The sequence below is a fragment of the Oncorhynchus clarkii genome, chromosome 26, assembly GCF_045791955.1.
Source record: "Oncorhynchus clarkii lewisi isolate Uvic-CL-2024 chromosome 26, UVic_Ocla_1.0, whole genome shotgun sequence".
NCBI lineage: Eukaryota > Metazoa > Chordata > Actinopteri > Salmoniformes > Salmonidae > Oncorhynchus > Oncorhynchus clarkii.
Genome location: NC_092172.1, coordinates 555,010 through 627,098, shown reverse-complemented (window position 1 = coordinate 627,098; position 72,089 = coordinate 555,010). Strand labels below are relative to the sequence as shown.

The window sequence follows — 72,089 nt, the reverse complement described above, 5'->3', positions numbered from 1 at the left end:
CTCAGATTACTGTTCGATTCGAAGAGGCGCTCCTCACTCACCGCTGTTCCTATCGCGGGCCATATCCTAGTGCACTGCGGCACAGGTTAATAAAAGTCCCTCAATCGTATGAGGTGATGAAACATGGATCAAAATTCTCCGCCCTAAATCTAGTATTTCATCAGTTGTATGAAAGTAAAACAGATGTTGATGCCGCTGAATGAAATGTGTGGTTAATGCTGAATTTAAGTGAAACATTTGAGTGAAACATTTATTTGTAGCCTATTATAGTTATAAGCAATTAATTAATTAAAGTAGTTTTTCAAAGTCCACAATACACAAACTATGTAGGCCTAACCACTATCAAACGTTTTCAATTACACCATTTGTCTATTTGATGTTTTTTTTATTAGTCTGCAAAAATGTACAGCACAACATTAAATTGTTTATGGGGCAGGTTTTCTCTACACACCCAACTGTCTGTAGGAAAGTAGACACCTCCTATGCTGATTGGCCAGTAGACTTCACCACAGACCCTCCACCCTCTGGTTCAGGCAGATCCGGTACTATCCAGGCCAGGGTAAAGGTTTGGGTAGGTTACTTTCTAAATGTAATCCGTTACCGTTACTAGTTACCTGTCCAAAATTTGTATCTGTAATGTACCTTTTGGATTACTCAAACTCAGTAACGTTATCTGATTACATTCAGTTACTTTTAGATTACTTTCCCCCTAATAACAGGCATTAGAAGACATGTTGCCAATTGAATGACATCTATGGCAGAATAAATCAATGTTAAAGTGTACACACACACATATACATATACACATATATATATATATATCATTTATAAGTCCAAAAATTGATGTAGCAACTTCAGATTGTCCCTTTAAGTCTATCAAAGTGTGCAAATTTGAGCATGTCTCCATTGACCTATGTTTTTTTTCCCCAGCATGAATTAGATTGAGCAATAAAAATCCCACTTTTATTACGTAGGCTGGGATCCGCACTATGCATCTTTTGCAAGAGCGCATTCTTCACTGGCTGTCCACTGGCATCAAAAACAATGATTGATAGGCAGCTTAAACTTCTTGAATTCAACCATTATTGGGTTCAAATACACATTTACATTTGTGAACAGCCATCCACAACAACCACAATCCGTAAGGCGCAAATAGCTAAATTAAAGAGCAGCAGTGAGATTAACATCAATGCGCTATGTAGGTATCAATAATAAGTGATATCTGTATCGCCATAGACTACACCACAAATTGGATAATCTTTGGATGCTGACAGCTGTCGCACAATTCGAAGATATAGCTTGGACTGTAGCCCACAAAAGCCTATTCCTGCTCTTTTCCCGCGATCCATCAAACACATTTGGTGTGTCATCATAGTGGTCAATGACTTGTGGAAGTGGAACAAACTTGAACTTGCGCCTTTTTTCAATGCTGATTTGAATGTTATTGAGAAAATAGAGAAGTGTCATATTTTATTTTTCTTCTTCCATCATTCTTAAATGGAAGAAGTTGGAAGCACCAAGATTCTTCATAGAGCTGGCCACCCGGCCAAACTGAGCATTTGGGGGAGAAGGGCCTTGGTCAGGGAGGTGACCAAGAACTCGATGGTCACTCTGACAGAGCTCAAGAGTTCCTCTGTGGAGATGGGAGAACCTTCCAGAAGGACAACCATCTCTGCAGCACTCCACTAATCAGGCCTTTATGGTAGAGTGCCCAGACGGAAGGCATTCCTCAGTAAAAGGCACATGATAGCTCACTTGGAGTTTGCCAAAAGGAAACTAAAGACGCTCAGACCATGATGAAGCAAAGATTGAACTCTTTGGCCTGAATGCCAAGCGTTATGCCTGGAGGAAACCTGGCACCCTCCCTACGGTGAAGCATGGTGGTGCCAGCATCATGCAGTGGGGAGGTTTTTCAGAGGTCAGGGACTGGGAGTCTAGTCAGGATCAAGGGAAAGATGATCGGAGCAAAGTACAGAGAGATCCTTGATGAAAACCTGCTCCAGAGAGCTCAAGATATCACACTGGAGTGAAGGTTCACCTTCCAACAGGAAAACGATCCTAAGCACACAGCCAAGACAACACAGGAACGGCTCCGCGACAAGCCTCTGAATATCGTTGAGCGGCCCAGTCAGAGCCCGGACTTGAACCCGATCGAACATCTCTGGAGAGACCTTAAAAATAGCTGTACAGCAACGCTCCCCATCCAACCTGACAGAGTTTGAGAGGATCTGCAGAGAAGAATGGAAGAAACTTCCAAATACAGTTGTGCCGAGCTTGCAGCGTCAAACCCAAGAAGACTTGAGGCTGTTTCCGTTTTTGTTTTTGTTGATACATTTGCAAAAATTTCTAAAATCCTGTTTTTGCTTTGCCTGCTCAGCACACATTTGGGGGCAGCCCTGGTATGTACACTTACAGATGCATGTACACAACACACATGGGTGCATTGACATGCATGAACCCAAACACATACACGACAGTGTACATACCAGGGCAAATGCTTACAGTACGTTCTTAACTCTGTTACACTTATGACTTCACATTACATAGCCTACTCACAAACACACACAGTACAGTTTAGCACTGTACTATGACCAAACTATATAAATGTGTCCAGATACACACAACACAATACAGTGCTGCATTAAGAACACAAAGTACATACCCTCTTACCCCAATTATGGAGTATTCCTTCATGTTCTAAATGTCCTTAAACACTTGCTTTTATTTGTTAAATGCTTCAGTCCTTTTGCTTCTGGTGCTGCTATTGAGCCAAAAAGGGGTCCCTTAACTGGACAGAAATCTTGGTATTTCATTTGACAGAAAGGGGCACACTTCCCCACACACAATCAGAAAGCAAACATTGTTCGCCTAAAACTATTAAAAGTATTTCTGTGGTTTTATGAGATAATATGTTCCTATTCTATCATATACTGTATGTATACTTGAACTTAACTAGACTGTATCTACTACCTCAAGGCTTTGGGAGTAAAAGGCTTTTGAAGCACAGGCCAGTCCAACCTGCTACTCTCGCAGGTTGGACTGGTTATCCAAGGTTATCATTTTAAAACGCAGGTTGCAGGTTGGACTGGTTATCCAAGGTTATCATTTTAAATCGCTAATTTGTCATTAGAAAACCATTTTGCAATTATGTTAGCATAGCTGAAAACTGTTGTCCTGATTTAAGAAGCAATAAAAGCATTTCCTTTCCAGTTTTTTCATCAACCTGACTGAGCTGGAATCTATGGCTTAGTTAGTCACCGTGTGTGTGTGTGTGTGTGTGTGTGTGTGTGTGTGTGTGTGTGTGTGTGTGTGTGTGTGTGTGTGTGTGAGAGATAATATGGCTATTGCTGGCAGGATCAATGGCACTCAGCGTTGACAGAAAACATATACATTTAAATTTTGTAATTGAATTTGGAAATGTAATATTCCCAGGTTTTGATGCAACACTCACAATGCAAATAGGAAGAATGAGAGGCAGTTCATTTCTTGTCATATTCTTATTTTCCTGTCATATTCTCTTTTGCAAGTCTTTCTTTATTTTGTAGACGATTATACAATTATCAAAAAATAAAAGGATGACATAGTGCGAGTCATTGTGTTATAGGCAGCATCAGAATGACTAGGCACTTTATTTCTGCCGGCTCATGATTGATTTCTGTTACTAATGTGCTACTAGAAGGTGTGGCTGTTTGCCTGCTAAGGAGCTTCTGGTACAGTCATAAAAAACATGCCAAGATTCATTTTTTTGTTTTGATAATCCATTTAAGATGGGGACTTAAAAAATATATACACTACCGTTCAAAAGTTTGGGGTCACTTAGAAATGTCCTTGTTTTTGAAAGAAAAGCAAAAGATTTTGTCCATTAAAATAACATAAAATTGATCAGAAATACAGTGTAGACATTGTTAATGTTGTAAAGGAGTACTGTAGCTGGAAACTGAAGATTTGTTATGGAAAATCTACATAGGCGTACAGAGGCCCATTATCAGCAACCATCACTCCTGTGTTCCAATGGAACGTTGTGTTAGATAATCCAAGGTTATCATTTTAAAACGCTAATTTGTCATTAGAAAACCATTTTGCAATTATGTTAGCATAGCTGAAAACTGTTGTCCTGATTTAAGAAGCAATAAAAGCATTTGTGGGTTCGATTACAGGCTCAAAATGGCCAGGAACAAGACCTTTCTTCTGAAACCCATGCGAGAAATTGCCAAGAAACTGAAGATCTCATACAATGGTGTGTACTACTCCCTTCACAGAACAGCGCAAGCTTGCTCTAACCAGAATAGAAAGAGGAGTGTGAGGCCCCGGTGCACAACTGAGCAAGAGGATAAGTACATTAGGGTGTCTAATTTGAGAAATAGACGCCTCACAAGTCCTCAACTGGCAGCTTCATTAAATAGTACCCGCAAAACACCCGTCTCAAAGTCAACAGTGAAGAGGCGACTCTGGGATGCTGGCCTTCTAGGCAGAGTTGCAAAGAAAAAGCCATATCTCAGACTGGCCAATAAAAAATAAAAAATTAAGATGGGCAAAACAACAGACACTGGACAGAGGAACTCTGCCTAGAAGGCCAGCATCCAGGTTGCATCTTCACTGTTGACGTTGAGGTGTTTTGAGAGTACTATTTAATGAAGCTGCCAGTTGAGGACTTGTGAGGCGTCTATTTCTCAAACTAGAAATAACAATCTAAATTAACAATATTTTGGAAATAATTTTGTTTTCAAATAATGTGGCCATTCTTGAAAAAGGGGTGAGACATTGTTACTAATTTGTAAATAAGGCCAGTTTGTTATTTAGAATTATTTATTTATGTTTTTAGAGGGAGAAAAACCAAAAACCTACAGTTATATCATGGGTCTCCCAGTTGAGGCTAGCACAGGTATTGAACCAGCATCTGTAACAATACAGCTTGCAAAGCCATGCAGTGTCTTAGACCATTGCGCCACTCAGGTGCTGTACAACATGACTGGTCGGGAGTGGGGTACAGTACTACAGTAAGAGCAAAATAATCATAACAAAATAAATAAAACCTTAGTGTAAAAACAGTTTTAGTAAGTAGTACTGAAGTTGAGCACAATTATCCATTTCTATTTAGGTTTATGTTGCCCATTCATTGTCAGTTAGAGACACAGTAGGATCCAAAAGCATAATCGGTTCTCTAACCCTTGCGCTGGTCTGGAGCAATGAAGTGGTGAAGCAGGGTAGAGTACTAAACCACAAATTACCTCTAAGTACCGCAGCATCTCTTCCAGGCAGTCAGGTGTGTTAGTTGGGGCTGGGGCCCTCGAGGACTGGAATTGCCCACCAATCAGGCCCTCGAGGACTGGAATTGCCCACCCCTGGTCTAAAAGCTAGCCGCTAGCTTTACTCATAGGCAAACCTGGCACAGTTAGCCACTTTGCTAAGTACGACCAGGTGAGCAACATGATTATAGCTGGTAACAAATTATGTGTCAGCATTCTTAACAGAAGACAAGGGACCGTTCTGATAATCAAAGTAACTAAATCACGTGTGTTTGAGTGACTGGTCAAGTCAAGTAGCTCACAGTGTAATTGTCACAGATTGTGGCAAGGGTTCATATCTTTTGTAAGTTTTTTTACCCTTTGAAATGTAGAATTACATTTATTGTGTTGAGAAGGGAAGTGCAGCCAACAGCTTGAAAATGCATTTAATAAGGAGCTACGTCTTTCTTCAGCCCTGCAGACAAACACACTGCTGTGCCCTAATTATCATATTGCATTGGCTATATTACATGTATGTGTACAGCTACAATGTAATCTTTGTATGCATTTTCATAATCATCTACATATGCGTTATTTGACTCCACAGCAGTGGATCGTTTTTCCCTCAAATAAAAACCTCACTCGAGTGGGATTAGTAGTATGATATCTCACCATTTCCAGGTTTACCACCTTAGTGGATTATGCCACTAGTCAGTGATAGCATTAAGGGGTAAATTACAGGTATTTTTCAAGACCACAAGCTTCTTCAGCTTAATTATTTTTTTACAATGTATAAACTTGGATGTTGTATAATAATCCTACATCTTTATGTCTGTGAAAGCACATGGATGTGTGTGAAACGGATAGGCAGAATTTTGGAATATATGCAAAAAAAGTGTCTTGAATTTTGTGTAACTTTAGCAGGCTAACCTAATCAAGGATGCATCTTGCAATATATACTTAACAAAAATACAAATGCAACATGGAAAGTGTTGGTCCCATGTTTCATGAGCTGAAATAAAAGATTTCAAAATTAAAAGATTTTAAAATGTAAAATACCCACAAAATTATTATTTCTCTAAAATGCTGTGCACAAATATGTGTTTACATCCCTGTTAGTGAGCACTTCTCCTTTACCAAGATAATCCATCCACCTGACAGGTGTGGCATATCAAGAAGCGGATTAAACAGCATGATCATTACACCTTGTGCTGGTGACAATAAAAAGCCACTCCAAAATATGCAGTTACCACAGATGTCCCAAGTTTTGCGAGAGCGTGCAATTGGCATGCTGACTGCAGGAATGTCCACCAGACCAGTTGCCAGATAATTTAATGTTAATTTCTCTTCAACGTTGTTTTAAAGAATTAGGCAGTACGTCCAACTGGCCTCAAAACCGCAGACCATGTGTAAAGAAACCAGCCCAGGACCCCAAGATCCGGCTTCTCCACCTACCGGATGATCTGAGACGAGACCAGCCAACCAGACAGCTGATGAAACTGTGGGTTTGCATAATCAAATAACTTCTGCACAAACTGTCAGAAACCATCTCAGGGAAGCTCATCTGCGTGTTTGTCGTCCTCACCAGGGCCTTGACTTGACTGTAGTTCGGCTTCGTAGCCGACTTCAATGGGGATATGCTCACCTTTGATGGTCACTGGCATGCTGGAGAAGTGTGCTCTTCAGGGATGAATCCCAGTTTCAACTGTACCGGGTAGATGGCAGACTGGAATGTTGTCCCACTCCTCTTCAATGTCTGTGTGAAGTTGCTGGATATTGGCGTTGTGTGGGCGAGCGGTTTGCTGATGTCAACGTTGTGAACAGAGTGCCCCATGGCGGCAGTGGGGTTATGGTATGGGCAGGCATAAACTATGGACAATTAATACAATTGCATTTTATCAATGGCAATTTGAATGCATAGAGAAGAGATACCGTGACGAGAATCTGAGGCCCATTGTCATTCCATTCATCTGCTGCCATCACCTCATGTTTCAGTATGATAATGCATGGCCCCATGCCCCAAAGATCTCTACACAATTCCTGGAAGCTGAAAATGTCCCAGTTCTTCCACGGCCTGCATACTCCCCAGACCTGGTGAGCATGTTTGGGATGGTCTGTATATGACAACGTGTTGCAGTTCCTGCCAATATCCAGCAACTTCACACAGGCATTGAAGAGGACCTGGCCACAATCAATAGCCTGATCAATTCTATGTGAAGGAGTTGTATCGCGCTGCATGAGGCAAATGGGGGTCACACCAGATACTGACTGGTTTTCTGATCCACGCCCTTAACTTTTTTGTAAGGTATCTGTGACGAACAGATGCATATCTGTATTCCCAGTCAAGTAAAATCGATAGATTAGAGCCTAACTGATTTCCTTATATGAACTGTAACTTAGTATAATCTTTGAAATTGTTGCATTTATATATCTGTTACAGACCAAGGGTAATAAACCTTAAAGTTTGAGGTTTTAGAAACTCCCTCCTAGTGCAGGCCTGGGCAATTCCAGTCCCCAGGGGCCTGATTGGTGTCACACCCCATCCCTAGCAAACACAGCTGATTTAAACTAATTGCATTTTGAATTGAAGATCATGGTTAGTTGATTATTGGAGTCAGGTGTGTTAGCTGGGGCGGGGGCAAAAGTGTGACACCAATCAAGCCCCTGAGGACTGGAGTTGCCCAGGCCTGCTAGTGGCTAAATTGACCTGTTTAGCAAATAAGATTGGATGATGGCGCTACCGTTTAAGGTTTCTGATAAATTGATGTGTTATTTTGTTAGTAGATTATAAATGACTTGCGGTAGCCAGGTAGCTAATTGTGCCAGGTTTGCCTATAAGAAAAGCTAGCATGTTAAAGGTCTAAACCTCTGGTCTAAGCAAAAGTTCATGAGTAAGGACCCTGGACTGGGGCTTTGTTTACACCCTGCATATTAGTCTAGATAAGGGTAAAATTTCACCCACACCATACTGGTCTAGACTGCCCCCAAGTCCAGCAGACTGAGGCCTCCCCGGTTAGATACCAAAGGTTAGCATTTTCACCTTTGTCCTCCTGTCCCTCCCTGTAACCTCATTTTGACAAAAGTAAATATTTACCTGACATGTTCTGTTTAGGATTGGTAAGGAAATTAATGATTAGTAATTGCTGCAAGTATAGCCTAAAAGGTCATTTAGGGACGCTTTACAAAAATAGTAAAAATACATGATGTACGTGGAATTATACAGATAAGAGAGCAGGATACATTTGCCAGTATGCATCACAAACAACCTTTTGGTGTATCTTTTTTGTTAACTTTTATTATGGCATTATTGTCAAATAAACCTGAAATCTCCCTAACCTTCAGTCCACGTTATCTGATTCAAGTTTTAATGTCACGTGCTCAAGTACAGTGAAATGCCCTTGTAACCAACAATGTGTAACGGCTTTCTTCCTGGGAAGAAGAGGAGGACCAAAATGCAGCGTGGTTGAAGTTCATGGTTCTTTAATAAGAGACACTTAACATGAACAAACTACAAAACAATAAATGTGGCAAAACCAAAACAGCCCTATCTGGTGCAACAAAGACAGAAAACAACCACCCACAAATCCCAACACAAAACAGGCTACCTAAATATGGTTCCCAATCAGAGACAATGACTAACACCTGCCTCTGATTGACGACCATATCAGGCCAAACATAGAAATAGACAAACTAGACACACAACATAGAATGCCCACCCAGCTCACGTCCTGACCAACACTAAAACAAGGAAAACACAAAAGAACTATAGTCAGAACGTGACACAATGCAGCAATCAATATCAATGTAGCACTAAAAATAACATGATAGAACAATAGCACACACTAAATTATAAGTTACAATAAGTTATAGAGGTAGATACACTATAAATAAAAAAGCATGTGGACATCCCATCAAATTAGTGGATTATCCTATTTCAGCCACACCTGTTGCTGACAGGTGTATAAAATTGACCACACAGCCATGCAACCTCCATAGACAAACATTGGCAGTAGAATGGCCTGGCTGAATAGCTCAGTGACATTCAATGTTGCACTGTCATAGGATGCCACATATCTACAAGTCAGTTCATCAAATTTATGCCCTGCTAGTGCTGCCCCGGTCGACTGTAAGTGCTGTTATTGTGAAGTGGAAATGTCTAGCCACAACGGCTCAGCCACGAAGTGGTAGGTCACACAAGCTCACAGAAAGCGACCACTGAGTGCTGAAGCGTGTAGCGCATAAAATCTTCTTCGGTAGCAACACCACTACCAAGTTCCAAACTGCCTCTGGAAGCAACGTCAGAACAAGAACTGTTCAGCTTCATGAAATGGGTTTCCATGGCCGAACATCCGCACACCAGCCTAAGATCACCATGAGCAATGCCAAACGTCGGCTGGTGTGGTGTAAGCTCGCCCCCATTGGACTCTGGAGCTGTCACGCCCTGACCTTAGAGAGCCTTTTTATGTCTCTATTTGGTTTGGTCAAGGTGTGATTTGGGTGGGCATTCTATGTTTTGTATTTCTTTGTGGTTGGCCGAGTGTGGTTCCCAATCAGAGGCAGCTGTCTATCGTTATCGTTATCGTTGGGAATCATACTTAGGTGCCTTTTTTTTTCTCCCCCACCTGTGTTGTGGGATCTTGTCCTTGTATTGTTGCTGTTGAGTCCTACAAGGCTGTACGTTTCGTTGGTTCTCGCGGTCCTGTTTAATTATTCATTAAAGAATATGATTAACCTACCCCACGCTGCATCTTGGTCTAATTCCACCAACGTTACAGAAGATCCCACCACAAAAATACCAAGCAGCGTTTTCTGGAGGAGTGGACATGGGAGGAGATACTGGAAGGCAAGGGACCCTGGGCGCAGGCTGGAAAATATTGCCGTCCTAAGGAGGAAATGGAAGCAGCAAAAGTGGAACGGCGAAGATACGAGGAGTTGGCACGACGAAGCATGCACGAGAGGCAGCTCCAAAATGTTTTGGGGGGGACACACGGGGAGATTGGCGGAGTCAGGTTATAGACCTGAGCCAACTCCCCGTGCTCACCGTGGGGAGAGTGTGACTATACAGGCACCATGTTATGCGGCTCTGCGCAGTGTGTCTCCGGTGCGCATGTACAGCCCGGTGCGCTCTGTGCCAGCTCCTCGCATTTGTCGAGCTCGTAGCATTCGGTAATCGACCCTACACTGACTACGTCAGAGAAACAACTCGGAGGCTCCCTCCATGTATTCAAAAGTCAACACACACAACCAACAATTTCTGTCTACAACTCCCATGGTGTATAACATCATCTGGGTGTATCATTTAAACCTGTTAGGCCTAGGCAGAATACTGCCCTCTTTGGAGGAATTGCGTGCCCATAGTAAACTGAAAAAAAATCTGTCCAAAATTGCTAATATATGCATATAATAATTATTATTGGATAGAAAACACTATAAAGCTTCTAAAACCGTTGGAATTATGTCTGTAAGTATAGCAGAACTCACAGGGCAGGCATTCTTCCAAACTAGTTTTGGGATCATGAAAGTTGGGGCAACTTTGACGTGATCGCCCCCACCCTTCCCAACCAGCTATGGATCTGGGGACTATGTCTTCCACTAGATGTCCTCATTCAGTAGAGCGTTTAATCGTTCAAATCCCGCAAGTTTTGGCACTATGGGAGTGAATTGAGTGAGTGTCGCGAGAAAATACCTGTGCGTTAGGGCGCGAATTGGTCCCATCCATTCCTTTGTTCCAGCTCTCGGGAGGAGAAGTAACAATGACCGGTTGAATTGAGAATTGTTTTGTACGTTTAGGACATCCTAAAGCTTGATTCTGCACTTAGTTTGACCTGTTTAGTCGACATATAATATGTAATTTTGAAGTTTTGATGCGCAACTTTTCGGGACCAGAGGAATTTTTGGGTGCATTTCAGCTGATATTGCTAGCAGATGCTAATACAAAGACACAAGACTTGAAACCAAACAATGTTTTGGGTAAGTATGACCCCTTCCAGTACATTCTGAACGAAGACCATCAAAGGTAAGGGAATATTTATGTTGTAAATTTGGGTTTCTGTTGACTCCAACATAGCGGAGAAATATTGCTTATGTCTGAGCGCCGTCTCAGATGATTGAATAGTGAGCAATTTCTGTAACGTTAAAAAGAAATGTGACAAAGTGATTGCATTAAGAAGCAGTGTATCTTTCTAACTATATGTAGAACATGTATATTTAGTCAAAGTTTATGTCTATTTATGTTTTCTTGCGGCGCTATCTATAATTTCTACAGACTTTTTTGAGTATTTTCTGAACATGAGTTCAATGTAAATGGATATTTATGGATATAAATGGCATATTATTGAAAAATAAATATGTACTGTGTAACATGTCCTATTACTGATGAAGATTTTCAAAAGGTTAGTGAATGATTTATTTTTTTAATCCTGCTTTTATAATTGTATATTTTCTGGGACAAAATGGCTGCCTCTTGTCTTCGTTTCGGTGGTGGTCTAATATAAATATGTGGTGTGTTTTTGCCGTAAAACATTTAAAAAATCTGACATGCTGGGTAGATGAACATTTGAGGTATTGGACTTGTTAATGTGTGGAGGTTAAATATTTCTAAGAATATTTTTGCATTGCCTGCGCCACGGTTTGAGCTGAACGGGGGGGGCGGGGGGGTGGAGTTCCCCGGAACCCCTCGCGTCAACAGGTCATTTCAAATAGGCTGAATCCAACATTAAGGCCTCATGCTATCTTAGATTCCTCACACGGTGGAATCAATATGTTGTGTCTTGACTATCATTAAATGTGATTGACTGTTATTCTATAAAATAATTACATACCATGTTAAACAATTCCGTATTAAATTACTCATGTAACAATTCAATTTGTAGTAACATGGGGCACCACGGAAAAAAGTTATTTAACGTGTTACTATCTCCCGACTAAAGATATACAGTTGAAGTCGGAGGTTTACATAAACGTAGGTTGGAGTCATTAAAACTCGTTTTTCAACCACTCCACAAATTTCTTGCTAACAAACTGTAGTTTTGGCAAGTTGGGTTAGGACATCTACTTTGTGCATGACACAAGTAATTTATCCAACAATTGTTTACAGACAGATTATTTAACTTATAATTCTCTGTATCACAATTCCAGTGGGTCAGAAGTTTACATACACTAAGTTAACTGTGCCTTTAAACAGCTTGGAAAATTCCAGAAAATTATGTCATGGCTTTAGAAGCTTCTGATAGGCTAAGTGACATCATCATCAGTCAATTGGTGGTGTACCTGCAGATGTATTTCAAGGCCTACAGTAAAACGAGTCCTATATCGGCATAACCTGAAAGGCCGCTCAGCAAGGAAGAAGCCACTGCTCTAAAACAGCCATGAAAAAGCCAGACTGCGGTTTGCAACTGCACATGGGGACAAAGATCGTACTTTTTGGAGAAATGTCCTCTGGTCTGATGAAACAAAAATAGAACTGTTTGGCCATATTGACCATCATCATTATGTTTGGTGGAAAAAGGGGGAAGCTTGCAAGCCAAAGAACACCATCCCAACCGTGAAGCACGGGGTGGCAGCATCATGTTGTGGGGGTGCTTTGCTGCAAGAGGGACTGGTGCACTTCACAAAACAGATGTCATCATGAAGAGGAAAATGATGTGGATATATTCAAGCAACATCTCAAGACATCAATCAAGAAGTTTAAAGCTTGGTCGCAAATGGGTCTTCCAAATGGACAATGACCCCAAGCATAGTTCCAAAGTTGTGTCAAAATGGCTTAAGGACAAGAAAGTCAAGGTATTGGAGTGGCCATCACAAAGCCCTGACCTCAATCCCATACAAAATCTGTATGCAGAACTGAAAAAGCTTGTGCGAGAAAGGAGGCCTACAAACTTGATTCAGTTACACCAGCTCTGTCAGGAGGAATGGGCCAAAATGAACCTAACTTATTGTGGGAAGCTTGTGGAAGGCTACCCAAAACGTTTGACCCAAGTTAAACAATTTAAAGGCAATGCTACCAAATACTAATTAAGTGTATGTAAACTTCTGACCCACTGGGAATGTGATGAAATCGAAATAAAAGCTGAAATAAGTCATTCTCTCAACTATTATTCTGACATTTCACATTCTTAAAATAAAGTGGTGATCCTAAGACAGGGCCTTTTTACTAGGATTAAATGTCAGGAATTGTGAAAAACTGAGTTTAAATGTGTATGTAAACATCCAACTTCAACTCAATGTTAAGGGGACCGGTAGTAGTTTTACTACACATCCATGTGTCTTTTAAAGACGTTAATGAACCATCAATACTGGATCCGTAATATAGGAGTTGGACGTGAATGAATTTGCAAAACTTTAATAAACCTGAAAGCAGTGCTGTAACAAGGTTAATGTGTTAAAGTTTCAATAGTCTCTTTGATAGAAAGAAATCCGTTTTGGACCTTATCCAAATGATTCACCAGAAAAGGTAAATCTGACAATTTTAGCTTCTTAGTTAAATTGAACAAGATAATGATATCCAATCAGATAAAGAGTGGCTGGATATCAGAAGAGTAAACACTTGTTATAAATGTGAGACAATGTTGGGTCTCAACTGAATTTTTTAAATTAGATTCTATACCACCAAGGGTCACTTATTCTTGAGGGCTGAGACCACATGGGATTCCCGCGAAGGCTGTTAATACTGGAGTAGTACTGGGGAGTTGGACTCAATGAGCTTGTAAATGTCACGTCCTGACCTTAGAGAGCCTTTCTCTATTTGGTTAGGTCGGGGTGTGATTTGGGTGGGCATTCTAGTTTTTCTATTTCCTTGTTTGGCCTAGTATGGTTCCCAATCAGAGGCAGCTGTCTATTGTTGTCTCTGATTGGGGATCATACTTAGGTAGCCTTTTTTCCAATTGTGTTTGTGGGATCTTGTTTTTGGATAGTTGTTGTCTAGCCCTGCAGAACTTTACGTTCGGTTTTGTATTTTGTTGTTTTGTCTGAGTTGTTTTGTAACAGAAGATCCCACCACAAACGGATCTCATCTCCCAGCATCTGTCTTTACACGAAATACCCTATAGCCGCACTTGATAGTGTGTGCCCAGTGGAGAATCAGAGATGAGGGGCGGCACACATTGATAATAAGAAATTCATTTTTAAAAACTGAGAAATATTAACTTCATCAATTACAAATTGTATGACCCTCTCCTGGACTAGATAAAAAAATACTAAACCCTCCTCTTGACTGAAATTGGAAAAGCATGAACCCCCCCATTTTCCTACAGTTACCAATTCTGTAAATTTTGATCCGCCCCTTAGTTTATTAGATATTGCGATCTAAGTGCTTAGACCTGTTGGGGTTAACTTTTTCTATTGGTTCTGTATTGTAATTCTTATCACTACGGGAGTAATATATTTCTGGCCACTGGTTGGTTGGTTTTGTATTGGTTTGTGGCGCTTCTCATAGGCCACTGTAGAAAGGACACTTTCAGTCTGTCTACTAGCTACCTCAAGGAGCGAGCAACCCTCACTGTAGACTAGGGTGACCACATGTCCAGGATTGTGGGGGACAGTACAGCATTTTGTCTATGTCCTACATTGTAGAATAATAGTGAGGACATCAAAACTATGAAAAAACACATATGGAATCATGTAGTAACCAAAAGTATTAAACAATTCAACAAATATTTTAGATTTGAGTTTATTCAAAGTAGCCACACTTTGCCTTGATGACAGCTTTTCACACTCCCACACCATCTCAATTGGGTTGAGGTTGGGTGATTGTGGAGGCTAGGTCATCTGATGCCGCACCATCACTCTCCTTCTTGGTCAAATAGCCCTTACACAGCCTGGAGGTGTGATGGGTAATTGTCCTATTGAAAAACAAATGATAGTCCCACTAGTCCAATGACTGGAACAAATTGCAAAAATCTCTGAAGCTGGAGTTATATAGTTATATTATAGTTATATTTCCCTCTATAACGTTAAGTAACAGCAGTCAGAACAGCTTACCGATCACTGTACCTGTACATAGCCAATCTATAAATTGCACACCCGACTACCTCATCCCCATATTATTACATACCTTTTGCATCCCAGTATTTCTACTTGCACATCATCATCTGCACATCTCACTCATACTCTTCTACATTTGCACACACTGTGTCGCACTGCTTTTTTTTGTCGCACTGCTGGCCAAGTTGCAGTTGTAAATGGGAACTTGTTCTCAACTGGCCTACCTGGTTAAATAAAGGTGAAATAAATCAAATAAATAAAAAAGGTCCTAACCAGGTGGGATGGCGTTTATTCTGCTCAGAATTCTGTGGTAGCGATACTTGTTAAGTGTGCCTTGAATTCTAAATAAATCAAAGACGATATCACCAGCATAGCACCCCTACACCATCACACCTCCTCCATGCTTCACGGTGGCAGCAACACATGTGGAGATCATCCATTCACCTACTCTGCGTCTCACAAAGACACACAGTGCTTGGAACCAGAAATCTCTCATTTGAACTCTTCAGACCAAAGGAAAGATTTCCACAGGTCTAATGTCCATTGCTTGTGTTTCCTGGTCAAAGCAAGCCTCTTTATTATTGGTGTCATTTAGTACTGTTTTCTTTGCAGCAATTCAACCATGAAGACCTGATTCACACAGTCTCCTCTGAACAGTTGTCTATTACTTGAACTCTGAAGCATTTAGTTGGGCTGCAATTTCTGTGACTGGTAACTCTAATGAACTTATCTTCTGCAGCAGAGGTAACTCTGGGTCTTCCTTCCAGTTTCATCATAGCGCTTGATGATTTTTGCAACTGCACTTGAAGAAATGTTCAAGTTCTTGAAATGTTCCGCATTGACTGACCTTCATGTCTTAATGTAATGATGGACTGTCATTTCTTTTTGCTTATTTTAGCTGTTCTTGCCATAATATGGACTTGGTCTTTTACTGAATAAGACTATGTTCTGTATACCACCTCTACCTTGTCACAACACAACTGATTGGCTCAAACGCATTAAGAAGGAAATAAATTCCACAAATCAACTTTTAACAAGGCACACATGTTAAATTGAAATGCATTCCAGGTGACTACCTCATGAAGCTGGTTGAGAGAATGCCAAGAGTGTGCAAAGCAATCAAGGAAAAGGGTGGCTACTTTGAAGAAACTCAAATATAAAATATATTTTGATTTGTTTAACACTTTTTTAGTTACTACATGATTCCATATGTGTTATTTCATAGTTTTGATGTCTTCACTATTATTCTACAATGTAGAAAATAGTAAAAATAAAGAAAAACCCTGGAATGAGTGGGTATGTCCAAACTTCTGACTGGTACTGAATATCATAAGAATGTATTAGCCTAAGCAAGAAGAGACGTAGGTTAATGTCAAAGACCTAGCATCAACCAATCATATTTCTCAAATCCTTTCAGGCTAAATTCCAGCTGAACTTGGAGAGAACAGTTAATCTTACTACTTACAAAAAAATTGCTTCTGATGAAGAACTACAAAAGTCAATGAATTATTAGACTGAATGATATAAGGTAATTTCTTCAAACGTGTGAGGCTCTCATGCTCATTAATTGCTCATTCAACGTATTTGCTTTTATTTCACTCACCAAACCCAAATATTCCCAGATTTTCATAAAACGGCTACACATATGGTCTCTCATTTCTGCATCACCAAATTTTGCGGCAGGCAAAAGAGTAGGCTATGTGCACATCAATTACTTTCCTGGAGCAGCGGACTGCAGGGGTATTGTGCTGCCTGAGTTAGACAAAAGCTGAATCAGTGGTCATGTCCGGAATTTGGCTTGCCTAGTACTTACTTAAACTGCATACTGTGTACTAATCGTACTACCTTCTATTTAGCACGTACTATTTAGTAAAAAGTATGCAGTATGCCACGGGCGTAACTTATTATGTTTGATGCGTTCAAGACAACTGGGAATTGAGACAAAACGAGCTCAGACTAGAAAAAGTTGGAGAAGTCTGTGCTCTAGGATGATACCCGAGTTTCTGTATTGTAATTCCAAGTTGGATTACCGTTCAAAACAATTTTTCCCATTTGGAGCAGGTTCACTGTTGTCTTGAACTTAACATCAGTGTCGTAAAGGATCGTCTGTAGCTTGTTGTTTTGGGCTAATGTTAGCTAAGTAACTAGCATTTGTAACAGCGTATTTGGAGTAAACTTGAGTGTACCCTTGGCCTACACATGGATCACTTGAAGAATCACCTGAAGCTTGAGAGGAATGGGAGATGCAGGAGAGGAAGTGTTGAGGCAGAGGGCTTGTAATGAGGACGACTGGCTACTACTCTGAACAATCTGTGGTGAACTTTCGGTCATCCAGAGCTGCTGAGGCATCACCCAAGTGGGTGCCATACATTGTGAAGGAGAATTCCAGTGGCTACACGACTCAGGCTGGTTCCCAGATTAGCTAGCTCTCTACAAGACCGTCACCAGACTCCCATCTTCATCAACCAACCCCAGGGTGGTCACCTTCCTCTGATTAAGCCCAAAAAAATGTCCTTCTACATGCATGCACTCAAAGTCATGACCTCTGTTGGTTGACCTAGCCAACTGAAGCTAGATTACTTATTACTTATTGTTTGTTTTTTGCTCAAAAAGCTCTGAAAAAGGCCAAGAGGCAAACACGTAAGCTTCCAAAAAAAAGTGATACTAGCAAGAGCAAATCAAATCTTATTTGTCACATGCAACAGGTGTAAACCTTACAGTGAAATGCTTACTTACAAGCACTTAACCAACAATGCAGTTTGAAGAAAAAAATTACAATTAAAACATTTAAAATCAAAGTAACAAGTAATTAAAGAGCAGCAATAAAATAACAAGAGCGAGACTATATACAGGGGGCACCAGTACAGTCAATGTGGGGGGCACCAGTTAGTAGAGGTTGAGGTAATATATACATGTAGGTAGAATTAAAGTGTGTGTAAAGCTGTCATCAAGACAAAGGGTGACTACTTTAAAGAATGTAAGATATACAGTGCCTTGCGAAAGTATTCGGCCCCCTTGAACTTTGCGACCTTTTGCCACATTTCAGGCTTCAAACATAAAGATATAAAACTGTATTTTTTTGTGAAGAATCAACAACAAGTGGGACACAATCATGAAGTGGAACGACATTTATTGGATATTTCAAACTTTTTTAACAAATCAAAAACTGAAAAATTGGGCGTGCAAAATTATTCAGCCCCCTTAAGTTAATACTTTGTTGCGCCACCTTTTGCTGCGATTACAGCTGTAAGTCGCTTGGGGTATGTCTCTATCAGTTTTGCACATCGAGAGACTGAAATTTTTTCCCATTCCTCCTTGCAAAACAGCTCGATCTCAGTGAGGTTGGATGGAGAGCATTTGTGAACAGCAGTTTTCAGTTCTTTCCACAGATTCTCGATTGGATTCAGGTCTGGACTTTGACTTGGCCATTCTAACTGGATATGTTTATTATTGAACCATTCCATTGTAGATTTTGCTTTATGTTTTGGATCATTGTCTTGTTGGAAGACAAATCTCCGTCCCAGTCTCAGGTCTTTTGCAGACTCCATCAGGTTTTCTTCCAGAATGGTCCTGTATTTGGCTCCATCCATCTTCCCATCAATTCTAACCATCTTCCCTGTCCCTGCTGAAGAAAAGCAGGCCCAAACCATGATGCTGCCACCACCATGTTTGACAGTGGGGATGGTGTGTTCAGCTGTGTTGCTTTTACACCAAACATAACGTTTTGCATTGTTGCCAAAAAGTTCAATTTTGGTTTCATCTGACCAGAGCACCTTCTTCCACATGTTTGGTGTGTCTCCCAGGTGGCTTGTGGCAAACTTTAAACAACACTTTTTATGGATATCTTTAAGAAATGGCTTTCTTCTTGCCACTCTTCCATAAAGGCCAGATTTGTGCAATATACGACTGATTGTTGTCCTATGGACAGAGTCTCCCACCTCAGCTGTAGATCTCTGCAGTTCATCCAGAGTGATCATGGGCCTCTTGGCTGCATCTCTGATCAGTCTTCTCCTTGTATGAGCTGAAAGTTTAGAGGGACGGCCAGGTCTTGGTAGATTTGCAGTGGTCTGATACTCCTTCCATTTCAATATTATCGTTTGCACAGTGCTCCTTGGGATGTTTAAAGCTTGGGAAATATTTTTGTATCCAAATCCGGCTTTAAACTTCTTCACAACAGTATCTCGGACCTGCCTGGTGTGTTCCTTGTTCTTCATGATGCTCTCTGCGCTTTTAATGGACCTCTGAGACTATCACAGTGCAGGTGCATTTATACGGAGACTTGATTACACACAGGTGGATTGTATTTATCATCATTAGTCATTTAGGTCAACATTGGATCATTCAGAGATCCTCTCTGAACTTCTGGAGAGAGTTTGCTGCACTGAAAGTAAAGGGGCTGAATAATTTTGCACGCCCAATTTTTCAGTTTTTGATTTGTTAAAAAAGTTTGAAATATCCAATAAATGTCGTTCCACTTCATGATTGTGTCCCACTTGTTGTTGATTCTTCACAAAAAAATACAGTTTTATATCTTTATGTTTGAAGCCTGAAATGTGGCAAAAGGTCGCAAAGTTCAAGGGGGCCGAATACTTTCGCAAGGGACTGTATTTTGATTTGTTTAACACTTTCTTGATTACTACATGATTCCATATGTGTTATTTCATAGTTTTTGATATTCTACAATGAAGAAAATTGTAAAAATAAAGAAAAACTGTGGATGCACACTGGAGGCCTAGTGCGTGGAGCCGGTACAGGTGGCACAGGACTGGTGACATGCTCTTCAGGGCGAGTGCGGGGAGCTAGCACAGGACGTACTGGACTGGGGAGGCGCAATGGAGACCTGGTGCATGGAGCCGGCACAGGTTGCACCGGACTGGAGACACGCACTTCAGGTCGAGTGCGAGGAGGAGACAGGACGTACCAGACTATGGACACGCACTTCAGGGCGAGTGCGAGGAGGAGACACAGGACGTACCGGACTGGGAAGGTGCACTGGAGGCCAGATGCGTGAAATTGCTTCCACCTCTCTCCGGAATCTTTCATCAAATTCCTCCTCAGACTCTCAAACAGGCTCTGGCACTCTCCGCTGCTCGACCGCCAGCTCCATGTGCCCCCCCCCCCAAAATAAATCTTGGGGTTTCTGTGGCCGTGGTCCCCGGCGTCATCGCTGTCCTTCTATGCTCCTTGGCGACTCGCCACGGAAGGGTCTTGTGTCCTCTCATGTCCTCCCAAGTCCAAAACTTCCTGACCTCATTTTCACGCTGCTTGGTCCTTTGTTGGTGGGATATTCTGTTACGATCTTGGAAATGAGCGGACCAAGGCGCAGCGTGAGTATAGTTCCACATATTTATTTAAGTGAAACTAACAAAACAAAATAACAAAACTTACAAAGACCGTGAGGACGTAGCGCCCAAACACATTAACAAACAATCATAATCCCACAAAACACAGGTGGGGAAATAGCTACCTAAATATGATCCCCAATCAGAGGCAACGATAAACAGCTGCCTCTAATTGGGAACCATATTAGCACCAACATAGAAATAGATATACTAGATCACCCCCTATTCACGACCTGACCTACTACACCATAGAGAACCAAGGGCTCTCTATGGTCAGGGCGTGAGACCGAGACACATTAAACCGATCAAGCAAAGCTCTCAACCATGCCAGACCCCTCTTAATTTCTATTCAGTTCGACTTGCCATACATTCGGTGACTGAACTGTGCAAAAGTGTATAACACCAGATAACAAGTGTGTTCCAAGTTTGGTTTAGTTTAGCTTCCATGCAAATAATTACACACACAGATTGCAGAGTTTTCAGCACAACTACTCCTGTTTGATTACATCATCCCAGATGTTTGTCACTATAATGAACATTTAGACAAGACAGTAACTTTACCACAAATGGAACTTTTTAATTCATTGAAGATATTCATATAAATCATTTATAATAGTTTAACTTATGAGAACAGGGTAATATTTGTACATGTATCCTTTTAGGCACTTAATTAATAATTGAGCAATTACTTTAGGTTACAGTATTTACATATGTTTTTAGAATGTTGACCTACCTCCTACAGTATGTTTGTAATCCAGCAGTGTTTTAACCATGTGACATAGCAATGTTTGTGCCTGTACAATATCTTAGTGTACACATGTCTTACGCTGAAAACTGGAAGCATCTACCTGTAAGTAAGGGGAAGTACCCAAACCGTTCTACAAAAATGTGTTATTGTGCTAATCAGGTTTGATTGAATTGAGATGTGTAATAACACACGGATAATCAAGTCAGTTCTTTGATCACAAAATACAACATGGAAATGAATAGCCCATCAGAATTGTGAGGCTGTCACGACTTCCGCCGAAGTCGGCTCCTCTCCTTGTTCGGGCGGCGTTCGGCGATCGATGTCACCTGCTTTCTAGCCACCGCCGCTCCATTTTTTTTAATCTTTACATTTGTTTTGTCTTGTTCCATTACACACCTGGTTTTCATTCCCTAATCATACTGAATGTATTTAGTCCTCTGTTCCGCTACTTGTCTTTGTGTAATTGTTTATTGTTAAATGGTGATTTTGTCTGGCGCTATACTTGATTATTGTTTCCGTGCTATTTGGCACATTGATTTTCATGTATGTCATTTGTAGAACGGAATTAAAGTGCGCCTATTTATTTCACTCTGCTCTCCTGCACCTGACTTCGCCTCCCTTATACACACCTAACAGAGGCACACAAAAGAGCTCACCAACACTGACAATATTATTCATGACTCACTATACTCAATGAAAAATCTATGAAAAAGAACAAATGCACAAAAGCTCCCACATATGGAAGCACGCACACAGTTACAGACCTCTCTCCACAATGATTGAATTCAAGCCTTTTGTAAGCGAAGTGTAACAAGCTGTGAGGTAACACTGCTCCACAGTGGCCACATGCTTTAAGTGCTAAATGCTCGAACCCATTCATTAAAATCATTGACTTGGATTCTGGAATACGTTAATGAACCAGTTCAATCAAAATCAAAATAATTTAAAAAAGTATCTTCTCCGTGGAAATCGCACTTTTAAAAGTTAATATTCTGCTAACTCATACCCAAATTATCTTGTTGACTCATCTTATACCCATTTTTGTGGCCAAAGCATAAATTGGAAGAAAAAAACACTATAAACACCCCACCTCAAACTCCTATCTTAAACGGATTGTTTAAAAATGCTTGCTATTTCCTCATGTAGTATGATGTAATACTCCTCAGGAGGATGAGCTGGCCAATCAGTGGTCTACTCCATTAATATTTTCAATGACTGGTATACGCCCACACCTTTCTGTTGTTGGGGTACTCCCACACCATTATAATACAGAAAAGCAGATTTTTAAAATACTTCATTCACATTGTTTGGAAGGAAAACTATTTCACTCATATTGTAATTCATTCTAGGTCATATTTCATAGAAATCAGTAAAAATTGGGCATTTACTTCAATAGTTGCATCTACAATCAATCAACCAATCAAATGTATTTATAAAGCCGATGTCACAAAGTGCTATACAGAAACCCAGCCTAAAACCCCAAACAGCAAACAATGCAGATGTAGAAGCACGGTGGCTAGGAAAAACTCCCTAGAAAGGCAGGAACCTAGTAAGGAACCTAGAGAGGATCCAGGCTATGAGGGGTAGCCAGTCCTCTTCTGGCTGTGCCGGGTGGAGATTACAACAGTACATGGCAGTACACGGTTAGAGGCAGAGAATCCCAGTGGAGAGAGGGGAACCGGCCAGGCAGAGACAGCAAGGGCGGTTCCTCGCTCCAGTGCCTTTCAGTTAACCTTCATACCCCTGAGCCAGACTACACTCAATCATAGGACCTACTGAAGAGATGAGTCTTCAATAAGACTTAAAGGTTGAGACCGAGACTGCGTCTCTCACATGGACAGGCAGACTATTCCACAAAAATGGAGCTCTCTAGGAGAAAGCCCTGCCTCCAGCTGTTTGCTTAGAAATTCTAGGGACAATAAGGAGCCCTGCGACTTGTGACCGTAGCGTACGTGTAGGTATGTACAGCAGGACCAAATCGGAAAGGTAGGTAGGAGCAAGCCCATGTAATGCTTTGTGGGTTAGCAGTAAAAACTTGAAATCAGCCCTTGCCTTAACAGGAAGCCAGTGTAGAGAGGCTAGCAATGGAGTAATATGATACATTGTTTTGGTTCTAGTCAGGATTCTAGCAACCGTGTTAAGCACTAACTGAAGTTTATTTAGTGCTTTATCCGGGTAGCCGGAAAGTAGAGCATTGCAGTAGTATAATCTAGAAGTGACAAAAGCATGGATTCATTTTTCTGCCACATTTTTTTAACAGAAAGTTTCAGATTTTTTAAATGTTAATTTTGATGGAAAAAAGCTGTCCTTGAAACAGTCTTGATATGTTTGTCAAAAGAAAGTACAGGGTCCAGAGTAACACCGAGGTTCTTCACAATTTTATTTGAGACGACTGTACAACAATCAAGATTTATTGTCAGATCCAACAGCCCCCCCATTTTGGGGCTTCACAATGTTTCATCGAAAGGTACAGCTGTGTATGGTCCGCATAGCAGTGAAAGTTAACATTATGTCTCCGAATGACATCACCTAGAGGTAAACCATATAGTGAAAACAATAGTGGTCCTAAAAGGAACCTTGAGGAACACCAAAATGTACAGTTGAATTGTCAGAGGACAAACCGTCCACAGAGACAAACTGATATCTTTCCGACAGATAACATCTAAACCAGGCCAGAACTTGTCCATGTAGATCAATTTGGGTTTTCAATCTCTCCAAAAGAATGTGGTGATCGATGGTATTAAAAGCAGCACTAAGATCTAGGAGCACGAGGACAGATGCAGAGCCTTGGTCTGACGCCATTGAAAGGTCATTTACCACCTTCACGAGTGCAGTCTCAGTGCTATGATGGGGTCTAAAACCAGACTGAAGCGTTTTGTATACATTGTTTGTCTTCAGGAAGGCAGTGTTTCTGCAAAACAGGTTTTTCAAAATTGTTTTAGAGGAATGGGAGATTCGATATAGGCCGGTAGTTTTTAAAATATTTTCTGGGTCATGGTTTGGCTTTTTCAAGAGGCTTTATTACTGCCACTTTTAGTGAGTTTGGTACACAATCCAGGCCCTGCAGTGCCTAGCTCCACTCCTATTCCCAAAGCGCTCTCTTTTGATGACTTCTGTAACCGTAATAGCCTTGGTTTCATGCATGTTAACATTAGAAGCCTCCTCCCTAAATTTGTTTTATTCACTGCTTTAGCACACTCTAGCCATGTCTGAATCCTGGCTTAGGAAGACCACCAAAAATTCTGAAATCTTCATCAAATAAAATCAAATCAAATTTATTTATATAGCCCTTCGTACATCAGCTGATATCTCAAAGTGCTGTACAGAAACCCAGCCTAAAACCCCAAACAGCAAGCAATGCAGGTGTAGAAGCACGGTGGCTAGGAAAAACTCCCTAGAAAGGCCAAAACCTAGGAAGAAACCTAGAGAGGAACCAGGCTATGTGGGGTGGCCAGTCCTCTTCTGGCTGTGCCGGGTGGAGATTATAACAAAACATGGTCAAGATGTTCAAATGTTCATAAATGACCAGCATGGTCGAATAATAATAAGGCAGAATAGTTGAAACTGGAGCAGCAGCACAGTCAGGTGGACTGGGGACAGCAAGGAGTCATCATGTCAGGTATTCCTGGGGCATGGTCCTAGGGCTCAGGTCCTCCGAGAGAGAGAAAGAAAGAGAGCATTAGAGAGAGCATATGTGGGATGGCCAGTCCTCTTCTGGCTGTGCCGGGTGGAGATTATAACAGAACATGGCCAAGATGTTCAAATGTTCATAAATGACCAGCATGGTCGAATAATAATAAGGCAGAACAGTTGAAACTGGAGCAGCAGCACAGCCAGGTGGACTGGGGACCGCAAGGAGTCATCATGTCAGGTAGTCCTGGGGCATGGTCCTAGGGCTCAGGTCCTCCGAGAGAGAGAAAGAGAGAAGGAGAGAACGCACACTTAGATTCACACAGGACACCGAATAGGACAGGAGAAGTACTCCAGATATAACAAACTGACCCTAGCCCCCCGACACATAAACTACTGCAGCATAAATACTGGAGGCTGAGACAGGAGGGGTCAGGAGACACCATGTGGCCCACTCCGAGGACACCCCCGGACAGGGCCAAACAGGAAGGATATAACCCCACCCACTTTGCCAAAGCACAGCCCCCACACCGCTAGAGGGATATCTTCAACCACCAACTTACCATCCTGAGACAAGGCTGAGTATAGCCCACAAAGACCTCCGCCACGGCACAACCCAAGGGGGGGGGGCGCCAACCCAGACAGGATGACCACATCAGTGACTCAACCCACTCAGGTGACGCACCCCCTCCAGGGACGGCATGAGAGAGCCCCAGTAAAGCCAATGACTCAGCCCCTGTAATAGGGTTAGAGGCAGAGAATCCCAGTGGAAAGAGGGGAACCGGCCAGGCAGAGACAGCAAGGGCGGTTCGTTGCTCCAGAGCCTTTCCGTTCACCCTCCCACTCCTGGGCCAGACTACACTCAATCATATGACCCACTGAAGAGATGAGTCTTCAGTAGAGACTTAAAGGTTGAGACCGAGTTTGCGTCTCTGACAACATTCATCCCTAACATTTTCAGACAAGATAGAATGGCCAAAGGGGGCGGTGTTGCAGTCGACAGCAGAGATAGCCTGCAGAGTTCTGTCCTACTATCCAGGTCTGTACCCAAACAATTTGAACTTCTACTTTTAAAAATCCACCTCTCTAAAAACAAGTCTCTCACCATTGCCGCCTGCTATAGACCACACTCTGCCCCCAGCTATGCTCTGGACACCATATGTGAACTGATTGCCCCCCATCTATCTTCAGAGCTCGTGCTGCTAGGCGACCTAAACTGGAACATGCTTAACACCCCAGCCATCCTACAATCTAAGCTTGATGCCCTCAATCTCACACAAATTATCAATGAACCTACCAGGTACCACCCCAAAGCCGTAAACACGGGCACTCTCATAGATATCATCCAAACCAACTTGCCCTCTAAATACACCTTTAGTGTTTTCAACCAAGATCTCAGCAATCACTGCCTCAAATCAAGTCAAATGTTATTTGTCACATACACATGGTTAGCAGATGTTAATGCGAGTGTAGCGAAATGATTGTGCTTCTAGTTCCGACAATGCAGTAATAACCAACGAGTAATCTAACCTAACAATTCCACAACTACTACCTTATACACACAAGTGTAAAGGGATAAAGAATATATACATAAAGATATATGAATGAGTGATGGTACAGAACGGCATAGGCAAGATGCAGTAGATAGTATCGAGTACAGTATATACATATGAGATGAGATGAGTAATGTAGGGTATGTAAACATTATATTAAGTGGCATTGTTTAAAGTGGCTAGTGATACATTTTTCACATCAATTTCCATCAATTTCCATTATTAAAGTGAGCTGGAGTTGAGTCAGTATGTTGGCAGCAGCCACTCAATGTTAGTGGTGGCTGTTTAACAGTCTGATGGCCTTGAGATAGAAGCTGTTTTTCAGTCTCTCGGTCCCTGCTTTGATGCACCTGTACTGACTTCGCCTTCTGGATGAAAGCGGGGTGAACAGGCAGTGGCTCGGGTGCTTGTTGTCCTTGATGACCTTTATGGCCTTCCTGTGACATCGGGTGGTGTCGGTGTCCTGGAGGGCAGGTAGTTTGCCCCCGGTGATGCGTTGTGCAGACCTCACTACCCTCTGGAGAGCCTTGCGGTTGTGGGCAGAGCAGTTGCCGTACCAGGCGGTGATACAGCCCGACAGGATGCTCTCGATTGTGCATCTGTAGAAGTTTGAGTGCTTTTGGTGACAAGCCAAATTTCTTCAGCCTCCTGACGTTAAAGAGACGCTGCTGCGCCTTCTTTACAAACTGTCTGTGTGGGTGGACCAATTCAGTTTGTCCGTTATGTGTACGCCGAGGAACTTAAAACTTACTACCCTCTCCACTACTGTCCCGTCGATGTGGATAGGGGGGTGCTCTCTCTGCTGTTTCCTGAAGTCTACAATCATCTCCTTTTTTAAATTTGTATTTTATTTTTATAATATGTTTATTATTTTACAATAAAAAATCTAATAAAAAAGACAGCAACACTAACAATGACATTCATTGTACTGTTGAATGGGATGGCCAATTTAGAGAACAAAACAAAACTTAACTCACACATACACAAAATAAAACAAAATCCTATTAGGTGGTACATGTATAAGAAGACAACATATAGTCATTACAAGCAGTGTAGTTAAGCCCAAAATAAATATTGAGTGGAGTACAGCACAGAGTAGCAGCAGATCGTCAACCCAGTTATGAAGCGGGACTAAACCATTTATCCAGTATCGGCTGCCATATTTTGTAAAACATTGGACTTCTATTGGAGGTATTGTATCGAATCTTTTCCATATGTATTACATTCCCTAAATCCAGTAACCACATTTCAAAGGTAGGTACAGTCTCCAGTTTCCAAAATTGCAATATGAGCCTCTTGGCTAATAGAGTACAAAGAGACAGCTTTCCCTTCGTGGTTATTCCCATCAACTGTGCCAAACAGAGCGGTCAATGGGTCTGGGGCTAGAACTATCAATGGCTCTAGATAAGTAATCAAAAATGAGAGCCCAGTAAACATGTAACTTAGGACATGTCCAGAATAAGTGGGTCAACGTCCCCTCATCCTGCTTGCACCTCTCACACAGTGGTGATGTGTCCGGGAATATTTTATGCAGTTTTACTTTTGAGTAATGTAACCTGTGTATCACCTTAAACTGTACAAGGTTGTGTCTGGCATTCACTGAACTGTGGTTTATATTCCTGAGAGCTTCTACCCAGTCCTCATCTGAGATTTCTGACCCAAGTTCTTGTTCCCAAGCCCTTTTAATGGTGTCTGTGGATACCTCTATGTGGGCCTGTAGCACATCATACAGTCTAGAGACCGACCCTTTTGAATGGGGCTTGACAAGGATCAAGCTGTCTAATGTTAGACTATTTGGCTTCATGCCATACTGTGGGATATGTGTCCTTACGAAATTCCTGATTTGGAGGTATCTGAAAAAATGTGTTGTTGGCATGTTGAACTTTCCCTGTAGTTGTTGAAATGAAGCTAACTGACCATCTATGTATAGATTACCAATTGTTGTGAGCCCCTTCTCCCTCCACTGTGAAAACACCACATCATCCAATGCGGGGTGGAAAGCATGATTCAGGCAAATCAGGCTGTCAATGTATACAGTGGGTATGTTAAGAAAATACCTAATCTGTTTCCAGATCCTAAGCGTATGACAAATGACTGGGTTAGAGTCATAAGTGGATTTTTTTCACATATGATGGGCTATTAACAAGTGCAGGGAGTGAGGAACGTTGACAGGAGGCCTGCTCAATCAAAAGCCATGCAGGCATATCCTTCTGTCTCATCGCAGGTAAACTTTCCCTCCAGAAAGACACAATGTTCAGATTAGCAGCCCAATAATACAGTTTAAAGTGAGGAAGGCCAAAGCCCCCCTCTATTTTGTACTTGCATAAATACTTCTTTGAAATTCTGTCTGCCTTGTTATCCCATAAAAATTGAGTTACTATTGAATCCAGTTTCTTAAAATAGCTTTGTGGTATGAAATTGGGTAGACATTGGAAGAGGTAAAGAAACCTGGGTAGGACAACCATTTTAATAGCGTTTATACGACCAACCAAGGAGATAGGCAGAGTTTTCCAAAAATCTATATTTTGTTTAAGCTGATATATTTTCATGTCCCAATTCGCTTTCAATAGATGATCAAGGTCTCTTGTCACTACAATGCCAAGGCTTGTGAACTTGTCCCTCACTGTTCTAAACGGGGTAGATTGCAAAAATTGCATATCCACAGGCCGTGATATTGGCATCAACTCACTTTTTTGCCAGTTTATCTTGTAGCCAGAGAAGGAGCCAAATGTGTTTATCAAGTTAAGTAAGGGTGGAATAGAAGTTTTAGGCTTGGACAAAAACAAAAGAACATCGTCTGCATATAGGGAAATTTTGTGCTGTGTGTCCTTTATTTTAACAGAAGCTATATCGGCACATGCCCGAATGCGAGTAGCAAGGGGTTCCATGGCTATAGCGAAGAGAGCAGGCGAAATAGGGCACCCCTGTCGGCACCCCTTGAACAAGATGAATGACTGCGACATTTCTTGATTGGTTACCACGTTGACGTTGAGTGTGAGGTTATTTTCCTGACACCACACTCCGAGGGCCCTCATTTCCTCCCTGTAGGCCGTCTCGTCGTTGTTGGTAATCAAGCCTACCACTGTTGTGTCGTCCGCAAACTTGATTATTGAGTTGGAGGCGTGCATGGCAATGCATTCATGGGTGAACAGGGAGTACAGGAGAGGGCTCAGAACGCACCCTTGTGGGGCCCCAGTGTTGAGGATTAGCGGGGTGGAGATGTAGTTACCTACCCTCACCACCTGGGGGCGGCCCGTCAGGAAGTCCAGTACCCAGTTTCACGGGGCGGGGTCGAGACCCAGGGTCTCGAGCTTGATGACGAGTTTGGAGGGTACTATGGTGTTAAATGCTGAGCTGTAGTCGATGAAGAGCATTCTCACATAGGTATTCCTCTTGTCCAGATGGGTTAGGGCAGTGTGCAGTGTGGTTGGGATTGCGTCGTCTGTGGACCTATTGGGGTGGTAAGCAAATTGGAGTGGGTCTAGGGAGTCAGGTAGGGTGGAGGTGACATGGTCCTTGACTAGTCTCTCAAAGCACTTCAAGATGACGGATGTGAGTGCTACGGGGCGGTAGTCGTTTAGCTCATTTACCTTAGCTTTCTTGGGAACAGGAACAATGGTGGCCCTCTTGAAGCATGTGGGAACAGCAGACTGGGATAAGGATTGATTGAATATGTCCGTAAACACACCAGCCAGCTGGTCTGCGCATGCGCATGAACTCGCTCACTGAATCAGCGTATTCGTCAATGTTGTTGTTGGATGCAATGCGGAACATATCCCAATCCACGTGATCGAAGCATTGCCTCATTGCCTGCATCCGTAATGGTTCACAATGACCTCCACTCATCACTATCAAACACTCCCTGAAACACTTCAGCGAGCAGGCCTTTCTAATCGACCTGGCCGGGGTATCCTGGAAGGATATTGACCTAGTCCCGTCAGTAGAGGATGCCTGGTTATTTTTTTTTAAATGCCTTCCTCACCATCTTAAATAAGCATGACCCATTCAACAAATTTAGAACCAGGAACAGATATAGCCCTTGGTTCTCTCCAGACCTGACTGCCCTTAACCAACACAAAAACATCCTATGGCGTTCTGCATTAGCATCAAATAGCCCCCGTGATATGCAACTTTTCAGGGAAGCTAGAAACCAGTATACACAGGCAGTTAGAAAAGCCAAGGCTAGCTTTTTCAAGCACACTTTTGCTTCCTGCAACACAAATTCAAAAAAGTTTTGGGACACTGTAAAGTCCATGGAGAATAAGAACACCTTCTCCCAGCTGCCCACTGCACTGAGGATAGGAAACACTGTCACCACCGATAAATCCACTATAAATTAGAGTTTCAATAAGCACTTTTCTACGGCAGGCCATGCTTTCCACCTGGCTACCCCTACCCCGGTCAACAGCACTGCACCCCCCACAGCAACTCGCCCAGGCCTTCCCCATTTCTCCTTCTCCCAAATCCAGTCAGCTGATGTTCTGAAAGAGCTGCGAAATCTGGACCCCTACAAATCAGCTGGGCTAGAAAATCTGGACCCTTTCTTTCTAAAATGATCTGCCGAAATTGTTGCAACCCCTATTACTAGCCTGTTCAACCTCTCTTTCATATCACCTGAGATTCCCAAAGATTGGAAAGCAGCTGCAGTCATCCCCCTCTTCAAAGGGGGGGGGCACTCTTGACCCAAAGTGCTACAGACCTATATCTATCCTACCCTGCCTGTCAAAGGTCTTCGAAAGCCAAGTCAACAAACAGATTACCGACCATTTCCCACCATACCTTCTCCGCTACGCAATCTGGTTTCAGAGCTGGTCATGGGTGCACCTCAGCCACGCTCAAGGTCCTAAACGATATCTTAACCGCCATTGATAAGAAACAATACTCTGCAACCGTATTCATTGATCTGGCCAAGGCTTTCGACTCTGTCAATCAGCACATCCTCATCGGCAGACTCGATAGCCTTGGTTTCTCAAATGATTGCCTCGCCTGGTTCACCAACTACTTCTCTGATAGTGTTCAGTGTGTCAAATCGGAGGGCCTGTTGTCCGGGCCTCTGGCAGTCTCTTTCAGGACTATCTAGAAAACTCAGGTTTCTAAGAGGCTTTTCTCCACAATGTGTGGATGAGGCTCTTACTTTGGCATTGGGGAAAACACGAGATTAACTGCTACAGAAGAGACCCGCTAAAGCTAAAGAACACTCTGTAATGTTCACAACTACATATACTTTGAACTCGCGAAAAGTGGGAGATGCGATCAAGAAACACAAGCATGTTTTATTTACGTGATAAATTGGTCCATGCCAACTGCCAGCCACAAAAGAAAATCAGCCAGGCTCTTTTACACCCTCTTCCAAATGGTAGCTATAAATGCAGAGGTTGCGCACAGTGCAACAATATGATGTGTGAAAACGGTTCCAAATAAATTACATTATTACGAGGTCCACCACCCATGTTTTCTACATTATTAAATGTCCATGTGGGATGTGCTATGTAGGTAAAATCTCTCGTTCTCTTAAACAGAGAATCAGTGAACATAGAAGTTCAATTAAAAGAAACGACAGGGATTATCCAGTCGCAGTACATTTTAATGACCTAAAACATGACATTTCAACCTTTAGATTTTGTGGCATAGAGAAAGTTAAGATATCAGACAGGGGAGGTGATATAAATAATACCCTATAAGAGAATGTTCTGGGATTTTCACCCTCCAGACATTATTTCCAGAAGGTCTTAATGATGAAATGCCTATGTATGTTATGTTGTAAATTTGAACATGAATTATGCTCCTATTTCAGATTACACTGATGTTTTTCTTACACTGTACCCAATGATTTCTGAAAACTTGCTTGGTAGGTCGATGTTCTCATTGTGGTTGTACATACGTGTTTAATATTTTATGTACACACTTTATTTGAATATTTATGAAATGCATATTGTTATATTTGGTAGCAATTATTTGTTTTTCCTTCGCCTCCAAACCCTTTCAATGCGTGGAACGGATGTGGGTGTGGCTAGGTCTACATAAGGGTGCTAATTTAAAAAACTCACAAAAGCTCTGACGAAGGCTGTGAGGCCGATAAGTAAAGCTTATTAACGATCAGTGATACGATCAAGAGCAGGGTGCGGGTTCCTTCCTATTTTTCCTCATCTTATCTGCCTGTTGCCATGCACCTGCAAAAAAGATAGCTCAGATGTGCGAGTGCCTTTTGAATTTGGAGGGCTTAATTGGAGTCTATTTCTTTCGGAGCCTAGAACTATATAAAATAACTTAACTGGCTGAGGTAGGCTATGAGGCTAAACAGCCTAATAGAAGTATGATTTTTTTTTATTAGGCCTACTTACAATTCCAACTGGTCAAAATGTAGCATTCTACATAAAACAATAATTTAAAGAAAAAGTTTGCATGTTCGAACTAAAACAATGTAACTTAAAAGAAAGCGCACATTTGTAATTCCCAAACTCTAAAAGTAATTGGGAAGGTAGATACAAATTATGTGTGACATTGTGGTTACAATAAAGAATGTAGCCCATCATGCAAATGATTCCTATTAGCAGGACAATAGACTTTTATAGCCCAGCTACTGTTGTGAAAATCCCTCAACTTGCAATGTATTCGATGCTTAAGTACTCTAAAGTGTTACATTTCTAACTCAAAACAGCATTTCTTCATCAACATCTGTATGCTTTCGTTAATCTTCTTGATTTTCCTTTTTTTCTGTAGCAATTTTGAGCAAGGGCCATGGTTGATTAGTCTGTGAAGACGACGTTATTGAGCGTCTCGCCAGCTTTGATCCATGCCTGGGCCTGCAGGATGCAAAGTTCTTTGTTTGTCAGACAAATCATTGGATCGAAACTACAGAACAGTACAAAACAAGCAAACACACATGTTAATGTTCTGAGAATTAAAAATATAATAATAAAATATATGCATATAAATAAAACATTTCTTACAGAAGCCGTGATGCCCGCAGATTAGATTGCCTGTACCGATCGCTCATCATCTTCATTCATCAGTGAGTCAATGGCTTGAATCGTCATTGAATAACACACACGTTGAAAAGGGATTTCGGTTCACCTTCACATTTCCAAAGTGTTAAATTTCTAACTCAAAACAGCAGTACGGTATTTCTTCATCAACATCTTTATGCTTTTGTTAATAAAATAAAATAACGACAAAAAAGTACATTCAAATGCGGATGTTTATATTTCACTTAATCTCCATTTGAGTATTGGTTAGACAATAATTAGAAAATTAGGGAGCAGAAATGTTATGCTCTTAGTGTAACCTTTATTTAACAAGTCAGTTATGAACAAATTCAAATTCTTATTTACAAGGACAGCCTACTCCTTCCTCGTAAATAGCCAGTACTGTACTGCAGACCATCATTTTCCATTCCAGCAAGTACCAGTCAAAAGTTTGAACACACCTACTCATTCCATTTTTCTATATTTTTACAATTTTCTACATTGTAGAATAATAGTGAAGACATCACAACTATGAAATAACACATATGGAATCAGTTAAGATAAAAAATCCTATTTACAAGGACAGCCTACTCCTTCCTCCCCAAAGGGGATTTAAACCCCGGTCACCCGCGTGCCCAGCATTCTGTAGTACAGACATGGCCTGCTCTCCCTTATGTAAGGAATCAAGCACTTTCCCATGTTTACTACAGTATGTATTGTAGACTGCACAGTAGCCTAATAAACAAATAAACACATTTCGTTAATAAAATAATGATAAAAAAATACAGATGTTGATTTAGTTAAAATTACTATGGGAATAAATATCACTGATTTACAGACATATTGGAACAAAGTTGTCGAATGAAGGCAAACAATTTAGAATCCTCCAATCCTGTAGCCTACTCCCGACCGTCATGTTGTGCATCGCTATATTTTCCATTTCATCCTAACGGAAACCCAGAGGGTTTCATTTTTCTCTGAATAGAAACACCATAATATTAATCTAATTAATTAAGCCAAATGTCTTAAAATCAATCCCAAATACTATGTTATTACAAAAAAGGTTTCAAATTCTCTGGTAATGCCAATACGGAATATTATCAAATGCTTCTCAAAGATGCCCTCTGGTGGTCAAACTAACAATAACTTGCAATAACAGAAAAAATGGCTGAGAATTAAATGACGTGCCACAGAATGCTGCGGCAGCATGCAAGGTGTGCCGCAGTATTACGCAACTTTTAAAGGAGGAACCACTGCATTCAGCAACTGCACCGCCCTCAACTGCAAGGCTCCCCACAGGGTGGTGCGGGGCTGCACAACACATCAACGGGGGGCAAACTACCTGCCCTCCATGACACCTACAGCACCAAATGTCACAGGAAGGCCAAAAAGATCATCAAGGGCAATAACCACCCGAGCCACTGCCTGTTCACACCGCTATCATCCAAAAGACGAAGTCAGTACAGGTGCATCAAAGCTGGGTCTGAGAGATTGAAAAACAGCTTCTATCTCAAGGCCATCAGACTGCAAAACAGCAATCACTAATTCAGAAAGGCTGCTGCCTACATTGAGACCCAATCACAGGGCACTTGAATAAATGGATCACTAGTCAGTTAAACAATGCCACTTTAAATAATGCCAATTTAATAATGTTTACATATCTTACATCAAAGTCACATACACATGGTTAGCAGATGTTAATGCGAATGTAGCGAAATGCTTGTGCTTCTATTTCCGACACTGCAGTAATATATAACAAGTAATCAAACAAATTCACAATGACTACCTTATACACACAAATGTAAAGGGGTGAATAAGAATATGTACATATAAATATATGGATGAGCGATGGCTGTGCGGGATAGGCAAGATGCAGTAGATGGTATAGTATACAGTATATAGATATGAGATGAGTAATGTAGGATATGTAAACATTATTAAAGTAGTGTTATTTAAAGTGACTAGTGATACCATTATTAAGTCCATTTATTAAAGTGGCCAGAGATTTGAGTCTCTATGTTGGCAGCAGCCTCTCTATGTTAGTGATGGCTGTTTAAGCTTAATGTCTTGTATGTGAATCTGTTCATTTTATAAAGTAATTAAATAAGGTTGTATTTAGAAATCCATTCTCAGATATTTAATTAATGCCTATTACTATAACTCAACTAATAGTGACTCTTGTGCAAACATTCACAGATGACCAGCAGGGTCAAATAATAATCACAGTGGTTGTAAAGGGTCAGTACCTCAGGAGTAACTGTCAGTTGGCTTTTCATAGCCGAGCATTCAGAGGTTGAGAAGTAATGACACATCAGACAGTACATACACTTAAATGCATGCACTGATCACAAGTCAGATACAGATAAACTTAAGGAACAGTCCAGCGAGTCCATTCACTTCTGACCGCGATCTCAATCTGACAGCAGGGTTCAGTGAGGTGCACAGGGAATGGCGAATTGTGATTGGCTGATACAAGTAGCGTGACTTGTACTTAGGTGAAAATAAGGGGTGTTGGGCAAATACAACAACTACTAGAATAGGGGTGATGTAACTGCTAAATAAGAGCTGGCCTTTTTAACATACTGTATATGGTCCATGGCAGAGTGCAAAGGCAGTGCAATTGGCACAAATGCTTATTGTTATAAGGTAGAGAATGCTGATTACTTAAACACGAAGATGTAAGGTTACATTGTATATACTATATGGTACCTACTGAATTATGTTAAATCACTAAGATCTTGAATTTTTGTCAATATCTCATATGGAAAGAAATTCCACATTCACTTTTAACAAGGCACACCTGTTAATTGAAATGCATTCCAGGTGACTACCTCACTACTGCAGAATGCCAAGAGTGTGCAAAGCTGGTTACTTTGAAGAATCTCACATATTAAATGTATTTTGATTTGTTTAACATGTTTTTGGTTACCTCATGATTCCATATGTTTTATTTAATTGTTTTGATGTCTTCACTATTATTCTAAAATGCAGAAAATTGTATAATTAAGAAAAACCCTTGAATGAGTAGGTGTGTCCAATTTTTTGACTGGTACTGTATATATAAAATCAGCATCTGGTCAGGTCCTTTTTTCAAATTATTGTCTCAAATATGTAAAATTATATGACGTAAGACCCACTAAAGTTTTGGTATTTATTAAGGATCCCCATTAGCTGCTGACAAGGTAGCAGCTACTCTTCTTGGTGTCCAGCAACATTAAGGCAGTTATTAACAATAAAAAATCTTACTTGACATTACATTTCATAACACTTTTCACAACACATTGTGTTCCAACAGGCTACTACTCTACTATCACATAGCTACAATACAAAATCTGTGTTTGTATAGTGCGTGTCTTATGTGTGTCTGTGCCTGTCATTTCATAGTTCTCACTGTTCCATAAGGTTTATTTTTAGCTTTTTTTTATTTGAATCATATTGAAGTTGAAAGATGACTTTGGGTTGCCAACCCCTGGTTTAGAAGATATACATTTGTTCATTAGGCTGAGGGAAACATGGGGCTGGTCCCTCGAAGTTTGCAGTTGTGTCAACAACAACAAAACATATCAATGGTAAAAGTTGAACAATCGCTGGAGAACGTCTTTAAGCAAACGTTTCAGAAAATCCCCCGGAATTATTTGAACTAAAAAATCATTATCTCTAGGCAGAGTTTTGCAGACTATCATCAAAAACGCTTCGACAAAAGACACTCCTGTGCATCCTTGGCAAAAGGAGGTAGGTAAGGACTGATAGAGCATCTCTTTCAACAAATTTGCCACCCAGTCAAAAATAATTCCAGGTCACCAAAGGCATAAGGAACTGCCCGAAATGACTATTTGAATGCAAGTTGACCTCTAAATAGAGTAATTATACTACCTAAACATCTAAATAGAGTAATTATACTACCTGATTATACTACCTAAACATCTAACTATAGATCTAAGACAATTTAAAACTAAAGCAAGCACAGACATTTTCTTAAAAGAAAGTTAACATTTTCTAGTTTTAGTTGTTGTAGCTGCTTGCTCTCTTGCAAAACAAATCCGTCTGTTAAAATGTTGAAATTCACAGCTGAGTGTGGATATTGAGAAGCATATTCCTACACATGTTCAAGCGGTGGCACTTTTAATTTCCGCCAGGCTATTGGCACACACTGTTCTGAAGCTCAATGATTGGAAGTCCTCTACCGATGTTCCCCTGTCTAGCCTAATGTGGTGTCTCACTCCTCCGTTGCACTGTGCCAGTGGCATTCTCAGGGACAGCCTGTGCACTGCCCTGGAGTTGGCTCCTGGCCCTATTAACAGCTTTCCGTAGCGGCCCGTCATACAGCCAGTAGGTGATGGCAAGGAGGAAACATGGCAACCCCAGATGGAGGTCAGCGAGAATCCACACCAGGATGAGCCACAGTGTCACCTTGAGGAGCAGGAGGTTGGTGAGGGCTGGGCAGTGTGAGCCTAACCACAGCCCCAGGTCACTAGTCTGGAGCCAGCTGACAAGGGTGCTGCTCCTTATCCGTCGGCCCAGGCCACTGTCCAATAGCCAGCGCAGCAGGTCACAGGTCTTCAGCCAAGCAGGGTAGCACTGTGGAGAGGAATACGCTAGATTATTATAGATGAATTATTTAAACATAAGATCAGTATTCTCAGAAGTGCCGAAAATATCAGTGATCGCCAGACAACCTTCCCACTGGACAAAAACTGGTTGAATAAATGTTGTTTCCACATCATTCCAACAAACAAAAATCAACATGGAAAACTGATGTGTCCAGTGGGTTGTCTCTTTTTTATCCAGTACACCTGTACTTTATTTTCTGACCCACCTGCCCATTGTCCACTCCACCAAACACAAGGTTTTCAAAACTTTCAGACACTTGGGGACCCTTTTCGATCTCACGAAAAGAGCAACTTCTTTTGGCCAGTCCGCTCTTCAGCGTTGCAGGCAGTGACTTTCTCCGCACCCTGACCTCCATTGCCCCTGTTAACACAGCACATGGAATAAAAAAATACTAGATACAAATCACTTTTTAGTATCTTAACACAGATACAGTGCAGGGTGGTAGTTTTAGTCAAGCTTGTAAAGAACTTAGTTTTAGTTATAGGGCTAACAACCTAAGTTATAAGTCGTACACTTATTTTATTTATTTTTTTCAACTTTATTTTAAACAGGGAGTCATGCTGAGGCTAAGGTCTCTTTTACAGATGAGCCCTGTAATCCCCCCCCCCCCCCCCCCCCCCCCCCCCAAATAAATATCAATACACATTAATTAACGTAAAACGATTCTCAAATCAGCAGTCTGAATTGCCCTAGAGGCACCAATTCATCGAATCTTAGAAAGTTTGAGATTATTCCACAAGTAACGTGCAAAGAAAATAAAAGCAGATTTACCTGCTTCAATCTATAGTAGAGGACTCCTGTTATCTCCAGTAGAATTTGTGTCTATCTCGGGTCATCTACGTTAATTGCTAACTTCCCAGTAGCCTACTTGCTGTGTGAACTGCTGACTTCTCATAACTTGCAGCTGATTATTGACACATCAACTACGATTAAGGGGCAAGGCAATTGTGATCGTTGTTGTTTTGGTAATCAGTGGCTGTATTGGAGAAGGAGTGGTTTGTCTTCTCCTAGGCAATCAGCAATTAGTACCGGGAGGTGTGCTCTCTTCACCTCTGCTAGGCAATTAGCAATTATTGTAAGTACCTCAGTCTCATCTGTTTTTCAGCAGCGGATGTGTCAGCGGTTGTTTCCTTGCCAAAACTAAGATGGTTCTGCTGATTATTCAAGGAAGGAAAGAGAGGAAGGCTCCACACTACTCTCTCACTTAAGTGTCTTACCTAGTTATTATTATTTTACCATTTCGCTCCTCTCCATGTAGGTTTTAAAGATGCTCCCCACCCCTTTACTGCAACCCTTCTAATTTAGCAGACCCTTCGCACAAGCAGTGTTTGGAACTGCCAATCTGCGGTCAAGAACACAAAGTTCATCTCAGCCTTTGCTGCCTTTCAGTCCCTAGACTAGCCCTGGCTCACATCAACACCATCATCCCGGAAAGCCTAGACCCACTCCAATTCTCATACCACCCCATCAGATCCACAGACGACACAATCTCAAACGCGCTCCACACTGCCCTTTCTCACCTGGATAAAAGGAACTATGTGAGAATTCTGTTCATTTACTTTTTTATTATAAATAAGTATAAATATATTTTTTATTTAATTAGGCAAGTCAGTTAAGAACAAATTCTTATTTATAATGATGGCCTACCCTGGTCAAACCCGGACGACGCTGGGCCAATTGTGCGCCGCCCTATGGGACTCCCAATCAGGGCTGGATGTGATGCAGCCTGGATTCAAACCAGGGACTGTAGTGACGCCTCTTGCAGTGCCTTAGACCGCTGCGCCACTCGGGAGCCCAAGCTTCCTGCCATCTAGGACCTATATACTAGGCGGTGTCAGAGGCAGAACCAAAAAAATTGTCAGACTCACCCAAGTCATAGACTGTTCTCTCTGCTACAGCACGGCAAGCAGTACCGCAGCGCCAACTCTAGGTTCAAAAGGCTCCTTAACAGCTTCTGCTGAACATTTAATCAATGGCCACCCGGACTATTTACATGGACCCCCCCTTTGTTTTTACATTGCTGCTACTCACTGTTTATTGTCTATGCATAGTCACTTTACCCCTACCTACATGTACAAATTAACCCGACTAACCTGTACCCCCCCCACATTGACACGGTTTATTGTTATGTAATCTTATTGTGTTACTTTTTATCATTTAATATAGTTTATTTAGCAAATACTTTCTTAACTCTTTTTTGAACTGCATTGTTGATTAAGGGCTTGTAAGTAAGCACTTCACGGTAATACCTGTTGTATTCGGCGCATGTGACAAATACATTTTTATTTGATTTAGACCTTTGGTCCTGATGGGAGACATGGATTACCCAGAGAACACTGCTACTCCAGCTGCTTTCTCTTCATCTGACCACGTGTTCTCTCATAGTCCGAAATAATCTGGTTGTCACAGTCGTAGCATAAGGGCTACTCATTTCTAGGCTTGGGCGATTTACTGGGGTATTTGGAAATAGCCAATAAGTGTTTTTTGAAATACTGTTACTATTTATTTGAACTAAAAAAATATATATACAAATATATTTAACTAAACTCAGCAAAAAAAGAAACAACCCTTTGTTTGCAATACTGTACTGTGAGATGCCTAAGACAGCACTACAGGGAGACAGGACGGACAGCTGATCGTCCTCACAGTGGCAGACCACATGTAACAACACCTGCACAGGATCGGTACATCCGAACATCACACCTGCGGGCCAGGTACAGGTTGGCAACAACAACTGCCCGAGTTACACCAGGAACGCACAATCCCTCCATCAGTGCTCAGGCTGTCCGCAAAGGCTGAGAGAGTCTGGACTGAGGGCTTGTAGGCCTGTTGTAAAGGCAGGTCCTCACCAAACATCCCCGGCAACAACATTGCTTAAGGTCACAAATCCACCGTCGCTGGACCAGACAGGACTGGCAACAAAACGCTCTTCACTGGCATGAGTCGTGGTTTTGTCTCACCAGGGGTGATGGTCAGATTCGCATTAATGAGCATTACTGGAGCAGGATCGATTTGGAGGTGGAGGGTCCATCATGGTCTGGGGTGGTGTGTCACAGCATCATCGGACTGAGCTTGTTGTCATTGCAGGCAATCTCAACACCGTGCGTTACAGGGAAGACATCCTCCTCCCTCATGTGGTACCCTTCCTGCAGGCTCATCCTGACATGATGCTCAAGCATGACAATGCCACCAGCCATACTGCTCGTTCTGTGCGTGATTTCCTGCAAGACGGGGATATCCGTGTTCTGCCATGGCCAGCGAAGAGCCCGGATCTCAATCCCATTGAGCACGTGTGGGACCTGTTGGATCGGAGGGTGAGGGCTAGGGCCATTCCCCTCAGAAATGTCTGGGAACTTGCAGGTGCCTTGGTGGAAGAGTGGGGTAACATCTCACAGCAAGAACTGGCAAATCTGGTGTAGTCCATGAGGAGGAGATGTACTGCAGTACTTAATGCAGCTGGTGGCCATACCAGATACGGACTGTTACTTTTGATTTTGACCCCCACCCCCCCTTTGTTCAGAGACACATTATTCCATTTGTGTTAGTCACATGTCTTGTGGTTTATTGTGGTTTATGTCTCAGTTGTTGAATCTTGTTATGTTCATAAAAATATTCACACGTAAAATTTGCTGAAAATAAACGTAGTTGACAGTGAGGACGTTTATTTTTTGTTTGAGTTTGTTAAGTAGTGGTGGCTGATGGGAGAAAAGGGGTGGCTAGGGAGAAGGTGACGGAATCTGAGGTTTTGTTTGAAATTGCGAGTCGGGTGAAGCTAATAGTACAGAAAGTGAGAATGAGTGGGTTACAGTAGCAAAGAAAAAGGGAAACAAAAGTAGTAAAGCTGTGGTAGAAAATAGGAAACCACTACAATCATGTTTAGACGGAGTGAGGGTTTTGGATCAATGCTACTTGGGAAATCCATTTAACGTTTCGAGTAAAATCTGAAAATCTGGAATGCGTTACCTGTCACATTATTTTACATCATGAAGCTTCCCCAGAACAGTTGAGCCAGTCACGTGTCTTTTTGTAAATAGCACAACGGAAGAAAGTGGGAGCAGGTGAGTTGCGCTGTGTATTGACAGGGGTTGCGTTTTATATTGGGAGAGTATATCAAGAGTTGTTTTGCTTCAATAGAGTGATCAGGGACGTGCAACTATATTTTCACTTCACAGAAAATACATTAGTGCAACACATTCTCTAGAAAATTGTTAAATGTTCATCAGATGACAACTGAAGTGCAACACTATTTTCCTGGCAACCACAATAGTAAATGAGCTAACAATGAAAAAGCAAAGTATTTTTTTGCAAAACTATGCATGGGCATCATATTTCTAATGTTTATCATAGAATGAACGTAGCCAGCTACATTTCCTAATGTTTTGTTTAAAGTTAATCTTGAATTTTCCAGAGAAATGAAGGCTGACTACATGAGAAAAGTATTGGAGAAAAGTAACTACACATCAGTCAGAGCGCTGTCGGCTGATAGAATGCCCATTCGTGAATTCTCATCCGTGGGGAAGTGTAACTGAATTAGTCTGATGCGGAGCAGAAATTCCAACAAGAAGCATTTTAGTTCTGCATTTACAAAACGCATCAAGATTATTTGTTATGCATTTATTTATTTTTCCTGTGTGAAAAACAAAGATTTCCTAAGTTTAACTTGCTAGTTATCTAAGTAAGTGGCTGAATTAATAAAGTGACGGGGCATCATAATGTGTTAGCCTTCTGCCGTGTTTGAGAAGTTAAAAACCTTTGGATAAGTTATCTGTACAGCTGTCACTGTTATCTTTTGACATCCTTGTGTTTTTTTCTCCTCTCCATTCCTCTGCATTCAGGCCCATTGCCCTAGTGTCATGGATCACCCGGTACTGCTGCTCATTATGTTGCCAGCTCCGTACCGGCTTTCTAGGCATCACTGAACTGGATTCATTACCACCAACCCCGGACGGTCTTGTCTCATTACGCACACCTGGTTCCAATTTCCCCTGATTATTATGTCTATAAATATGCCCTCTGTTCCCCATTGTCCTTGTCTATTATTGTCCCATGTCCGTTGGTGAGTACCTGTGCTCTGTTGTATCGGCTTTTGTGCTACCTGTTATTGTGCACTTGTTATTATGGGTCTCGTCCCGTGTATTATTTAGAGGTTTACACCTCACTCTTTTGTTTGGGTTACATCCCTGTGTTATATACAGTGCCTTGCGAAAGTATTCGGCCCCCTTGAACTTTGCGACCTTTTGCCACATTTCAGGCTTCAAACATAAAGATATAAAACTGTATTTTTTTGTGAAGAATCAACAACAAGTGGGACACAATTATGAAGTGGAACGACATTTATTGGATATTTCAAACTTTTTTAACAAACAAAAACTTAAAAATTGGGCGTGCAAAATTATTCAGCCCCTTTACTTTCAGTGCAGCAAACTCTCTCCAGAAGTTCAGTGAGGATCTCTGAATGATCCAATGTTGACCTAAATGACTAATGATGATAAATACAATCCACCTGTGTGTAATCAAGTCTCCGTATAAATGCACCTGCACTGTGATAGTCTCAGAGGTCCGTTAAAAGCGCAGAGAGCATCATGAAGAACAAGGAACACACCAGGCAGGTCCAAGATATTGTTGTGAAGAAGTTTAAAGCCGGATTTGGATACAAAAAAATTTCCCAAGCTTTAAACATCCAAAGGAGCACTGTGAAAGCGATAATATTGAAATGGAAGGAGTATCAGACCACTGCAAATCTACCAAGACCTGGTCGTCCCTCTAAACTTTCAGCTCATACAAGGAGAAGACTGATCAGAGATGCAGCCAAGAGGCCCATGATCACTCTGGATGAACTGCAGAGATCTACAGCTGAGGTGGGAGACTCTGTCCATAGGACAACAATCAGTCGTATATTGCACAAATCTGGCCTTTATGGAAGAGTGGCAAGAATAAAGCAATTTCTTAAAGATATCCATAAAAAGTGTTGTTTAAAGTTTGCCACAAGCCACCTGGGAGACACACCAAACATGTGGAAGAAGGTGCTCTGGTCAGATGAAACCAAAATTGAACTTTTTGGCAACAATGCAAGACGTTATGTTTGGCGTAAAAGCAACACAGCTGAACACACCATCCCCACTGTCAAACATGGTGGTGGCAGCATCATGGTTTGGGCCTGCTTTTCTTCAGCAGGGACAGGGAAGATGGTTAAAATTGATGGGAAGATGGATGGAGCCAAATACAGGACCATTCTGGAAGAAAACCTGATGGAGTCTGCAAAAGACCTGAGACTGGGACGGAGATTTGTCTTCCAACAAGACAATGATCCAAAACATAAAGCAAAATCTACAATGGAATGGTTCAAAAATAAACATATCCAGGTGTTAGAATGGCCAAGTCAAAGTCCAGACCTGAATCCAATCGAGAATCTGTGGAAAGAACTGAAAACTGCTGTTCACAAATGCTCTCCATCCAACCTCACTGAGCTCGAGCTGTTTTGCAAGGAGGAATGGGAAAAAATGTCAGTCTCTCGATGTGCAAAACTGATAGAGACATACCCCAAGCGACTTACAGCTGTAATCGCAGCAAAAGGTGGCGCTACAAAGTATTAACTTAAGGGGGCTGAATAATTTTGCACGCCCAATTTTTCAGTTTTTGATTTGTTAAAAAAGTTTGAAATATCCAATAAATGTCGTTCCACTTCATGATTGTGTCCCACTTGTTGTTGATTCTTCACAAAAAAATACAGTTTTATATCTTTATGTTTAAAGCCTGAAATGTGGCAAAAGGTCGCAAAGTTCAAGGGGGCCGAATACTTTCGCAAGGCACTGTATATGTACACTAGAGGTCGACCGATTATGATTTTTCAACTCCGATATCGATTATTGGAGGGCCAAAAAAGCCGATACCGATTAATCGGCCAATTTTTTTGTTTTGTTATAATGACAATTACAACAATACTGAATGAACATTTATTTTAACTTAATATAATACATCAATTAAATCAATTTAGCCTCAAATAAATAATGAAACATGTTCAGTTTGGTTTAAATAATGCAAAAACAAAGTGTTGGAGAAGAAAGTAAAAGTGCAATATGTGCCATATAAGATAGCTAACGTTAAAGATCCTTGCTCAGAACATGAGAACATATGAAAGCTGGTGGTTCCTTTTAACATGAGTCGTCAATATTCCCAGGTAAGAAGTTTTAGGTTGTAGATATTATAGGAATTATAGGACTATTTCTCTCTATACGATTTGTATTTCATATACCTTTGACTATTGGATGTTCTTGTAGGCACTTTAGTATTGCCAGTGTAACAGTATAGCCTCCATCCTGCTCCTCGCCGCTACCTGGGTTCGAACCAGGAACACATCGACAACAGCCACCCTCGAAGCAGCGTTACCCATGCAGAGCAAGGGTAACAACTACTCCAAGTCTCAGAGCGAGTGACGTTTGAAACACTATTAGCGCGCACCCCGCTAACTAGCTAGCCATTTCACATCAGTTACCCCAGCCTAATCTCTGGAGTTGATAGGCTTGAAGTCATAAACAGCGCAATGCTTGAGGCATTGTGCAGAGCTGCTGGCAAAACGCACGAAAGTGCTGTTTGAATGAACGCTTACGAGCCTGCTGGTGCCTACCATCGCTCAGTCAGACTGCTCTATCAAATCATAGACTTAATTATAGCATAATAACACACAGAAATACGAGCCTTAGGTCATTAATATGGTAGAATCTGGAAACTATTATTTCGAAAACAAAACATTTATTCTTTCAGTGAAATACAGAACCGTTACGTATTTTATCTAACGGATGGCATCCATAAGCCTAAATATTCCTGTTACATTGCACAACCTTCCATGTTATGTCATAATTACGTAACATTCTGGCAAATTAGTTTGCAATGAGCCAGGCGGCCCAAACTGTTGCATATACCCTGACTCTATGTGCATTGAACGCAAGAGAAGTGAAACAATTTCACCTGGTTAATATTGCCTGCTAACCTTTCTTTTAACGAAATATGCAGGTTTAAAAATATATACTTCTGTGTATTGATTTTAAGAAAGGCATTGATACTTATGGTTAGGTACACATTGGAGCAACGACAGTCGTTTTTCGAGAATGCGCACTGCATCGATTATATGCAACGCAAGACACGCTAGATAAACCAGTAATATCATCAACCAAGATAAGTTTAATGCTAGCTAACAACTTACCTTGGCTTCTTACTGCATTCGCGTAACAGGCAGGCTCCTCGTGAGGCAGGTGGTTAGAGCGTTGGACTAGTTAACCGTAAGGTTGCTAGATCGAATCCCTAAGCTGACAAGGTAAAAATCTGTCGTTCTGCCCCTGAACAAGGCAGTTAACCCACCGTTCCTAGGCCGTCATTGAAAATAAGAACGTGTTCTTAACTGACTTGCCTCGATAAATAAAGTTGGAACAAAATATATAATAATAATTAAAAAAATCGGCATCCAAAAATACAAATTTCCGATTGTTATGAAAACTTGAAATCGGCCCTAATTAAATTGGCCATTCCGATTAATCGGTCGACCTCTAATTCACACACACACACACGTGTTTGTTTTGTGCTTCGTCCCCGTCGTTTCCATGACATACTTTATTATTGGTTGAGAAATAAAATTACTTATTTTCGTTTGAGCTCGTTAACATATTTAGCTAGCTGCCTCCATGGAACTTGGCTATTACTTGTGAACATGTTGTTAGCATTCTGGTAATACATGCCCAATGGGCTTTTTTTGCTGTTTTTTTGCCACCCCCTTGTGTACTTAGCCGGTAATGCCATAAATCTCGGGATAAGAGAATGACGATGTAAACATCTGGATACCGCCCAACCATACTCATTTCTCCTAAGTGGAGATTCTCTTTTCTCCCTCACTCACCTGTCCATCTACTCATATTAATTCCATGCTGTCTCTTGTCCACTCTAACATTGTTGTCATCTATCTCCCACCAGGTGCCCTTAGAGTTCCCCAAAGAGCTTGACACCTTGGTGAGCAATCATCAACAAATTATCTTATCAATCATTGTACTGGGTGACTTCAACCTCCCGACGTCTGCCTTTTATCCACCCCTTTCCTCTTTTGACCTCATCCTTTCCCAGTCACCTCCGACAAGGCAGACAATGCGCTTAATCTCATCTTTACTATATGCTGTTGGCCTACTAATCTCACTGCAACCCCCCTCCAGGTCTCTGATCACTGCTGTGTTTCCTTTTCAGTTTCCATCTCCTCCAACCGTACCCACATGGTCATACGGTGTCGCAATCTTTGTTCCCCCTCTCCCACTACTCTCTCCTCTTCTATCCTATAATCTCATACTTCTGCTAAATCCTTCTCCCTCTTGTTTCCTGATTCTTCCTCTTTGACCCTACTCTCCTCCCTTTCTGCATTATTAGTTTGTTTTAACTACTCCTATTCAAATGGTAGTCTCAGGTACTCAGCAAGAAGGTCTGATTTAACTATTATTAAAACAAGACCCCTATGGCAAATATGAAGATCCAGTCCATCTAAAAAAACTGGATGCATCTCACACTTTAATGTTGTGATGCAAAAATACCAGCGAAATGTGTAGCACTCAGAATTAAAAAAGGGTTTTCCATGTATTGTTCATCCTGATCGGACAGGTTTTTTACATGGACGATACATTTCAAAATTCGACAACTACTAGAATAGAACAACATGAAACATCTAAGAAGGCAGGCCTGGTATTCATAGCAGATTTAAAAAAGTTATTTGATAAACTAAGAGTGGATTTTATAAATACTGAACAAAAATATAAATTCAACATTTAAAGTCTTGATTTCATGAGCTGAAACAAAAGATCCCAGAATTCTTCCATAAGCACAAAATGCTTATTTCTCTAAAATTTTGGGTAGAAAATTGTTTTCAAATTGAAATCTGTTAGTGAGCATTTCTCATTTGGCAAGATAATTCATCCACCTGACAGGTGTGGCATATCAAGAAGATGATTAAACAGCATGATCATTACACAGGTGCACCTTGTGCCGGGGACAATAAAAGGCCACTCTAAAATGTGCAGTTTTGTCACACAACACAATACCACAGATGTCTGAAGTTTTGAGGGAGCATATAATTGGCATGCTGACTGCAGGAATGTCCACCAAAGCTGTTGACAGAGAATGTAATGTACATTTCTCTATCATAAGTCACCTCCAATGTCATTTTAGAGAATTTGGCAGTACATCCAACCGGTCTCACAAATGTAGACCATGTGTATGGCGAGCGGTTTGTCAACGTTGTGAACACAGTGCCCCATGCTGGTGGTTGGGTTATGGTATGGGCAGGCATAAGCTACGGACAATGAACACAATTGCATTTTATCGAAGGCAATTTGAATGCACATAGATACCATGACGAGATCCTGAGGTCCATTCATCCGCTGCCATCTCATCATGTTTCAGCATGATTAATGCACAGCCTCATGTCGAAAGGATCTGTACAAAATTCCTGTAAGCAGAAAATGTTCCAGTTCTTCCATGAATACTTTCTGAAGGCACTGTATTCCATGCCTGTATACTCACCAGATATATCACCTATTGAGCATGTTTGGGATGCTCTGTACCGATTGGTACAACAGTGTTTTCCAGTTCCTGCCATTATCCAGCAACTTCACACAGCCATTGACGAAGAGGGGGACAACATTTCACAGGCCACAATCAACAGCCTGACCAGCTTTATGCGAAGGAGATGTGTTGCGCTGCATTAGATAATGGAGATGTGTTGGTCACACCAGATAATGACTGGTTTTCTGATCTACAAACCTACTTTAAAAAAAAATGTATCTGTGACCAACAGATGCGTAATGTATTCCCAGTCATGTGAAATCTATAGATTAGGACCAAATTGATTTCAATTGACTGATTTCCTTGTGTGAACTGTAACTCATTAAAATCATTTGAATTGTGTTTTTATTTTTGTTCAGTATAGAACAGAAAACGTGACTTCAACGTCAGAAAAATACATATTTCCAACTTTCATTCAAAACCGAAAATGAGTGGATTTCAAAGTCTGGAAAATGACTTTTCTAACGTCATTTTACTCAATGGAAGGCACTATACAATTTTGATTCCGGAGTTGGATTCAGCCTTACATGATTTTGTTGCCTTTTGATAAAATACATTTGAGTATTGCATTGTTAAAAGAAGAAAATGTGTTCTAATTGAAGATTGATTTGGTTCCGTGGACGAGTTGGTGAATTTGTTTGTTGTATGCCTAGTAAGTCATTCTAACATATAATAAACCATGGAAAATGTAGGCTACTTGGGAAAATTGCACCAGAGTGAAAACTGTATTCAGCGTGGAATCGGGTTCACAGTTGGGGCTAGGTGGATTAATGCATCTGATTCTTGATAATTCAGTATTTCAATAATTAGTTACATGTGTCCCTAGTCCAAATACATGGGTGAAGTACATTAGAATATATCAATGATTTTACTCACCACTGGCTTTAGCTGGCAAAATGGGATAGTCTTCTTATTAAAGGATCGAAAATATTGTCTTTCCTTTATGACGCCACAAAGATGGTGTTCTTTTTTGCGTAATGTAGAGGGTTCTCTGTGGTATCACAGAGAAACGTTTGCTCGTGGAAGTAAACAAACAATTTGCATACACTATGCACAAGAAAATAATTATTCATAACTAATATTTTGCTGGCTGGTTTAATGCAATACGTCTTCTTGAAAGATTGAGGGCGACATGCTTTGGGAATGCACCCTTGACTGCTGTTTTTCATTTGCTTGTTCAATTTTGTTAGCTTGAGCGCAGCGCAGACTCACAAATCTTCAATAACATAGATGGATCATAGAGTGCTTTGGCATTAGGTAAGATTACTTGTAGATCTATACGCCGTCTACCTACGCAGCACGTGAAACCCGTCACATGTCACCAACACAATGAGGTAGGCTATGACAAATCTTGAACAGGAACAATGCATAGCGTCAATTCACAAGTAGATTGTCTTGCGTATAGCGTATGTAGGTACCCTGTGACCTAATGTCTAATTTAGTGAAACCAACATTTTAGTGTGCTTCGGACAAAATAGATAATACGCTATGTAGCTCATTCGGATTTCTGCTGTCCTGTCCAGTCTAAAGTTCAGTGCAGCAATGTCCGGAGAGAACAACAGCAAGAAAATGAATGATGGTAATGTTAACCTTGATAGTTGAATTGTCGTATTTTGCAAGAATATAGCTTCATTTCGACTTTATGGCAATGCGTTTCTTACTGAGTAATCTTCCGGTAGTATAATTTCAATGTAGGATTTCCGCATAGCGCAGTGAAATGTTTGTTGTTGTAACAATGTAACTATTATACAATAATCATAACAAAATACTTTCACATTGCAATATTTTGCCTTCCCGGCATATCACTTGATATGCAATAAGAAACTATTTAACTGTTAACGTTAGCACATTGCACGTAGTGTCTGGGAATTGGGAAGCTGCAATGTTCTTTTAATTCTTGATATTTTGGCTACCCATTGCTTCTTGAAGAATACAAGTATGTTTCACGATTTTACTACAACTTTCTGTCTTCATCATAACCCAACATATACGATTTTATTTATTCATTATTTACAAGCAACACGAATGTAATTAAACGGGTCGGCAGGTAGCCTAGCGGTTAAGAGCGTTGGGTCAGTAACCGAAAGTTCGCTGTTTCGAATCCACAAACAGATCAGTTTCGCAATCTGCCAGTGCCCTTGAGCAAGGCACGTCATCCTTATCTCTCTGGATAAGAGCGTCTGCTAAATGACTCATCGTCAAAATATGGCTAACTTTTGGATCTCATGGACAGTCAGTCCTTGGATCCAGAGAGCACTTTCGGTACATTTTAGTGGGGTTGAATTTGACTATTGATTCTTTCTCACACTAAAACTGAAAATCAATGTTTAGGTAATGAAAAATTACATGGACAATTGTAGAAGAAAGTCACATTCCTTAACTCCTTTACATGTCTGTTACATTTCCCTAGCAATATACCTCAGCTGTACACCAATACAAGTGGCAGGGACCTGTTTTGTTGTTTTTATTTAATTGAAGCATTAATACATGATAGGCCTGCTAATGTAGACACTCTAGACAATAATAATAAGGAAGTGGATATTTAACCTGCAGAAAGTGTAGGCATAGGGCTCAGAATTAATGAAAGTTATAGTCAGGTATAGTTTCAGTAAGAGTTAGGGAAAGGCATAAAAGTTAACATCGGGTTCGTGTACCATTGTCCGCCACCATTCATTTTCTGCTGGTCAAATATAAACTGCTTCATTTTAGAAATGATCCTCACTCTTTTGGGGGGAACACTGCCCTATCATGAATGGATAATTAGTCAACCTGTTTTTTTGTTTCTGCATTTCAGTTTGTAGAATGAACCAACATGGACCAGCCAAGTTTCATTGACAACAATAAGCCCCAAAACCCCTAATGTTAACAGTTCTCCCAAGAATGGACAGTGGATCACAACAAGCATTAACTGAAGAATGGCAAGGTTTAGACGAAGATCTTGCTCCACATTTATTGGTTTGGTGTTGCTCATATTCATAGTAACAGTTGTTTTAAAGTCCTTTACACCAGAATATTCTCCATTTGGAAGCATCTTTGGGCCCGAATTGTTCCCTAATATCAAAGGACCTGGAAAAAATGCCATTCAAATGCTTGGTAATATTGACAGTGTCGTCCCTGAAGCACTGACCAAAATGATTGACATAGACTCTGAGAGGGTCAAGAACGTAGAGGCTGCCCTTAGGCAATTCCCTGCTCCAAACTACAATATTCATGCCTTTTACTACACATGGTATGGCAACACACAGTTTGATGGAAAGTACATTCACTGGGACCACCCTCTTCTGCCACACTGGGATTCAAAGGTGGCAGCAGGATACCCAAGAGGGAGACACAGCCCACCAGATGACATTGGGGCTAACTTCTATCCTGCTTTAGGAGCTTATAGTTCCAGGGACCCCTCTGTTATTGAAGCTCACATGAAGCAACTGCGAGCAGGAGCTATTGGTAAGGCTTTGATGTTGGTAATACATTTAATTTAGTATTTTTCTGCTACGGTAAGACCCAAGTCTGCCATGTCATTCATGATCAGTTGAATAACTCAGTCTGTGCATTTCTAGGTGTTCTTGCTGTTTCCTGGTATCCACCTGGCATGAAGGATGAAAACGGTGAGCCAACAGATGACATTGTGCCTTTGATACTGGAGGTGGCACATGCATATCATGTAAAGGTGTGTATGATAATCAATGAAAAGAGCAAGCATGGCTCATATACAGTGGGGATCGAAGTTCTTGACACCTTTAAAAAGATGAGCAACAATGACTGAACAAAATAAATAATTAAAACACTGAGCTATATTCTATGCTCAAAGAAATGGGGATATTCTATTTTGTACTAATACAATTGCTTAAGGAGAGCGATTAGAGGAAATAGGGGTCAAAATGATTGACACCCCTGTTTTCAATACCTTTCAATATCGCACCTTGCGAGGAAAATGGCACTGAGCCTATTTATGAAAATGTTTTATGAGTTGGAGAACACATTGAGAGGGATCTTAGACCATTCCTCCATACAGAATCCTTCCAGATCCTGGATATTTTTCGGTGTTTAGGGACTGCCCTCTTCAAATCAAACCACAGGTTTACAATGGGGTTCAAGTTCAGAGACTGTGATGGCCATTGCAAAATGTTGATTTTGTGGCCAATTGACCATTTCTTTGTGTGCTTGGGGTCATTGTTTTTCTGGAGGATCCACCTGTGGCCAGTTTCAGCAACCAGGTTTTTGTATAAAATATCCTGATACTGGGTGACGTTTGTATTTGTATTTATTATGGGGTCCAGGAAAAGTTGCTGCAATGATGCCGTTGACTCTAACAAGAGCCACAGGACCAGTGGAAGCAAAATAGCCCCATAACAGCAAAGATCCACCACCTAATTTTACAGTAGCTATGCGGTTATTTTCTGCTCATGGTTTCTCATTTCGATGCCAAACCCACCACTGGTGTGCATGCCCGACGAGCTCTATTTTCATGTCATTTTACCACAGCACCGGTTCCAATCCAAGTGGCAAATGTCAATGCAGTTTAGCAAACTCTAGGTGTTTACATTTGTTGGATGACAAGAAAATACAACTCTTTGATGTCAAAATGAGAATGCATGAGCAGAAAATAACCCAATCCCTACTTTATAATATGGTGGTGGATCGTTGATGTTATGGGGCTATTTTGCTTGGTGGTGGATCACCTGAGTTGACTCACTTGTTCACAAGATTGGTTAACACTTGGTTCCTAGGGTCTCCACCGAGCTAGTTCAATACTTTTTTAGTTTTAATGCACCGTATTGCTGGAACAAAATTCTAAATAGATTTAATCTTGATGTTCTGGTGCCGTTTGGGCAATTTTAATATATTGATTGCCAATTTATTTGTGGAGGAATGTAACTGTTTTTCTGAGTGATTTGTGATGTTTTATTTGTGCTTAGGATGGCTGTGCTTTTGTATTGTAATATATATTTTGTTTTTAATGTGTATTTTATATTGTATTATACAGGGCGCATTTGGAAAAGAGACCCCAGGTCTCAATATGTCTTCCCCGTCAAAATAAAAATAAATGGGTCTATTTTGCTTCCTCTGGTTCTGGCGCCCTTGTTAGAGGAATCATGAACTTTACCCAGTACCAGGATATTTTAGTCAGAAACCTGGTTGCCTCTGCCAGGGGGCTGAAACTTGACCGCAAGTGGATCTTCCAGCAACCCCAAGCACACATCAAAGAAATGGTTCATTGGCCACAAAATCAACACTTTGCAATGGCCATCTCCGTCTCTGGACTTGAACCCCATTGAAAACCTGTGGTTTGAATTGAAGAGGGCAGTCAATAAGCGCAGACAAAGGATATCAAGGATCTGGAAGGATTCTGTGAGGAATGGTCTAAGATTCCCCGCTCCATGTGTTTTCTAACTCCTAAAATATTTTTGAAAAAGGCTCAGTGCCGTTATCCTCGCTAGGTGAGGTATTGAAAACGGGTGTCAATCATTTCGACTTCTACCTTTTTGAGAAAATAAATTATTACTTGTTAAACTAAATCTATTTTCTCTGAGCAATTTTTTTAGAACACAATATAGGTCAGTATTTGAATAATTTATTTAATACAGTCATTTTTCTCATCTTTATCAATGGTGTGAATACTTTTGGACCCCAATGTACATGTGTTCTTTTGACAACATAAAAAGAAAGCAATTTTTCAGTTCTGAAATCCATTGCCTCTTTTTTTCCATATTACTGTTGATTTGTGTGTACTACACAGGTTGCTTTTCACATTGAACCATACAAAGGAAGAGATGAAACAAGTATGTTTAACAATGTCAAGTACATCATAGAGAAGTAAGTATTACATCATTCCTTATTTTATATTTCTGATTGGCCTTTAGTCTTGTCAGTATCAATAGTTCCACTTATATTATTATTCAACATAAGTTTTTACCCCAGGTGAACTCATTTATTTGTTCAGTAATACCTTATATATGCAATGTTTAAAATATTACCTCAGCTTTATGAATTTGTATATGATTGAACAGCCCAATGCCTAACTCAATCAGATCATGTCTATTTCTTAATCTTTGTAAGTAGACCCTATTTGTAAAATGGTACTTAATTTGTAATCCTGTCATTCTATTTGAAGATATGGTGAGCACCCTGCATTCTACAGGCATAGAACAAACACTGGCAAGTTTCTTCCTCTATTCTACGTCTACGATTCCTATCTACTCAACTCAGAACAGTGGGCAAAACTCCTTAAACACACCAAAAGCAGTAGCATTAGAGATACTCCCTATGATGGTATCTTCATAGCCCTTCTTGTTGAAGAGAAACACAAGAGGGATATCGTCACGGCAGGTTTCGACGGAGTCTACACTTATTTTGCAACTAATGGGTTTTCCTATGGCTCCACTCACCGCAATTGGGAGTCCATTAAAACATTCTGTGAAGACAACAACCTGTTGTTCATTCCGAGTGTGGGGCCAGGTTATATTGACACCAGTATTAGGCCTTGGAATTTCCAGAATACACGCAACCGCATTAATGGGAAGTACTATGAAATGGCCCTGAGTGCAGCCCTAGAAGCAGGTGCTGATATTATATCTATAACATCATTTAATGAATGGCATGAGGGAACCCAGATTGAGATGGCAATTCCAAAAACAAGCCAGACTGTGTACCTAGACTACTTCCCACACAAGCCTGTTGTCTATTTAGAGGTAACTCGCAAATGGGCAGCAATATTTAGCAATGAAAGGAAGAGATGGCTAGAATGATACAAAAAGTACATTCAATCTTGCCAGAAATTGTCTTACACAATATAGATTATAGAATTTGACGACAATAGTGCATGTGACAGAAACCTATATTTACTTTTTGTCCTGTATGGTAGGTAACATTATCATGGTTTTACAGATTAACTAATGAAAGGGCAGCCTTGAATTGTGTGGTATTTGTCCTGCTTTATATGATTATAATGATTTGTACTTTAATGTATAACTGTTATATTTGGGCAATTATACAGTGAGGGAAAAAAGTATTTGATCCCCTGCTGATTTTGTACGTTGCCCACTGACAAATAAATTATCAGTCTATAATTTTAATGGTAGGTTTTATTTTTCAGTGAAAGAGAGAATAACCACAAAAAAAATCCTGAAAAACGCATGTCAAAAATGCTATAAATTGATGTGCATTTTATTGAGGGAAATAAGTATTTGACCCCTCTGCAAAACATGACTTAGTATTTGGTGGCAAAACCCTTGTTGGCAATCAGAGGTCAGACGTTTCTTGTAATTGGCCACCAGGTTTGCATACATCTCAGGAGGGATTTTGTCACACTCCTCTTTGCAGATCTTCTCCAAGTCATTAAGGTTTCGAGGCTGACGTTTGGCAACTCGAACCTTCAGCTCCCTCCTCAGATTTTCTATGGGATTAAGGTCTGGAGACTGGCTAGGCCACTCCAGGACCTTAATGTGCTTCTTCTTGAGCCACTCCTTTGTTGACTTGGCCGTGTGTTTTGGGTCATTATCATGCTGGAATACCCATCCACGACCCATTTTCAATGCCCTGGCTGAGGGAAGGAGGTTCTCACCCAAGATTTGACAGTACATGGCCCCGTCCATCGTCCCTTTGATGCGGTGAAGTTGTCCTGTCCCCTTAGCAGAAAAACACCCCCAAAGCATAATGTTTCCACCTACATGTTTGACGGTGGGGGTGACGTTCTTGGGGTCATAGGCAGCATTCCTCCTCCTCCAAACAAGATGAGTTGAGTTGATGCCAAAGAGCTCCATTTTGGTCTCATCTGACCACAACACTTTCACCCAGTTGTCCTCGGAATCATTCAGATGTTCATTGGCAAACTTCAGACGGGCATGTATATGTGCTTTCTTGGGCAGGGGGACCTTGCGGGCGCTGCAGGATTTCAGTCCTTCACGGCGTAGTGTGTTACCAATTGTTTTCTTGGTGACTATGGTCCCAGCTGCCTTGAGATCATTGACAAGATCCTCCCGTGTAGTTCTGGGCTGATTCCTCACCATTCTCATGATCATTGCAACTCCACGAGGTGAGATTTTGCATGGAGCCCCAGGCTGAGGGAGATTGACAGTTATTTTGTGTTTCTTCCATTTGCGAATATTTGCACCAACTGTTATCACCTTCTCACCAAGCTGCTTGGCGATGGTCTTGCAGCCCATTCCAGCCTTGTGTAGGTCTACAATCTTGTCCCTGACATCCTTGGAGAGCGCTTTGGTCTTGGCCATGTTGGAGAGTTTGGAATCTGATTGATTGATTGCTTCTGTGGACAGGTGTCTTTTATACAGGTAACAGACAGCACTCCCTTTAAGAGTGTGCTCCTAATCTCAGCTCGTTACCTGTATAAAAGACACCTGGGAGCTAGAAATCTTTCTGATTGAGAGGGGGTCAAATACTTATTTCCCTCATTAAAATGCAAATCAAAATTTTTGTCATGCGTTTTTCTGGATTTTTTTTGTTATTCTGTCTCTCACTGTTCAAATAAACCTACCATTAACATTATAGACTGATCATTTCTTTGTCAGTGGGCGGGCAAACGTACAAAATCAGCAGGGGATCAAATACTTTCCCCCCTCACTGTAGGTAGGGGCTACCCAGATTTAAACCCCTTCCTGGGCTAAAAAGCACTTTTAAAGGAGGGTCTGAATTGAATATGCTTTTTGTCTAGGACATTCTTAACCGGGGTCTGTACAAAACACCACAATGTGACAGTTCCTACTTCATTGCACTACTGTATAAACTGTCTGCCAATAGGTGCCTTTTGAGAGGCATTGTATAACCTCCCTGGTCTTTGGTTGAATCTGTGTTTTGAAATTCACTGCTTTTCTGAGGGTCCTTAGATATGTGTGGGGTACATAGATGAGGTAGTCATTCAAAAATGATGTTGAACACTATTATTGCGCACAGAGTGAGTCCATGCAACTTATTATGTGATTTGTTAAGCACATTTTTACTCCTAAACTTATTTCGGCTTGCCATAACAAAGAGTTATGAGTATAAACAGAGTTTAATACTTACTTATTCACTCAAGACATTTCAACATTTCATTTTTTATTAATTTGTAAAAATGTCAAATCATAATTACACTTTTTTTTGTAGGCCATTGATGACAACATATCTATATAATCCATTTAAAATTCAGGCTGTAACACAACAAAATGTGGAAAATATCAAGGTGTGTGAATACTTTCTGAAGGCACTGTACATAACAATGACTAAGCAGCTAAGTTTCTGTTAATTGTAAACCATAATGCACGCATATATACATCCTTAATTAAAATAAACATTGTGTACATTTAGGCTACTATTGTTATTTCAGGGTTTTCCTACCTTATTTCTTTAAATACAGGACAGTTAACAAAAGGGGCAAACATTGTCATATTAACATTACCAACCTGGGTTACGTCCTACGAATCAGCCTCAACATTATCTCTTGTAATGCGCATAGTAGGCTACTGAATCTTTGAACAATTTAGATAGTCTATTTGAATAATCCCCTATCAAGTAAACTTTAATTGATCACGAATCTTGTCAATTTAATGAGTATGGGTTTTACATATAGGTTATGCCTATGTTGTAGGCTACATGTCATTTTAATAATTTACGTTGAAACCACGTCACCTGCGAACAAATAATTGTATGAGCAGCGTCAATATTGCACATGCATTCCTAATTGAAAGATGGGGAACGTATGATACACATTACATTTATTCAGTAATGCATTTTTTGAACGCATGCCCAACTGATAGAATCTCTGCTAGGCTACCTACATTCGGTATCACGAATACACTTTCAGCCTATATCTGCATTGTCGGTAAATAGGGGCAAGGAAGGTAGCGCATGGGCAGCCAGTGAGGAATTATACCACATCGCATCACGTCCCTTACATGGCGTCCTTATATTTAACGAAACGATGCATTTGCTCAAATTTACTGAATTGAGAATAACAGTCATTTTCGAATTCTGCTAACCTTCTCAGTTAGGTCGCATGGGAGGGGGATTTTATATAGCCACCTTACATTGCAAGTTCGCGGAAACGTTATGGGTTTCGGCTCCTATGAATCCTGGCCAATTACTGCAAATATTGCCATCAGCGCAAATATTTATTTGCATCCTTAACGTTTTCGGCATGTAGGACTGTATGTATGAGGGAACGACCCGGAAAAGCAATGGGAAGATATGCATATTTTAATACATGCTTGTCGAGATGGTGAGTAAAATTGATTTTTCTCCGCACCGTGTCAAAGCAGTGGTACCTCGTTTCGCAAGCCAAGATGTGCTAGCTAATTATAAATAAAACATCAAGAAGAATCCGAAGGAAATGCATATATCTCATCATTCAAGTCACCATTTTTGCATTAAGAAAAATACACTTTTGTATTAAGGTCATTGACGTTATAGGCATTTGTCTTCGATGATTTGCCCCACTATGAATGAGGATAAGGAGTAGCCTATGTTTACACGTCTGTCATGTTTACACGCCTGTCAGTGTTCTCAAAGATGCTTATATATGGCCCACATGATTTGAAGCTCTGTTGGTGCGTAAAAGGGCGTTTGTTAACCAGAGGGAATAGGGCTACAATAATATAAGGCTACATTTTTTACCAATAGATTTTATTTTACACACCAACTACAATGTTGAATGACACTCATTGCAAGCGTGTTTAGGCTACAACTGGTTTTTAAATGACCTTCAGTTGCACCGGCTGAAAATGAATTCTTACTTTTGATACTGCTCGTTTCAACCTTTCGCCAGTGTAGCCAAACCAAACGAGAAATGCAGGAAAAATTATTATAATAGCCAATCTGAAAATGGTCCTGTTTTATCCCGCCCTCTGATAGAGCCAATAGCCTACACAAGACCATTGCACCCCCACCCCCCAGTTGTCATACTAGTTTGAAAAAACATTTTGATCCCTGCATAAACTTATACATTTACCAAATGAAAATAAGCGCAATGAGCCATAGCAATTTCTCTATATAATTTATTTCTTTAACTTTAGTTTTGATCACCATGGAGACCTAACTATGCCACCTGTGAATGATGAACTATTATTCTAAACGTCTCACCCTCACAGTTTATTTGTCTGCTTCCATTCAACCTTCATCATTATCATTTGAATACAGTCCTATTTTGCATACTATAGCTTTCCCTTAAATCCAACTTTATACATTTCAACCTTTTAAGCACATCGTATCACTCTAATACTTACAGAAAGTGGATTCCTGTCATGTAAGAGGATTTGGTGTACATGAAAATGCATTGATACTGTAAGCCTTTAAAATGAGGTGCATTTGTCTACCCTAGTCCATTAATGGCTGATGATGCTCTCTTAATGCTCTCTTAACCACTGCTCAGTCACAAATGCCTGTCTGTATAGAAAAATAGTGCTGCCATAAGGCAATAAGCTAGAAAATTGTGAAAGACTGGAAATTGGAAAGTTACTGGTTTAACTAGAATCATTTCTTTGTAACTGTTTCAAGAAAATATGGAATATATGAAAAGAGTAGTCTAATTCTACACAGGCATTATTTGATTTGCTTTTTATTTTCTTATGTAACATGCAGGTCACAGGTGTGTGTTCAATTTACAAGAGCTTGGAACATTATGTGTTCACTCAGCCTTAAGATGGCAGCATGCTCATATGCATGCTATTGATGTGTGTGACATGGATATTTGAAAACTGTATTTTTCTGAAAGTGATTCAGTTAATGTGTAGTGGGGGAGTAGGTGCTTAATTGAACTATCAGTATGCATGTGTGATGAGCATTCTTGCCTAAGACCTGAAGAATTGTGTTAGCTCCCAGAACGTATACCTAGGGCCTAGGCTTTAACTCAATAGGTTAACACTGAGATTAATCAAGTTCAGTATCAGGCCAGTCAAACATGTAAAGTAGTATCACCAAGTTATTCCAGTGGTGCAAGTCTACCCTGATTTAAAGCCAGAATCCTTAACAAAGCAGATACCCCGCCTCTGTTTTGATGAAAACCCATTTACTTGTTTCACATTTTGTTACGTTACAGCCTAATTCTAAAATGGATTGAATAAAATAAAATAAAATCAGCAATCTACACACAATACCCCATAATGGCAAAGTGAAAATAGGTTTGTATAAATTTTTGCAAATGTATTAAAAATAAATAACAGAAATACCTTATTTACATAAGTATTCAGACCCTTTGCTATGAGACGTCAAATTGAGCACAGGTGCATCCTGTTTCCATTGATCATCCTTGAGATGTTTCTACAACTTGATTGGAGTCCACCTGTGGTAAATTAAATTGGTTGTATATGATTTGGAAAGGCACACATCTGTCTATATAAGGTCCCACAGTTGGCAGTTCATGTGAGAGCAAAAAACAAGCCGTGAGGTGGAAGGAATTGTCCGTTAATCTCTGAGAAAGGATTGTGTCGAGGCAGAGATCTGGGGAAGGGTACCAAAAAATGTCTGCAGCAATGAAGGACTCCATCATTCTTGAATGGAAGAAGTTTGGAACCATCAAGACTCTTCCTAGAGCTGGCCGCCTGCCCAAACTGAGCAATCGAGGGAGAAGGGCCTTGGTCAGGGAGGTGACCAAGAACCTGATGGTTACTCTGGCAGAGCTCTAGAGTTGCTCTGTGGAGATGGGAGAACCTTCCAGAAGGACAACCATCTCTGCAGCACTCCACCGATCAGGCCTTTATGGTAGTGTGGCCAGACTGAAGCCATTCCTTAGTAAAAGGCACATGATGGTCCGCTTGGAGTTTGCCAATAGGCACCTAAAGACTCTCAGACCATGAGAAACATGATTCTCTGGTCTGATGAAACCAAGATTGAACTGCCAAGTGTCACGTCTGGAGGAAACCTGGCACCATCCCTATGGTGAAGCATGGTGGTGGCAGCATCATGCTGTGTGGATGTCTTTCAGTGACAGGGACTAGGAGACTATTCAGGATTGAGGCAAAGATGAATGGAGGAAGGTTCAGAGAGTTCCTTGATGAAAACCTGCTCCAGAGCACTCAGGACCTGGGCACTCAGGACCTACTGGGGTGAAGGTTAACCTTCCAACAGGACAACAACCCTAAGCACACAGCCAAGACAACACAGGAGTGGCTTCGGGACAAGTCTCTGAATGTCCTTAAGGGTCCGAGCCAGAGCCCGGACTTGAACCTGATCGGACATCTCTGGAGAGACCTGAAAATAGCTGTGCAGGAACGCTACCCATCCAACCTGACAGAGCTTGAAAGGATCTGCAGAGAAGAATGGGAGACACTCCCCAAATACAGTTGTGCAAAGAAGACGTGAGGCTGTAATCACTGCCAAAGGTTCTTCAGCAAAGTACTGAGTAAAAACAGTTTTTGCTTTTTCATTATGGGGTACTGTGCTTAGATTTAAATAGCCCACCCAATTTACCTACCTCATCCCCATCCCAATACTGTTTATATTTATTTACTTTTCTGCTCTTTTGCACACCAGTATCTCTACCTGTACATGACCATCTGATCATTTATCCCTCCAGTGTTAATCTGCAAAATTGTAATTATTCGCCTACCTCCTCATGCCTTTTGCACACAATGTATATAGACTTCTTTTTTTTTCTACTGTGTTATTGAATTGTTAATTGTTTACTCCATCTGTTCACACTGCTATGCTTTATCTTGGCCAGGTCGCAGTTGTAAATGAGAACTTGTTCTCAACTAGCCTACCTGGTTAAATAAAGGTGAAATAAAATTAAAATAAAAAAGATTGAGAGAAAAAAACAATTTAATATATTTTAGAATAAGGCTGTAACCTAGCAAAATGTGGGAAAAGTCAAGGGGTCTGAATATTTTCCGTAGGCACTGTAACTGTTTCAGTTTTAACCATGTTTTGAGGCTTTACAGTGTTTTTTTTCACATTTACATTGTTTTCAAACATTGGTGTAAACAAGCTTATATTGCAGGTTCTGATGGGGTATGACAGTTGAACTAAGCTGATGAGGCATATAAATTATATATTCTTTAAGAATCAATGAATATATATTATTAATTTACAAGTCCAAAAATGAATATAGCAATTCAATATTTGCACTTTAAATGGGCAATCTGAGATTGCTACAAAAACAAGCTTATATTTGAAGCAACACACATTATCCCTTTAAAGCTAGGATACTTAGTTGCTATCCATTCTTGTACTTATAAATTAATGATCTACCCATTGATTCTTGAAGAATATATAATGTATACATGCCTCATCAGCTTAGTTCATCTGCCATACCTCATCAGAACTCAAAATATAAGCTTGTTTTACTCTGTTTGTAAACAATGTGATTGTAAACAAACACTGTATAGCCTCAAAACATGGTTAAAACTGAAACAGTTAGTTAGGGTGCCTTCGGATACTCCCTTTTAACAAACTATTGTAACCCCACTTGTTCTTTTTTTCTTAAGGATACATCAATGAGATGACCTGGGAACTCAACATCAGACCAAAATCACTAGATGACTAAGGACCTTATTCCAACTGTGTGCAGCCACACCTCATTCAAACACTACTTCAAACACTACTACTGAGCCAATGTAGAACCTGCCCCTTCAGAATTCCATGACTTTTTTCCTTGCCTGGATTTCAGCACAAAGTCAAATCTACCAGGTGTGGAATAGTTCTTTTTTTCTTTGATACTTTAGAACTAATAGTAAAATGATTTAATGCAGATTCAATGTTACATTACCTTTTTAGATATGTACTTCTCAGTGCAAATTAGAATTATAAGACTGCTAGGGAGAGACAATGCTTTTTTACCAATCGCAAACTAGCCCAACCCACTTGGCACGGATGTCAGTTCAATGTCTAATGTTGATTAACATTTGGTTGAGATGTCAACTAATGTGAAATCAACCAAACATTTCATCATGTCAGTGGATTTAGGTTCTAAGTTGGGTGAAAAATACAAAATTCCCTTACATTGATTACTTTTTGTTAATCCAATCCGTTTTTCATGTTGATTCAACGTCATCAGATTACATTTTTTTTAAATGAAATGGCGCGGAAACAACGTTAATGCAACCAATCTTTGCCCAGTGGGAAGCACTGTACTTTAAAAAGCTTCCACGTCTTTCTGTCTTTATTCAAACCACACTGCACGACATGGTACAAGTTAAGAAAGAGGGCTGTTAGTAGTATTTGTGGACGTGGTCTCTCAACTTTGACAGAGAAGTTTAGACTTGAGGTATGTAAGACAGCTGCTTCTCACAATCATCTGAGAAGATATTATAAATCATCACCATACTCGGTTCACAGCAGAGCAGACTTTCATAGGCCCTGTACCTTTTGCACCATAGTTTGTTTATGTTTATATCCATTGGTTATTGTAGGTATTCGAAAGGCACACTTGATTTACCTTGCCCAGTGAAGATTCACATTTGGAGCCATTTTATCGGCCCCTAGTTGAATCTCTGCCTACTCTGCAAACCGGGCGAGCTAATCTAGTGTGCCCATTCACAAATTGCCTCAACACACTTCTCACACTGCACGAGCCACAACAAAAATGTTTGCCAAACAGTTCATTGAACGTGACAAGAGAATGTAAAAACTATTGTTTAACATTGTTGGCCCTCTCGTACTGTATAAGGCAAGGACAGACACTTACAAACAATCTCAAACTTTTGTCATCATTCCTCTCTTCCTCTTATTCACTGGAAAAAGTCATTCTGATTAAATAAGGAATTCATAGATTTATTGAGTTTAATTTTTGTTTTTTTTACGTATCTTTATAGGACAGAGTATGCCATCTGCACCTTTCCACAGAATTCTACGACCCCTTCTAGTTGGCACCTTCCTACTGGGCTGTTTTGTGACTCTGTTTTTGATGTACTTTAAACCGTCTACTAGCTGGCTATCAGGTCCCGTAGAGTCAACAGCATCCACAATCCGAGTTAAAAACCTCTTCTCCGCCAAGAGTGACAAAAACCTGACCACTGTACTCGTCTGGCTCTGGCCCTTTGGACAGACCTGGGTGTCTGCAGCTCTCTGTTCAACATTGAAGGCTGTTTCATCACAGCAGATCGGAACCTATATAATAAGTCAGATGGGGTCGTCATACATCACAGGGATATCTGTACTGATCTCTCCAACCTGCCCCCCCTTCAGCGTCCCTCCTTCCAAAAGTGGATATGGATGAATCTAGAGTCACCATCTCACTCCTCTCAGCTGCCCGGTATCGAAAACCTGTTCAATTTAACTCTGAACTATCGCCAGGATGCTGATATCGAAGTGCCTTATGGGTCGATCGTGACGGCCCAAGGGGACGAGGATTTCGTGCCTCCGAGCAAAAGCAAATTGATCTGCTGGATTGTCAGCAACTGGAACCCGGATCATGTGCGAGTGAAGTACTACAACGAGCTATACAAACACATTGAGGTTCGCGCTTACGGACAAGCCTTTGGGGAGTACATTGCGGATCAAGACTACTTTCCTACCATCGCCAGTTGTAAATTCTACTTGGCATTTGAGAACTCAATTCACAAAGACTACATCACAGAGAAACTGTATAACCCACTCTCTGTAGGGACGGTGCCTGTGGTTTTAGGCCCGCCAAGACAGAACTATGAGAACTTTGTCCAGGGGGATGCTTTTATCCATGTGGATGACTTCACCTCTCCAAAAGAGTTGGCTGACTATCTCCTGCTCTTGGACAAAAATGAGGAAATGTACCTCAGGTACTTTGAGTGGCGACGGCACTTTAAGGTGAAAAAGGTGATTATCTCAGAAGGCACAAAGAGTACAAGGCATTCAATAACCTCGATAAATGGTATTGGGGTGGAACACCTTGAAGGCCCAAGAAATTGTTGTTTTGCTGTTGGAGGCATTGCTTGAAAAATATCTTTAGTCATGGACAATGCTTCAACATGTTTTTCTCAGTGGTTACAGGGGCCCAAATTAGCCATTCCCTTTTTTTATTTTGTTACCAGCCAGATTTGCTCAGCCTTACTTTGTCTATTGCATTTTCATTCAATCATGTATTTATGTTGTAGTCATTTGCAATGCATTTAATATTTGTTTTATAAAATAACACTTTTATATTTAATCTCTGAACGTGACCACATTTGCTGCTATGTGTTTTTTTATGATGTACTGTAACTTGGGAATCAAGCTGACATGCCACATCTTTCATCTGGCAGTATACACAATATTGTGGTGTTGAAATTGTAGTTTTTGTAATTGTAACTAGTATTTTTTTTCCTTTTTTTCTGTGGAATGTTCATGTTGAATTTGTTGTCCTCAGGGCACTATTGAAAATGAGTCACTGGTCTCAATGGGCTCCCAAGATTAAATGAAAGTTAAATAAATACAACAAAAAATATTCAGTTAGTAATTGAAGAAATAGTTGTTTCAATTAAAATATTTATGTACTATTTATTGAATTGCGACATTGTATGATAAAATACCATCTAAAATTCGTGATACAGTCATCTATGCAGTGTTTACTGAACTTCAAATGTAAAAGTAGTTCAGTTTTGTTATCTACTGTATATTGTACATGTGTGTTTTTGAGAAATCACCCTCAATTTATTTTTGCAAGGTTGCATTTGCAAAACAAATGGATAGTCATCTTTGATCGTGTGTGTACAGTAACACATTGTAGAAAGAAGGAAAGATAACAAAAAAATACTGACAAAGTGTGTCAGGGGAGAATAGTGAACTTATTATGCTAATAGTGGTTTCTTAGCGGGCATTATCACATTAAATGCATTGCAGTTCTTTAAAATGCCCCAAGCTCAGTTTTCATACCATGCTGTGTAAATGCTAATTTTGTCAACATTTTCTCCACTGAACAATGCATCTAAACAGCTCTCAGCATGATGGTTGAATCGGTAACACTTTATTTGAACTGTACATAATAAGAGTCATAATATAACAAACATTTCTGAAGTAGTTATAACAAGTGTTATGACAACAGTTAATGTCACTTGCAATTTTTAGTTGTTGACACCTATCAAGACTACATAAATGTGTCATAACCATGAGAAATGTCGTGACAGTTTTTCCTAAAGGGTAACACTACCTTAATGAAGTAAACTATTCACAATTTCATTAGTTTAATATTGTCATAACATTATCCTACCAGCCACTAACCTTTCATTACATTTTTTCTATAATCTATGATATTGGCCTATTACACTTAGCGCCATTTAGCACTTTCATCAAGTCTAAGCACTTCACATTTCCAGTAAAAGCTCTCTGACCTCATCCACCTGCAATGTGTAACACCCATCTGGATCATGCACAGCAGCAGTGGAGAGATAAGACGTGAATGTGCCAATTGGAATTAGGGTATGATTAGGTGCTAGGATATAACGCGTATTAATGATCACTTTACTGTAACTGCAGATACCTTACATAATTATGTCATAATTCACCAAAATAAACATAAGGAGTGTCATTTTATTGAATTTTTTACACTTCTGTTTATAACACAATGCCAGGTTACCTACACTACAGCTAACCATTTTAGCCTTGATGTGTAAGTGACAAACTTATGTTAATAATACCTGTCAGTATGTCATGTTTACGACAATATTATGATGCTGGTATGTTGTAGCTACAGTTCAAATACAGTGTAGGGACACTTTCTTTGAAGGTTGAATACATGAAGCATTCTTATCAGCATATATAAACTATTCATAACACACCCATGAAATCAGTAACATCAAAGACCTTAAGAATACATTCAATAAGCATACAGTAATATTATTTGTCATTAGTGACGTTTAAATGTGAAAATAAAAGTCCTATGAACCGACAGATTTTGGGCAGAACAAAAAAACAATTTATTCCCTTATGTTACTTTATTGGTTCTGAAATACTGTTTATTTTTGTACTATTTCCATTTTGTGTATCACTATGCATGTTGTGTTATCATTGATACTTTTAGTTTACTTTTAAATTAATTTCCAAAATGTATAGCCAGATAGATTCACACAATCTATAGATTGTATGAAAACTTGTCACAATGACCATCAAAGATATGAACCACAGAGTTAGACTGACCGGTCAACCGAATGGGCAATATAACTTCTGTAGACTACATTTAAATTGTAATTTATTTTATTTAACCTTTATTTAAATCAAACATAACTGTTGCTTACATGTTCTAAAAATACATCAGATATTTATAGTATCTGGCTATATGGTTGGAAAACACATGTAACATGCAATCAATGTTAATTAAGGTAATAATAATAAATGTTTGAGAAGGTGAATTTAAAAGTTAAGGACATTTCAGTGTTCCGAACTACCTCCATTCCTGACATTTTCATATCTCTGTGTTCCTACTGTAGATGCTTTATGAATGAATACACCATGAAGGTCTTTATAAATGTTACTTACACCTTCATGGATGTGTTATGAATTTGTATTATTATGTTGTTGTGAATGCTTTATGTATCAGTAACGAACTTCCCTGTGCTTGCCTAGCTGTGCCACTTCCACCTGCTCCAGCACACCCCGAGACCATAACCTTGGACCTCTGCCTCGCAAACACACGTGCTCGCCCTCTTGAAACACATTTAACTAGCTGCGCCACCAAAAAGGTACCAATGCAATGGTGCAGGTAGGTGGTGGTTTCAAGCTCGATTCAGTCCGTATAGCGGAGGAGCCGCGGTATAGAGCGATTGAAATTTAAAGGTAATTTTCCGATTGAGCTAACATATCTGTCTGTCGTGAATGCAGTCTCCGCAAACACGGGAACATTGCATTTAAATTATAATCGCACTATACCGGGGATATTCCGCTATACAGATTGAATCAAAACCTTTGTTTAACCAATTCAATTCGGTTATATATGTAACCTTCAAAGAAAGTAACCTAAATAGTTGCTGTTGAATCTTAACGCAAAACGTATGTAAGACTTTCAAAATATATTTTATGCAAGATTAGTTTGTACCTGGTGAAAATACTCAACTTTCAGGTTGTTTTCATTTTGTTGTATTTACTGTGAGTGGGACCATTAGTGTAAAGAGGATGATTATAAATATTTGTTATATAGACAATAAATAAACTAAATAAATAAACTGAAAGGTTATTTTAATAAGGTGGTGTAAGGGACAAGGACACAACATAAAGCATGTCGTCCGTGTGCAGCGGGCAGCCGCCCTATAGCCTCTGACCACAGGACATCTATCGGCTGTCATTTTCTTTCCAAACGATTCTTCATGTTGAAACGTCAACTTTCGTTGACACCCAGAAGATCTACTGCACACGACTGACGTTCGTAATGATGTGTCCCATCCTCAAAACTAGTCCACTGACATGTAGACGAGCAGAATTCTGTAACTTTCTTTTTAAAAACACCCCACAGCTCTACCATTAATTAAATAACGTAGAAATATTTTAGAACAACAGTCTTCAACAGTCTTGATTGAATGGATTTTTTTCTCCCACTGTTCCAGGCTGTGATTGGTTGATACTGCCCGGGACATAGCCTAGTTCCAAATACTGAATCAGCCCAGCGCCAGCGGTGCGTTATAGCCTGCTGCCAGTCAAGGGAGAGCTGCACAGACCATAGCTAAGTCAATCAGTCTACCTACCGTAGATAATATTGTGGGCAGCTGTAATATCTAGGCTAACCTTGGTTGGACTGTGTTTATACTCACACTAAATTAGCTAGCTACTAATGGACTAGCTAAGCTTTGATAACAAATTGCTAACACAAATTTTCACCAGCTGCACAAAGTGAGTAGTGTCCTGTGAGTAGACCAACTCTGCTTTGACAACAACAGCTAGCTAGTTGATTCATTTGCTGAGGTAGGTAATAATACCTATATTGCTAGTCTAAAAAACAGCAGCACATAGCCTATTAGGGTCAGCAAACCATAACATTTTTACAGCCACAGCCAAAGATTTTAGCTAATAAAAAGCTTGCCTTCAGCTCAGCCACTGGCATTGTCTTGCTTTGATCTTCTGGCTATGTCAACTAATCCTATTCTCAAATTATGAAATAAAATGCATTCAATCAAGACCGTCAAATGGCATTCTAAACACTTTTGAATAATGTGTATATATTTTTAATGTTTCAGTCTCGTTTTAACTTTCAAGTGTTGCCAGCTTTGAATAATGATTTGTGCTTCAAAGCAGCTTTATGAATGAGGGGTAAAGAAAAGAGACACTTATACCGGAGAGCCAGCGTTGAAGACAACAGTAATACTGTTTTGGAAAGGCCGTTTTTCTTCAAGTGAGGCAATTATACAAAAGAGAATGCAGACAGTTTTTCTTTTATCCTGTTGACATGACCTAATTTCAACCCTCCTGTTGACATTTTGCAGCGATATATCTTTTATTCACACATAAATGTATGACTCATTGGCTGTCTCAAATGGAGCTATTGTGAGTTCATGAACTGTCCCAGAATATGACTATGAAACTTCCAGGTATGGTTTCATATTGTACAGTTTCACTTCATGTATGAAACAGAGGTTTCTTGTTAAGTGTGATCTGTTGCAACAGGTTTGTTCTCTTGTTGTCTGAACTTTCTTTGTTCTTTGCACAAACATGTCAATTCTTTTTTTCTGTGAGTAAGTACATTAGGAGAGTGGCTTAGGATGTGTTTTTTATTCGAGTTGGTGCAAAGTTGGTGTCCATGGACATTATCTCGGCATGAAGTGCATTCTTCATGTTTTGCTGAATCTTAATTGGGCAATGACGTTTCTGCCAGTTTACTGAAAGAGATGTTGAATCGATCATTGTTAGGTTTTTGCCAAATCATTGTATTTTGCCAATGTGTATAACTGTAGATGTCTGGTATTGTCAAGAAAATAAAGACATTTATAAAAGAGCATACGTTTTAGGGTTAGTATACATATCCATATAGATTGGAAGACACAATGTCCCTATTTACTAAGTTTAATCTTCATACGGTTTCACTAAGAAACATAAGGCTCTATTCAATCTGTATCTTTGAAGCTAGTTCCGACGGACATTTTCGCTTATAAATTGATCTGTGGGTACCCTAGATCGAAATGGCTTGCATTGAGCGATAGCCCTGGTTCACACGGACACAGTAGTACTGTAATTTGTCTGAGCCTCTGTGACATAGGATGTGAAATCTGAAACCACTTCAAGCTGGGGATGTCCCTTCTACTATTTAATTCAGTCTTCCGACTGTCCATCAACTCCTGGCTGAACCCTAAGTTACAGCCTGGGACAAAGCACATGCCTGCAATTGTTACATCAGAGCGCAACAGTAGATAGTTGTTTCAAACAAAAAAACATGTCCTGTTTGTCATAGATGGACAATATTAATATGATATGAAAAACTAGTTCCTAACAAGTTCAGGGAGCCAAGCTAGAGCTCTGTGCGACGTTTACAGCAATGGGGGCAGACGTTTTGGTCAAGAGAGGCCTTTAGAAAATTAGCACATTTTCTCTAGCACTAAACATACAAATATGTATTTTACAGTTATAAGGAAGGTGAAATGTTATAGTTAGTTGTTTTATAATTTGATTATGTTATATGTAGCTATTTAAATTATTATCCAAAATTATTCCAACCAATACAATGTGATATACAGCACCAGTCAAACGTTTGGACACACCTACCCCATTCAAGTTTTTTTTTTTTTTTTTAAAACTATTTTCTACATTGTAGAATAATAGTGAAGATATACATACTATGAAATAACACATATGGAATGATGTAGTAACCAAAAAAGTGTAAACAAATCAAAATATATATATTTTTCAAAGTAGCCACCCTTTGCACCCTCTTGGCATTCTCTTAACCAGCTTAATGAGGTAGGTCACCTGGAATGCATTTCAATTAACAGATGTGCCTTGTTAAAAGTACATTTTTGGAATTTCTTCCCTTCTTAATGCATTTGAGCCAATCAGTTGTGTTGTGACAAGATACACAAGATACCCCTATTAGGTAAAAGACCAAGTCTATATTATGGCAAGAACAACTCAAATAAGCAAAGAGAAACGAAAGTCCATCATTACTTTAAGACATCAAGGTCAGTCAATACGGAATATTTAAAGAAGTTTGAAAGTTTCTTCAAGTGCAGTATAAAAACCATAAAGCGCTATTATGAAACTGGCTCTCATGAGGACTGCCACAGGAAAGGAAGACCCAGAGTTACTTTAGAGTTCATTAGAGTTACCAGCCTCAGAAATCGGCAATTAACTGCACCTCAGATTGCACCTCACAGAGTTCAAATAACATACACATCTCAACATCAACTGTTAAGAGGAAACTGCATGAATCAGGCCTTCATGGTCGAATTGCAGCAAAGAAACCACTACTAAAGGACACCAATGAGAAAAAGAGACTTCCTTGGGCCAAGAAACATGAGCAATGGACATTAGACCAGTGGAAATTTGTCCTTTGGTCCAAATTTGAGATTTTTGGTTCCAACCGCTGTGTCTTTGTGAGATGCAGAGTAGGTGAACGGATGTTCTCCGCATGTGTGGTTCCCAACGTGAAGCAC

The 72,089-nt window shown here is 40.4% G+C and overlaps 1 protein-coding gene and 1 pseudogene across 2 annotated transcripts; both read left to right on the top strand.

Annotated features, from left to right (window-relative positions):
- Positions 1 to 49,867: 49,867 nt before the first annotated feature.
- Positions 49,868 to 55,863, top strand: LOC139385204 (glycoprotein endo-alpha-1,2-mannosidase-like). 2 transcript variants are annotated; one of them, XM_071130315.1, is made up of 5 exons: positions 49,868 to 49,979; positions 51,440 to 52,089; positions 52,203 to 52,312; positions 54,383 to 54,459; positions 54,758 to 55,863. In XM_071130315.1, the coding sequence occupies exons 2-5, from the start codon at positions 51,561 to 51,563 to the stop codon at positions 55,389 to 55,391; spliced, it is 1,350 nt and encodes a 449-aa protein (XP_070986416.1). In that variant the 5' UTR covers positions 49,868 to 49,979; positions 51,440 to 51,560; the 3' UTR covers positions 55,392 to 55,863. The 2 variants fall into 2 exon arrangements, with proteins under 2 accessions (XP_070986416.1, XP_070986415.1); XM_071130314.1 differs by lacking the exon at positions 49,868 to 49,979 and adding an exon at positions 49,989 to 50,224.
- A 2,955-nt stretch (positions 55,864 to 58,818) lies between these two features.
- On the top strand, positions 58,819 to 66,029 carry LOC139385205 (4-galactosyl-N-acetylglucosaminide 3-alpha-L-fucosyltransferase 9-like; annotated as a pseudogene).
- The last annotated feature ends 6,060 nt before the right edge of the window (positions 66,030 to 72,089 follow it).

Bases quoted from the DNA above. Each gene is read 5' to 3' on its own strand.
- LOC139385204 (XM_071130315.1), top strand. From the start codon at position 51,561: ATGGCAAGGTTTAGACGAAGATCTTGCTCCACATTTATTGGTTTGGTG. The intron at 52,090-52,202 runs GTAAGGCTTTGA...GTGCATTTCTAG, and splicing joins ACTGCGAGCAGGAGCTATTG to GTGTTCTTGCTGTTTCCTGG. The intron at 54,460-54,757 runs GTAAGTATTACA...TTCTATTTGAAG, and splicing joins GTCAAGTACATCATAGAGAA to ATATGGTGAGCACCCTGCAT.